The sequence below is a fragment of the Manihot esculenta genome, chromosome 13 (assembly GCF_001659605.2).
Source record: "Manihot esculenta cultivar AM560-2 chromosome 13, M.esculenta_v8, whole genome shotgun sequence".
In the NCBI taxonomy this organism is placed as follows: Eukaryota; Viridiplantae; Streptophyta; class Magnoliopsida; order Malpighiales; family Euphorbiaceae; genus Manihot; species Manihot esculenta.
The window spans coordinates 32,979,565-33,043,259 of record NC_035173.2 but is presented as its reverse complement, the minus strand read 5'-3'; the positions used below and the strand labels follow the sequence as shown (position 1 = coordinate 33,043,259).

The 63,695-nt window shown below is 32.8% G+C and overlaps 11 protein-coding genes and 1 pseudogene across 16 annotated transcripts; 7 read left to right on the top strand and 5 right to left on the bottom strand.

Annotated features, from left to right (window-relative positions):
- Positions 1–3,339: 3,339 nt before the first annotated feature.
- LOC122721524 lies at positions 3,340–4,171 on the bottom strand. The gene is made up of 2 exons (XM_043949380.1): positions 3,653–4,171; positions 3,340–3,573 (listed from the first exon to the last, which is right to left on the bottom strand). The coding sequence occupies exons 1-2, from the start codon at positions 4,169–4,171 to the stop codon at positions 3,340–3,342; spliced, it is 753 nt and encodes a 250-aa protein (XP_043805315.1).
- A 1,091-nt stretch (positions 4,172–5,262) lies between these two features.
- On the bottom strand, positions 5,263–28,942 carry LOC110629764. 6 transcript variants are annotated; one of them, XM_043949535.1, is made up of 9 exons: positions 28,638–28,941; positions 27,354–28,271; positions 26,801–26,970; positions 24,644–26,026; positions 24,450–24,555; positions 17,323–17,500; positions 12,852–13,025; positions 7,563–7,741; positions 5,263–7,218 (listed from the first exon to the last, which is right to left on the bottom strand). In XM_043949535.1, exon 9 carries the CDS (start codon positions 6,242–6,244, stop codon positions 5,393–5,395), a length of 852 nt encoding a protein of 283 aa, XP_043805470.1. In that variant the 5' UTR covers positions 6,245–7,218; positions 7,563–7,741; positions 12,852–13,025; positions 17,323–17,500; positions 24,450–24,555; positions 24,644–26,026; positions 26,801–26,970; positions 27,354–28,271; positions 28,638–28,941; the 3' UTR covers positions 5,263–5,392. The 6 variants fall into 6 exon arrangements, with proteins under 6 accessions (XP_043805470.1, XP_043805471.1, XP_043805473.1 ...); XM_043949536.1 differs by lacking the exon at positions 17,323–17,500 and having other exon boundaries at positions 28,638–28,942; XM_043949538.1 differs by lacking the exons at positions 17,323–17,500; positions 24,644–26,026.
- LOC110629290 lies at positions 8,305–9,147 on the bottom strand. The gene has a single exon (XM_021776198.1). The coding sequence runs from the start codon at positions 9,145–9,147 to the stop codon at positions 8,305–8,307; it is 843 nt and encodes a 280-aa protein (XP_021631890.1).
- LOC122721523 lies at positions 9,872–10,945 on the top strand. The gene is made up of 4 exons (XM_043949379.1): positions 9,872–9,878; positions 10,089–10,372; positions 10,446–10,637; positions 10,739–10,945. The coding sequence occupies exons 1-4, from the start codon at positions 9,872–9,874 to the stop codon at positions 10,853–10,855; spliced, it is 600 nt and encodes a 199-aa protein (XP_043805314.1). The 3' UTR covers positions 10,856–10,945.
- LOC122721522 lies at positions 13,422–14,269 on the top strand. Its single transcript, XM_043949378.1, has 2 exons — positions 13,422–13,889; positions 13,985–14,269. The coding sequence occupies exons 1-2, from the start codon at positions 13,422–13,424 to the stop codon at positions 14,267–14,269; spliced, it is 753 nt and encodes a 250-aa protein (XP_043805313.1).
- On the top strand, positions 15,802–16,644 carry LOC110629289. The gene has a single exon (XM_021776197.2). The coding sequence runs from the start codon at positions 15,802–15,804 to the stop codon at positions 16,642–16,644; it is 843 nt and encodes a 280-aa protein (XP_021631889.1).
- LOC110629288 lies at positions 22,349–23,278 on the top strand. Its single transcript, XM_021776196.1, has one exon. It carries the CDS (start codon positions 22,349–22,351, stop codon positions 23,276–23,278), a length of 930 nt encoding a protein of 309 aa, XP_021631888.1.
- Positions 24,976–25,820, top strand: LOC110629287. Its single transcript, XM_021776195.1, has 2 exons — positions 24,976–25,352; positions 25,466–25,820. The coding sequence occupies exons 1-2, from the start codon at positions 24,976–24,978 to the stop codon at positions 25,818–25,820; spliced, it is 732 nt and encodes a 243-aa protein (XP_021631887.1).
- On the top strand, positions 27,402–28,253 carry LOC110629760. The gene has a single exon (XM_021776870.2). It carries the CDS (start codon positions 27,402–27,404, stop codon positions 28,251–28,253), a length of 852 nt encoding a protein of 283 aa, XP_021632562.1.
- Positions 28,943–29,682: 740 nt separating the features above from the next.
- LOC110629759 (uncharacterized acetyltransferase At3g50280) lies at positions 29,683–31,527 on the bottom strand. Its single transcript, XM_021776869.2, has one exon. The coding sequence runs from the start codon at positions 31,449–31,451 to the stop codon at positions 30,117–30,119; it is 1,335 nt and encodes a 444-aa protein (XP_021632561.1). The 5' UTR covers positions 31,452–31,527; the 3' UTR covers positions 29,683–30,116.
- A 3,773-nt stretch (positions 31,528–35,300) lies between these two features.
- LOC110630398 (uncharacterized acetyltransferase At3g50280) lies at positions 35,301–37,274 on the top strand. Its single transcript, XM_021777881.2, has one exon. The coding sequence runs from the start codon at positions 35,401–35,403 to the stop codon at positions 36,721–36,723; it is 1,323 nt and encodes a 440-aa protein (XP_021633573.1). The 5' UTR covers positions 35,301–35,400; the 3' UTR covers positions 36,724–37,274.
- A 7,808-nt stretch (positions 37,275–45,082) lies between these two features.
- On the bottom strand, positions 45,083–55,323 carry LOC122721614 (annotated as a pseudogene).
- Between the last annotated feature and the right edge of the window lie 8,372 nt (positions 55,324–63,695).

The window sequence follows — 63,695 nt, the reverse complement described above, 5'->3', positions numbered from 1 at the left end:
TTTTAATTTTATTTAGCTTTTTAGAAATTTTATTGATGTTAATTTTTAAGTAAAAATATAAATTTTAATAAATTAAATCGAATTAATTTTAGTCGATAAAATAAATAAAATTAATTTAATTTTAATTCGTAAAGCTTCAATCTATAAATTTTAATTTCAATGAAAATATTCTTTTAAGTCACTCTTAACTTTTTTAAAATATTTAAATAATATAATTCACGTATATAATGAGTATGAAAAAAATGTAAATATAAATAACCACAAGCATATATGTAGCACATATTAAAAATAAAATAAGAGAAATAAGCCATGAATATTAATGTAGACTTGTGTCTAAGAAAAATAAGTGACAATAAATTATTCATATCATTGATTAAGGAAGTAAAGTAAAATAAAACAAAGTTTTTTAATGATTTTATGTGGTAAGATTTTTTATAATTTTAAATTTTAATCATTTTTTATTATTAGAAGCATAACAATACTATTTAAAAATTTTTAAGGAAAAACATTCTTAACCTATTAATCTCATGAGTAAACTGTAATTTAGTCTCTCTGTTTTAATGAAATATAATCTTTCGTCCCTCTATTTTAAAAAATCATCAATTTAATATTTTATATTTAAAAAAATTATAAAATAATTTCTAACGTCAAATTTTCAGTTAACTTTACATTTATTTTAATAAAAATGACTAAACTACCATTTTATCTTCATCCTTCTCCATCTTTTCCCGATCCTATTATTCCTTTCCTCCTCATCCTCCTCATCCTCCTCCTCCTCCTTCTTCTTATTCTTCTTCTTCTTCTCCTCCTTCTTTTCTCGATCCTTCCTCCTCCTCCTCCTCCTTAATCTTCTTCTGTATTAGGATGGAATGAATACTGTTTGGTTGGATTTTTTTACTTAAAGGATAGTTTAGTTATTTTTATTAAAATAAATGGAAGGTTAACTGAAAATTTGACGGTAGAAACTATTTTACAGTTTTTTAAAATATGAAGGATTAAATTGACGATTTTTTAAAATAGAGAGACGAAAGATTATATTTCACTAAATCAAAGGGATTAAACTATAGTTTACCCTAATTTTATAGATTGAAATTTGCTATTTTTAACAAACTCTAAATTTTATTTTAATTTTTTAAGTTAAATAAATTTCATTTAAAAAAATTTAAATCATTAATGTTTTTATAATTTTTTTAAAAAATAAATGGATGTATATGAAGCCTTTATAATTTTGGAAAACCATTTTTGTGAGATAAAAATAAGATTTTTTTTTTTGTTAACAGATAAAAATAAGATTTAAAACAAAAGGAAATTCACGTGTTTTATTTAGAAAAGATAGATATGCATGTATTCGGACGGATTTATTGACTCATAATTAAAACTGTTTACCATCATTAAAATTTGTCCGGATCTTAATTAAATTAATTAGTATTTTTATTTTATAATTTTTATTTACTTTATTTTTTATATATACTAAAAATTATGATTTTTTATTATATTTATTTTAAATATATTAAATATTAAAAAATATTTTAAGAAATTTATTAAAATAAAATCATTTTAAGAAATTTATTAAAATAAAAAATATATTAAATAAAAATATTTTAAGAAAAGATAGATAAAATAAAAATATATTAAATAAAAAATATATTAAAATAAAAAATATATTAAATAAAAATATTTTAAATATATTAAATATTAAAAAATATTTTAAGAAATTTATTAAAATAAAAATATTTATTAAAATAAAAATATTTATTAAAATAAAAATATTTTAAGAAATTTATTAAAATAAAATATTTTAAGAAAAGATAGATATGCACGTGCTCTCTAAAAAATATACAAATAATAGGTAAAGTTAATAATTTTCTGAATAAAATTTATATAATATATTAGCCCCTTTAAAAATAATTTAGGGCGCGTTCAGTGTCATTGGTAAAATTCTTAATTTTTTTTATTTTCTAAAAATTAAAAATAATTTTTTAATTTTTATTATTTATTTTTAAAAAATTATTTATGTAAAATAAATATAAATTTTTATATAAAAAAATATATATATTTTTTAAATATGATATTTAATAATAAAATAAAAATAAAAATAATTTTATAAATAGTAATATATAAGTTTACATAGTGTATAATATTATAATAAAAAATTATTATTTAATTAAAATTTATTAGTTAGTATTTTAATTTTAAAAAATATATTAAAACATTTTTAAAATCGTAAAAAGTGTTTCGACAAGTCTCTCCATTAAGTTTAATAATTAAGCATTATAAAAATAAAAATTACTATTTAGTTTATATAATGTAGAAAAACTAATTAATTAATCTATTATTTTTGAAAAATATATTAAATTTTTTTTAAAATTTTAAAAAATATACTAATTAATCCATCTATCAATTTTAGTTGGTAAGTGTTATACAAAGTTTAAATATTCTCGATATAGAGAAATTAATTAATAGACATTTTTATAAAATTGAAAAATTATTTAATGAATTTTCTCATATTATAAGGATTAAATAGTAAAATATTTAATAGTTTAAATTAATGAAAAAACTAATTAATATATACTTTAATATTTTAAAAATTTTTTAATGTATTTTTTAAAATAAAGAGATTAATTAATAAATTTTTTTATATTATATTTTAATATTTTAAAAACTCTTTAATTTATTTTTTAAAATAAATAGACTAATTAATAATTTTTTTTAAACTATAGAGTCTAAATAATAAATTTTTCTTACAAAAAATTTTAAAATGCATTTAATACGGATGAACTAATTAGTAGATATTTTTATAAAATTAAAAGGTTAACTAATGAATTTTTTATATTACATTAGTAAATAATTTAACAACTAAAATTAATAAAAAGACTAATTAATATATTTTTTTAAAATTATAAATATGTTTTAATTTATTTTTTAAAATTTATGAATCAATTAATATGTTTTTTTATATCTAATTAAATAGAAAATTTTTTTATAATAATAAAATAAAATATATTTTATAAATTAATTAAATAAATATGTATTTAAAAATATGAATTTGATTGATGGGATAAAATTTTGAAAATTTTAATGATAATAAAAGTTATAATTTTATTTTGATTGGCGATCGCAAAATAATGAATAGTATTCCGCTTTACGAATTTAAATTCATATGGTATTTTTTATTTCGAAAGGTATTTATGGATAGGAGAAAGCAAATTGATTGAAATAATATTTTCATTCTTAGTATTTTTCATTAAATTTCATTTTGTATCTGTACATTTATCTTCAATTTGGAGTCTTGTTCTATGGCACAAAATTGTGAAAGGCACCTGGTGGAAGCAAACGCCATTAATGATTCAGAATATTGAGAAGGGAAACTCTGGGTTTCACCAATCGCCTATAGATGCATTCCAGCTCCTCTTCTGCCTCTTTGATGCTTGATTCAAATGCTTCCAATTCTTTGAGAAGATTCTGAAGTTGTGAAAGACTGATGTCTTTGCTTGATTTCAGGCTAAGCAATTCATCATCGATTTTCTCTGCTTCATTCACTTCAATTTCCACTTCACATGAAACACGCTTGGGCTGCACCAATTTTGAGATAGCCAGATTTCTTTGATTTTGCCATTGGCTGAGAAATGGAAGATAAGGTTGATTCAAACACCACAAGACTAATTTCTTGAACACTGTTAATCGAGTTCGTCAGATCGGTGTTACTGTCGAAAACTGCTGTTGTACAATTCCTCTCCTTTTTCTTCAAATTTCTCAGACATTTACAAATTGCTTTGTTCAGCTTTTTTCTAGAAACCATATATGCATCAACTTCGTCTGTCAAGCCACAGACTCTGCCTTTCCTTCTACGGAGAGATAATTCAAGCTCCTGAACACTTTCTTTCATCCGTGAGAAAAATTCTCTTGTGAAATCGCACAGATCCAACAGCTCTAGAGATTCGTTCAATGCATTTCTGCACACTGGCTTTGCCTCATGGGAGAGAGTCCGTTGGGCATGTGGCAGTTGAAGCAAATTATCGACACACTCTAAAAATTTCTTTAAACCACTCAATTTGTGGCCTATTGACGAAGACTGTGATGCCTTCAACTTGTATAGCTGCTCCTCAATACTAAGGGTTAGAGGATGAGATCTGGATGGTAAACTGATTGAACGGAGATGACAAGCAGCCATTTTTAACCCTTCTGTTGAAGAAAGCCTACCAAGAATGTGAGTTTACAGGTCGTCTTGTTGTTGTTTAACCCATTCCATTGAGCATCTTATATATGTAAGAGCAATAGAAATAGGAATCCATCTTCCTGATCTACATAAGCTGTCATGTGATGAGTTTTGCTACTGTCCAGCAATGTCTCAACATTGTTGTGTTGTGATTAAGCAACATGATCAAACAAACTCTTGATAAATGATTATAATATTAATAACCATCAGATTATTAATTATATAGCATAAACTAGGAACCATGCTTGCATATAGTGATTCTATTAAGATGATCATAATAATAGTTTAATCTTTTTGTTTGATGAAGTTGTTTGCATGTGCAGAATCTGACGAACTTCAATAAAATTTTAACATCCACGAGCAAGATGCAGCTTCCTTCCAAGACAGAACTGCACATTATTGTTTTCATATATTTTCTGCATGCCAATGAATAATGAGACTCTCAACTCTTGGGCAACGCTAGCTGTGATGCCTGGTGTCTGGGAACAGGTAGAATCTTGACAGCCTCTGTTTCCTTTTAAATTAGGCACACTGCATGCATAATGAAGATAAATAAATTAATAATGCAATCATAGAGGAGATGATAAGTCTGGTTGACCAGAAAGGAAGCATGATCCACCTATACGGCTGCAGATCAAGTTTTTGCTGCCCTCCTTCCTCCTGAACCAAACACTCAGAGAAAGACGAGATGAAAATTTTTAAAATGCACTCCGTCTTTTTTTTTTTAAATTAAAGAAGTCGAAATATTATCATCACTTTCATATGATTGAATAACAAGGAAAGTGTAGATAATATTGTCATTTAATTAAACGAAGGAACCGAAGTGAGTGCTTTAAGAAATTTAAATCCAATTGATTAGACTGAAACTCCAATAAAGAAATTCTCTGTGTTTTAATGATGAAAAAAGTTTTATATTTGCAATACTTTAATTTAACTTGACTAAGAATCTCAATTTGTAGTCAAGATCTCATGTAAAATTGTGACTGCATCTTGACGAAGATATAAAATATTCCGAATGGAACGAATTTTCAGGGTAGGCAAGGCAATTTGATGGAAATATTTGCAATTCTATCAGTAGTATTGAGTTTCATTCTCTATCTGTGTACATATCTACAATATAGGTTAAACCTCTATATAAGCTACAAAATTTTTGGCTAGCTCATGGAAGCTATGCCATTAATGATTCTGAATGTTCAGAAGGGAAACTCTGATTTTAACCAAACGCCTATAGATGCATTCAAGTTCCTCTTCTGCTTTTTGAATGCTCGACTCCAAAGTCTCCAATCCTTTCAGAAGTTTTTGAAGTTGTGAAAGATTGATGTCATTGCTTGACTTCAGGATAAGCAATTCAGCATCAATTTTCTCTACTGCATTCAATTCGATTTCCACTTCACATGAAATACGCTTGGACTGCAGCAATTTTGGGATTACGAGCCAGCTAGAGGGCAATGATTTTACCTTGGGCTGAGAAACGAAGGATAAGATAGACTCGAACATGACAAGACTAATTTCTTGAACAGTACTTAGCAAGCTGATCATGTTCTCCAAATTAGAATTATTGTCCAAGGTTGCTGCTGTGAAATTCCTCTCCTTTTTCTTCAAATTTCTTAGACACTTGCTAATTGCTTTGTTCAACTTCTTTCTAGAGACCATGTGTGCATCAACTTCACTTGTGAAGCTAGAGTCTCCGCCTTTTCTTCTGCGCAGAGATAGTTCAAGTTCTTGCAAACATTCCTTCATCTGTGAAAATAAATCTCTTGTTGTATCACATATATCCAATAGCTCTAGAGATCCATTTATTGCATTTTCCACGGAATGGCTTTGCCTCTCACTGGAGATTGTCCGTTGGGCAAGTGACAGTTCAAGAATATCATCAACAGACTTGAACAAATTCTTTAGGCCACTCAATTTGTGCTCTATTGATGAGGATTGCGATGCGTTTAACTTGCACAACTGCTCCTCAATGTTCACTGTTAGAGGATGAGATCTAGAAGGTAAGCTTATTGATCGGATATGACAAGATGCCATTTTTTTTCTTCTGAAAATGAAAGCCTACAAAGAATTTGAATGTACTGGTGATCTTATCTATTATTTGAACCCCCATATTGAACCTATTATATATAGTTGATGAACTGATAATAAGAAGAATCCCATGTTCTTGATCTACATTAGTTGTCTTGTCCTCAATTTTGAGACTGTCCTAGCAATGTCTCGTCAAAGCAGTGTTGTGAGTGAGCAATTTGATTTAAAGAAATTCGCGATTATTGATTAAAGTATTGTTCCACAAGGTTCCAACACAGAGAGCTCAGAGTGATTAGATAACATTAAGCTTGAATCCCTGCGTGTAATTATTCTATTAAGATAATCAAATTAATTTAAAATGGCTATTTGATTGGGTTGTTAATTTCCTGCTTTTGTTTGCATGTGCAGAGGCTTAAGGATTGGAATAAAAAAAATACTCACACCCACGAGCTGCAGGATGAAGTTACATCAATGATAATGCTCTTGAACCACTCTCATTTCCCTGGTGTCCAGGAGGAGCAGGAAGAATCTTGGCAGCCTTGGTTTCTTCTAATTTTCAGACACAGACCGTGGAGGATGGAGATTAATAAATTGTAATTAAATAAATAATGCATCCATGCGCACAGGAGGCGATAAGAATTTGTAGACAATAAGGGAAGCATGATCCACATATAGATGAGGTTTAGCTGATATTTCATATGAAACAAACTGATGGAGAAGTAATCAGTAGAGTGTCAATCGTGTCTAATATGGCCGTGACTAACGAACACATTGTTTAGCTTAGTATGGGGTAATGTGTTGTAATCGCACATTGCTAACAACCAGCCTTGTGAGAGCTTAATAATCCCCATGAAAATCCTCCCTTCGTAAGCAGTTTTCAGGGGTTTGTTTAGTGACTGGGAGCTTCACTTGGGCTATTATAAAAGTGGGAGGAGATATTTATGGTCCGTTTATCTCATGCATATTTTCATTTAGGTCACCTGTAAAATTGATCAACAACAGAAAATATTATTTTGGTTATAAAGAAAATTAAGTAATTTTTAAGTAAAATGTGTTTTTTTTAAGGAATGAAAGTAATTTTCTTCATTTTGAAAATTTTATTAATACCATTATATATAATAATATAAATTTATTAATATATTTTATTTTTAAATTATATCTAAGTAACAAAAAATAAATTATTTTATTAGAAAATATTTTTTTATAAAAAATATTTTTTAAATATAAATTATTTTTCATATGAACAGAGGTTTAATTTGACTTTTATATATATATATATATATATATTTTTCATGGCACGTTTTTATGGTTTCAATCTTCTCACGTTGTCTCATCTTCAATTTCACGAATTTGGTAATCTTCTTCACTCTGTCAATCCTTTTAAGTTCGTTTGAGAGCCGCAAACTACTGCCGATAAATACTTGCTGTTTAAACCCCTTCACTAGATTAAGACTGCGAGAAGCATAAGTTTCGTGTTTTCGTAGTAGTCCCAGTAAAGCAAACCTTCAGAGAGGAAAGAAAGAATAACCATTAAAAAACCAAGCAGCTCTTAGCCAATTCTCACAACAACAATCTCAGGTGTAAGAAAACATAAACAAATCAAAATTTACACCCTAATCTAGTAAGGAGAGAGATGCTCATAGATAGATTGAGGGAAGGTAAGCCTCATCCCATCAGAAGGGGCAAGGGAAGGTCAATGGAGTGACAGGAGCAAAGGCTCTTGCCCAAAAAAAGGAACCTGCAAGGAGAAAGCAAAATTTTTTTGTTTGGTGGAGGCTCTTGTTCTTGTGCTACTTTTAGTATGTGTATTCATTTAAAGGAATTGGACTTCAGCCTATATCTTGGATATGATATTAATTTAGAGTGATGAATTATAGCAATTCAGTAGTGTTTATTCTGTTGATAGTTTTGTTATGTTGAGAGGAAAGAGAAATCAAATTGATGGAAATATTTTCAATCCTATATTCTGGCATTGAATTTCATTCTCTATCTGTACATTTATCTACAATTTGGAGTATAACTCTATGTCACAAAATTGTGATGGGCAGTTGATGGTAGCAACGCCACTAATGATTCAGAATGTTGAGAAGGGATACTCTGGTTTTCACCATTCGCCTATAGATGCATTCCAGCTCCTCTTCTGCCTCTTTAATGCTTGATTCAAATGCTTCCAATTCTTTGAGAAGATTCTGAAGTTGTGAAATATTGATGTCTTTGCTTGATTTCAGGTGAAGCAATTCAGCATCAATCTTCTCTGCTTCATTCACTTCAATTTCCACTTCATATGAAACACGCTTGGGCTGCAGCAATTTTGGGATTGCAAACCAGCCAGAGGGTGATGATTTTACCTTAGGCTGAGAAATGAAAGATAAGATAGACTCGAACGCTACAAGACTAATTTTTTGAACTTCTCTTAGCATGCTGATCATATTCTCCAAATTGGAGTTATTTTCCAAGGTTGCTGTTGTGCAATTCCTCTCCTTTTTCTTCAAATTTCTTAAGCACTTGCAAATTGCTTTGTTCAACTTCTTTCTAGAGAGCATGTATGCATCAACTTCTCTTGTCAAGCTAGAGTTTCTTCTGCGCAGAGATAGTTCAAGTTCTTGCAAACATTCCTTCATCTGTGAAAACAAATCTCTTGTTGTATCACATATATCCAATAGCTCCAGAGATCCATTCATTGCATTTTCTAAGGACTGGCTTTGCCTGTCATGGGAGATAGTCCGTTGGGCAAATGAAAGTTGAAGAAAATCATCAACGGACTCGAACAAATTCTTTAGGCCACTCAATTTGTGTCCTATTGATGAGGATTGTGATGCTCTCAACTTGCATAACTGCTCCTCAATGTTTACTGCTAGAGGATGAGATCTAGAAGGTAAGCTGATTGATCGGAGATGAAACACTGCCATTTTCTCACTTCTATAGATGAAAGCCTATAAAGAATTTGAATTTACTGGTTTTCTTGGCTGTTGTTTAGACCATCACATTGAACCTGTTATATATAGATGAGCAATAGATCATAAGAAGGAAGGATCCCATATTCTTGATCTACATTAGCTGTCATGTCCTGAGTTTTGAGACAGTCCTAGCAAGAGTAAGCAACATGGTTTAAAATATTGTTTTACAAAGTGCAATGTTTCCATGGTTCCAACACACAGATCTTCAAGAAAATTATATAACATTAATCTTGAATTAATGCATGCAATAATTCTATTAAGATAATCAAAATTAATAATTTAAAATGGGTACTTGATGGGGTTGTTAATTTCCTCTTTTGTTTGCATGTGCTGAAGCCTAAGAACTGCAATAAAAATAATCACGCCCACAAGCTGCAGGAGCTCTTGAACAACTCTTGCCACCGTGTGCCTGGTGTCCAGGAGCAAGTAGAATCATGACAGCCTTGGCTTCTTTTAAATTCAGATGCAGTGCTTGGAGGATGGAGATCAATAAATTTAAAATAAAGCAAATAGTGCAACCGTGCACAGTGGAGGTGATAAGAATTTGGTAGCTCATAAGGGAAGCATGATCCGCCTATATATATGAACTTTAGCTGAACTTTAATAGGATTACTGTTAATTATTGTAGCAAGACAAATAATGAAAAATTGGCAGGACTGTCTGAAAAACTTGGAGCATGACAGGTAATATAGATCCGGAAGGATGGGAATGCTTATGCTCTATTACTTTTCCATATATGCATAGGGTGTCTTAAACAGCAAGACCACTTCTTTCATATTTTTGACAGGTTATTCTTCGGCAGAAAAGTAAAATGGTTTCTTTTCATCTCCGTTCAATTAGCTTGCCCTCTAGATCTCATCTTGCCCTCGTAGATCTCATCCTCTAATTTTAAGTCTTGAGAAGCAGATGCAAGTTGAAGACATCACAATTCTCGTCAATTGGCCAAAAAGTGGCTGGCTTGAAAAAGTTGTACAACTCTGTTGATGATTGTCTACTCTCCCAACAATCTCATTCTCATGAGCAGCAAAGCCAATGTGTAGAGGAGGCATTGAGTGTATCTTTGAAATTGCTGGATATGTGCAACACCACAAAAGATATTTTGTCACAAATGAGGGAATGCTTTCAGGGGCTTGAATCATCTCTCCCGAAGAACAAGACGCGGAGAGTTTGGCTTGAATGAAGTTGATGCATACATGGTATCTAGAAAAGAATTGAATAAAGTGATCTGCAAATATCTAAGGAATTTGAAGAGGCAGGAAAACAATTGCACAACAACTTTCAGTGACAATTCTGATATGGTGAACATGATTAACATTCTAAAAGCAGCTGAGGAAACTAGTCTTGCAGTGTTGGAGCCTATCTTATCTTTCATTTCTCAGTCCAGCGCAAACTCAAAGCTCTCAGGCTGGTTTCTGGTCTCAAAAATCATACAATCCAAGCGTGTATCATCCGAAGGAGAGATTCAAGCCAGTGAAATCGAAAAGCTAGATGCTGAATTGCATGTCTTGAAGTCAAGCAAAGACATCAACCAGGTGCATAATGTTTTGAAAGGACTAGAGGCATTGGATTCAAATCTTCAGGAAGCAGTGGAGGGTTGGAGTGTATTTATAGAAGATTGGTGAACATCCGAGTTTCCCTTCTCAATATTCTGAACCAGTGAACACAATTTTGTATCATTCAATTTTGACCCCTGTTGTATGCACCATACATAGACAAGTAAATCCAAGTAAATACTGACATACTTTTCTTCAACGTGATTCCCCAAATTTGCTGTCTATTTTATCTCATCATATATGGTCTCCTGATGAGTTTATGCTTCAATGCAGTGGGCTAAAAATGATACTAATTTACTTAGCATCTCATAGGTAAGGGAAAACACTTCACAGGATTTCTTGATATGATGCATAGGTATGTCCTGAAATTCTCTATCAAATTAAAATATTGCAAAACTGACGATCTATGAGAGCTTTAAGTTTTCTTCACTTGTATTGCTCTTATGTTTTCTCTCATTGTTGGGATCACAAAATACCAAAAGATTAATAAATACCAAAAGATTAATAAAATCAGTAGACCATTTTAAATCTCATCCACACTCTTGTTCTCCTCTCATCCAAAAAACTAACAATCGGTATCACATCAATTTTCTTACAATGGAAGATCCAGAAAAAAAGCCATATGAACAAAAGAAATCAAGCCAAATCCAAAAAACACAACAAATCCACTAATTCATGCCATAGTAAGAGCAAGCCAGAAATATTCAGGAGAATACTAAAATTCTCCATTAACATCCAATGCTAGGAGAAGGAAATTCTCCGCTCATGTTCAAGAACAGAGAAGGAAATTCTCCGCTCACAATCAAGTTCACAACCATATTGAAATTCACGTTCATATTCAAGAGCTGGTAGAGGTACAATTCATAATATTCAAAATTTACAGCTCCTAAGTTAAGGAGTGTTAAAATATTGACTTAGTCTTCAAATTTTGAATTATGATTGTTTGGCTAAATCCAATAAGTTAGTTTTAAATTATTTTGTTCAGATTTTTGAGTTTAAAATTCAAAATTATATATGATCTCATTTGAATTTTCAATTACTTGGTTATGCATAAATACCAACTGATTAATAAAATCAATACACCATTTTAAGTCTCATTCACACTCTTATTCTCCTCTCTTCCCAAAAAACCAACAAAATCATACATGATTTTGATTTCTTTTCTAAAATTATTTCTTTTAAGTTAAGAAAAACTGAACTGGTTGAAAAAATTTATTGAATTAAATTCTTGCAAAATTAACTGGAAATAAAGAAATTAAATAAACTGATCTTTAGTCATACAGGTGGATCATGCTTCACTGTTGGCAAACCAGATTGTCATCAGCACCTTGGACTGTGTCTAATTTAGATAAAAACAATGCTGTCAAGATTTTACTTCCTCCTAAACAGGATGAAATTGTTAGTGGACCACTTAGATAGCATAGTGATAAATATAGAACATATGAAATTGTTAGGACATAATTTGAAATATATATTTAATACATTAAAAATGAGTTATATTACAAAAATTAATTTCAACCCTTCATAATCTATACATAATTAAAATCATAGTCTAATTGATATTAATTGATTGATAAAAAATTCTTAGGAATTGCCTTAACAAGGTCTTGTAATCTCTGTATAATTACATAGCCCAATTGTTTCTTGTTTTATTACAAAAATAAAAATAATATATTTCAATTCACATCAAACGATAATTATTAAAAAAGCCACGGAGTTTCTTTATAGGAGTTTTAGTTTAATCAATTGGATCAAAATTTCTTAAAATGCACTCCACTTCATCTTTTTTTGTTTAATTAAATGACTAAATGATCTATACTTCCCTTGTTATTTACTCATATCAAATTGAAGTTGCCATAACTTCAATTAAAAAAAAAAAAAGATGGAGTGCATTTTAAAAATTTTCCTCATCTCTCTCTCATTGCTTGGTTCAGGAAAAAGGACAGCTAAACTTCATCTGCAGCAATATAGGTGGATCATGCTTCCTTTCTGGTCAACCAGACTCTTAGCATCTCCTCTATGATTGCATTAGTAATTTATTTATGTACATCATGCATGGAATCTGCCTAATTTAAAAGGAAGCAGAGGTTGTCAAGATTCTACCTGCTCACAGACACCAGGCATCACAGCCAAGTTGCTTAAGGGTCAAGAGTCTCATCATCCATTGGCATGCAGAAATTATATGAAAAGAACAATAATGTGCAGGTTCTTGTTTGTCTGGGAAGGAAGCTGCATCTTGCCTGTAGACGTTAATATTTTACTGAAGTTCATCAGATTCTGCACATGCAAACACCAACAACTTGATCAAATCACAATGTAAACAATTATTATGATTATCTAAAAAGAATCATAAAGTACAAGCATGGTTTCAAGTTTAATGCTACATAATTTGATTGTTATCACAGCGCCTTGCATGGTATTTGTTGTGACAATATTATAATCATTTATCAAGTATTTTTTAAACATATTCCTTAATCAGAGCACAACAATATTGAGACATTGTTGGGACAGTAGCAAAACTCAGCACATGACAACTAATGTAGATCAGGAAGATGGATTCTTATTTCTAGTGCTCTTACATATATAAGATGCTTAATGAAGTGGGTTAAACAGCAACCAAGACCACCTGTACACTCACATTCTTGGTAGGTTTTCTACAACAAAAGGGAAAAAATGGCTGCTTGTCATCTCCGTTCAAACAGTTTGCCATCCACATCTCATCCTCTCACTGTTAGTATTGAGAAGCAGATATACAAGTTGAAGGCATCACATTCTCCATCAATAGCCCACAAATTGAGTGGTATAAAGAATTTGTTCGAGTGTGTTGATGATTTGCTTCAACTGCCACATGCCCAACAGACTCTCTCCCATGAGATGCAAAGGCAGTGTGTAGAAAATGCATTGAATGGATCTCTGGAGTTATTGGAATTATGTGATTCCACAAGAGACTTTGTCTCACAGATGAAGGAATGTGTTCAAGAGCTTGAATTATCTCTCCGTAGAAGAAAAGGAAGAGACTCTGGCTTGACAGGCGAAGTTGATGCATACATGGTATCTAGAAAAAGGTTGAACAAAGCAATTTGCAAATATCTAAAAGATTTGAAGAAAAGGAGAGGAATTGCACAACAACAGTTTTGGATAGTAACTCTGATTTGCTGAACATGATCAGCATGCTAAGAGGAGTTGAAGAAATTAGTCTTGTGGTGTTTGAGTCGATCTTATCTTTCCTTTCTCAGCCAATGGCAAAATCAAAGCCATCAGGCTGGTCTGTCATCTCAAAATTATTGCAAACCAAGCGTGTCCCATGTAAAGTGGAAATCGAAGTCAATGAAGTAGAGAAGATTGATGGTGAATTGCTTATCCTGAAGTCAAGCAAAGACATCAGTCTTTCACAACTTGAGAATCTTCTCAAAGAATTGGAAGCATTTGAGTCAAGCAATAAAGAGGCAGAAGAGGAACTGGAATGCATCTATAGGCGATTAGTGAAAACCAGAGTATCCCTTCTCAACATTCTGAATTAATAGGGGAGCTGCTTCCATCAGCTGCCCAGCACAATTTTGTATCATAGAATTATACTCCAAATTGTAGATATATGTACAGATAAAAGAATGAAATTCAATGCCAGAATACTAAGATTCATAATATTTCCATCAATTTGCTTTCTCTTTCCTCTCAAAATACTAAATTCTATGTTCAGAATTTTATATTCTACTCCAGTATGAAAGAGTTCAAAAGTGTATGTTGTTCAGTTCAGGAGATTAAACACTCATGTTTAAGTATCATGAGAAGATGAAGAAAGTCGCAAGCTATAGAATAACCACTACTGAATTGCAATAAAGCATCATTCTAAACTAACAGCATATCCGAGATATACGTGGTGATTTGTGGATCAAAGTAATGTGTGCGTATAGTATTATTGTGAAAATTAACAGGATATAATGAACTAGGACAATTGGGTTTTCATATCAAAACATGAAAAGATATAAAGCAGTACCGAAGGCTTTGTTCGGGGTTGATCCAGCTATACAAACAATCGATATATGCAAATCTAGCTGCAGACTCAAACCCACTCAAGGAAATTGAAAGGAACTTACGATGTAGGATGTTACGATCATAAGGGACAACCTATTTACCTGAAATGAAGCTATGAATAAAGCCATTAGCCCATTTAAGCTCCACGTGATTGCCATGATTAGAAATGGAAACTGATTCCCATAAAAAATGGTAAATTTTATTTTCGATTTGGGTAAATTTGGGTGAACTACTAATGATTTCGACATGTAATTTGAATATATTTGAAGATGCACTACATATTGCAATTACGAAGTCATTACCCTAATTCTTATGGTTTGTTTCATACGAAAAATCAGCTAAACTTCACATAAAGATGGATCATGCTTCATACGTGGTTTACAAATTCTTATGGTCTCCTGTGTACATGGTTGCATTATTTATTTAATTGCAATTTATTAATCTCCTCCTCCTTGGTCTATGTCCAAATTTAAAAGAAAACAAGGCTGTCCAGATTCTACTTGCTCCTGGACAACAGGCATGGCAGCGAGAGTTGTTCAAGAGCCTAATTATTAATTCAACTTCATGTCGCAGCTCGCGGGTGTGTATTTTTATTACAGTTCTTTGGCTTTTGCACATGCAAACAAAAGCAGGAAATTAACAACCCCATCAAATACCCATTTTAAATTATTAATCTGATAATCTTAATTGAATCATTACATGCATTGATTCAAGATGAATGATAAATAATTACCTGGAGATCTGTGTGTTGGAACCTTGGAGACATGGCACTTTGCATAATAATATTTTGCTGGCGAAATTGTCTAAATCAAATTCCCTACTCAACATCGCATTGAGAAATTGCCAGGACTGCCCCAAAACGGAGGACATGACAGCTAATGTAGATCAAGAAGATGAGATTCTTCTTATGATTGATTGCTTATCTATATATAACAGGTTCAATGTGTTGGTTTGAACAACAGCCAAGACCATTTCTAGATTCAAATTCTCTATAGGCTTTCCTCAGTAGAAGGGAAAAAAAATGGCAGCTTGTCATCTCCGTTCAATCAGCTTACCTTCTAGATCTCATCCTCTAACAGTAAACATTGAGGAGCAGTTGTGCAAGTTAAGGGCACCAGAATCCTCATCAATAGGGCACAAATTGAGTGGGCTGAAGAATTTGTTCGAGTCTGTTGATGATTTTCTTCAACTGTCATTTGTCCAACAGACTATCTCCAATGAGAGGCAAAGCCAGTCCGTAGAAAATGCAATAAATGGATCTATGGAGCTATTGGATATATGTGATACAACAAGGGATTTATTTTCACAGATGAACGAGTGTTTGCAAGAACTTGAACTATCTCTGCGCAGAAGAAACTCTAGCTTGACAAGTGAAGTTGATGCATACATGGTCTCGAGAAAGAAGTTGAACAAAGCAATTTGCAAGTATCTAAGAAATTTGAAGAAAAAGGAGAGGAATTGCACTACAGCAACCCTGGAAAATAACTCCAATTTGGATAATATGATCAGCATGCTAAGAGAAGTTCAAGAAATTAGTCTTGTAATGTTCGAGTCGATCTTATCTTTCATTTCTCAGCCAAAGGTAAGATCATCACCCCCTGGCTGGTTTGCAATCCCAAAATTGCTGCAGTCCAAGCGTGTTTCATGTAAAGTGGAAATTGAAGCCAATGAAGCAGAGAAGATTGGTGCTGAATTGCTTAGCCTGAAATCAAGCAAAGACATCAGTCTTTCACAACTTCAAAAACTTCTTAAAGAATTGGAAGCATTTGAGTCAAGCATGAAAGAGGCAGAAGAGGAGCTGGAATGCATCTATAGGCGATTGGTGAAAACCAGAGTATCCCTACTCAACATTCTGAATCATTAGTGTCCTTGCTTCCATCAACTGCCCAACACAATTTTGTATCATAAATTATACTGCAAATTGTTGATATATGTACAGATAGAGAATGAAATTTAATACGAACACGTTAAGATTGCAAACGTCACATCAATTTGCCTTTTCTTGATCGTTTAAAACTAATTATTTTTGCTGTTGATGGAGTAAATCAGCGTACAAGCTAATAAGCGTAAACAGATTTTCTTGATAGTCAAGACTTCAATCAAAGCATTGCAAATATAAACCAATAGAATTTCTTGATCATTAGAGTCCTAGGAATTTCTCTATAGGAGTTTTAGTTTAATAAATTGGATGTAAATTTCTTAAATGCACCTCATTCTATCTTTTTTTGTTTAATTAATGACTATATTATCCATACTTGACTTGTTATTTAATCATATCAAAGTGAGGACAACATTGCCATTTATTTAATTAAAAGAAAAAAGATGGAGTGCATTTTAAAAATGTTCAGCATCTTTCTCTCATTACTTGGTTCAGGAAAAAGGACAGCTAAACTTGATCTGCAGCAATATAGGTGGATCATGCTTTCCCTTTTGGCCAACCAGACTTTATCATCTCCTCTATGATTGGGTTATTAATTTATTTATCTACACCATGCGTGGTATGTGCTTAATTTAAGCAAAACAGATGTTGTCAAGATTCTACCTGTTCACAGACACCAGGCATCACAACCAGAGTTGCTTAAGGCTCGAGAGTCTCATCATCCATTGGCATGCAGAAAATATATGAAAACAACAACAACAATGTGCAGGTTCTTGTTTGTCTAGAAAGGAAGCTGCATCTTGCACATGGATGTTAATATTTTACCGAAGTTTGTCAGATTCTGCACATGCAAACACCAAACAACTTCATCAATCACAATGTCAAACAATTATTATTATTGTTATCTAAGTAAAATCATCATATGCACGCTTTCAAGTTTAATACTACATAATTTGATGGTTATCACAGTGCCTTGGGACCTTGAGGCACATGGTATTTGTTGTGACGATATTATAATAATTTTTTTTAATCATATTCCTTAATCACAGCATAACATTGTTGAGACATTGCTGGGACAGTAGCAAAACTCAGCACATGACAGCTAATGCAGGTCAGGAAGATGGATTCCTATTTCTGGTGCTCTTGCATATATAAGATGTTCAATTGATTGGGTTAAACAGCAACCAAGACCACCTGTACACTCACATTCTTGGTAGGTTTTCTTCAAGAAGCCAAAAAAAAAAAAAAGCTGCTTGTCATCTTCGTTCAATCAGTTTACCATCCAGATCTCATCCTCTAACTGTTAGTATTGAGTGACAGTAGTTGAGTTTCCCTCTGAACATGAAGACCTGAATTTCTGGAAATCAACTGAAATATAATTTCTTGAATTTTACTTTAGTCAGTAAAAAGTTAGTAGAACAGGGACTTGATTATAGCAAGAAAGTCAGCAGCTACTTTTGTGGTTTTCTTTTGTATTGGGTAGCTGTTAGTTGAAAATTTGTACTGATAAAATTATTTTTCCATATCTTTACTTTGTATAATGGAAAGCTGATCAAGTCTTGAATGATATGCTATTTGAAAAATTTTTTTCTCTCTTGTTACTTCACTTCTCTCCTCTGTTTTCTTCTCCTATTCTAAGATTGAGGAGCAGCTATGCAAGTTGAAGGCATCGCAGTCTTCATCAAAAGGCCACAAATTGAGTGGCCTAAAAAATTTGTTTGTGTGTTGATGATTTGCTTCAACTGCCACATGCCCAACAGACTCTCTGTCATGAGAGGCAAAGCCAGTGTGTAGAAAATGTATTGAATGGATCTCTGGAGCTGTTGGATTTGTGTGATTCCACAAGAGACTTTTTCTCACAGATGAAAGAATGTGTTCAGGAGCTTGAATTATCTCTTCGTAGAAGAAAAGGCAGAGACTGTGGCTTGAGAGACGAAGTTGATGCATACATGATTTCTAGAAAAAAGCTGAAGAAAGCAATTTGCAAATGTCTTAAGAAATCGATCTATCTATCTATATAAATAAAGTTGAGTTCTAAAATAGGCTATGAAAAGATCGACAAATGACATAGTTAGGTTCAGATAATTACACCTAAGTGGCTCTCTTAAATTTGTATATTGTGCCAAGTAGCACACTTAATATATTTTATTTTTATTTTTATTTTTATTTTCAAGTTATATTTTCATATTTAATAATATTACTAATTAATATCTCCATAATAAATAAATTTTTTATCTTTAGTATTACAATTTATATATGACTTTTTAATTTCTTATCAGTAGACTTTTTAATTTCTAATCATTACTATTACTAAACGTTTTAGTCTAGAGGAGACTAGTACACAGGGAAAGATTATTATACAGGAGAGACTATTGGTGATCAAATTGGGTGTCTGGATAAACTAGATTTAAGGAGATACTCAAGAAAACACAAACTAGAAGTAGAAAAAGCTATTGTGTAGCCTACTCAATGTTATGAATCTTCTTCTTCTCCATCTGATGAGTAATCCTTAAACTTTGAGCCCATTGATGATCTAAATAAACCAATTGTTCAAAAAAAAGGAGTTCGATCTTGCACAAGCACTCTATTTCTAACCTTCTCTCTTATGATTATGTTTCTCTATCCTATAGAGTTTTTGTTTTGTCTATTTCCTCTGTGTCTATCCCACAGGATTAGAAGGAAACTCTCAAAGATTCTAATTAGAAGAGAGCAATGATTAAAAAAATGAAAGTCTTGGCTAAAAATGAGAACCGAGAGTTGATGTCTCTTCCACCTGGAAAAAAAACCAGTTGGCTGCAAAGGGGATTTCACTGTGAAACACAAAGCAGATAGATCAATTAAAAGATTCAAGGTTAGACTAGTTACCAAGGGATACACTCAAACCTATGGAGCGTATTACCAGGAGATATTTGTCCCTACTGCTAAAATGAACTTAATCAGAGTATTGTTATATTATGCTGTCAACCTTGACTGGGATCTACAACAATTTGATGTGAAAAATGCATTCTTTCATAGAGACTTGGAGGAGGAACTGTATATGGAAATTTCTCCTGAATTTGCTGATGAAAAAACACAATAAAAGGTGTGCAAGCTAAAGAAAACTTTGTCTAGATTGAAACAGTCACCCATAGTTTGGTTTTTCTAGATCTTTAATTTCAAACTCCTGAGCTAAAAGTTTTTTAAACCGAGTCATCTCTTCAGTGTCATCCCCGTTATTACTATGTCATCAACATAGAGGTAAAATTACTCTTCTCATAGTTTATGTTGATGACATAGTAATGACGGGAATGACATTGAAGAGATGACTCAATTGAAAAAACTTTTAGCTTAGGAATTCGAAGTTAAAGATCTAGAAAAATTGCAATATTTCCTGGGAATCGAGGTTGTCAGGTTAAAGAAGGAAATCTTTATTTTTCAGAGAAAATATATTCTGAATGTTTTGGAAGAAACTAGTATGTTAGGTTGCAAACTAGCAGAAACTCCCATTGAGAGCAATCACAAGCTACAAGCAGAGATTGGTGAATCAGTGGATATTGACAGATATCAGAAATTGGTAACCAGACCGATTTATCTTTCTCATACTTGACCAGACATAGCATATGCAGTTAGCTTAGTCAATCAGTTTATGCATGATCTTCGTAAGTCTAACATGCAAGCTGTTTTTCGCATTTTGCGATACTTGAAGTTTGCTTCTAGAACAAGTCTCATATTCTTTAAATATGGTCATCTTCGCATACATGCATTTACAGATGTAGATTGAGTTGGATCTCTTGACGATAAAAGGTCGACTAGTGATTACTGTACACTTGTGGAATGAAACCTTAACACTTGGAGAAGCAAAAAGTGAGGCGGAATATAGAGCGATGGCACAATGTATCTGTGAACTCCTATGGTTGTAGAGATTGTTGGATGAATTGAAACTATTAGAGAGGGACAAACTCCTCTTGTATTGTGACAACAAAGCTGCCAAAGTATAGCTCACAATCCGGTTCAATATGACCGAACGGAATACATAAAGATTGATCGACACTTTATTAAAGAGAAGTTAATAAATGGTGTCTTGAGATTAGATCATGTGACTTCCGATGAATAGCTACTTGATGTGTTTACCAAAGGACTTAGTAACAAGACCTACCACACCTTACTTTACAAGTTGGGCATGTGTAATATCTATGCACCAACTTGAGGGGGAGTATTGACCATCATAGAAGGTTCCTAATTAGAAGGATTCAAATATTTGAGATCCTAATTAGGCTTGATTCAAATTTTTGGGATTCTAATTATGATTTTATTTTTATCATAAATATTTCTAATTTAAATGGATTCTTTGTATATAAATACTCAAACCTACCTCCTTGTAAATATCAATTCAATTGGAATAAAATAAAAAATTTCTTCTAAAATTCTTCAGAAAGTAATTTTATTGAGTAAATAAAAGCAAAATAAAAATAAAAATGAAAAATTTTAAATGCAAGGAAATAAGAATTATTTCAATGAGAAAATAAACTAAATTAACCAAATAAGAAGAACAATTAAATTTAAGAGAGAAAATTAACATGACATGAATTCAGTCAAATGATCAATTTTAGTTTCAGTTATATTAGTTGATGACAGATGCAAAGATAATTTCAAATTATTTATTGATAAAACAGTTACAGATATAAAAAACATTTTAGATATCCAATTCTTTCTTAGTTTTTAAACTAGTTAAGAAATGATCGTTAACTAACTCTAATTCTTGAACAACCGTAGAAGGCACTCTTTTTAATTTCAGAATGTATAATCCAAACACAAATACGATCTTTCTCTTATTATTCTCTAATCCTTACTTATCCTACAAAAATATCAAAACTCAAATAAATTCACTTATTTTAAATAAAATAAAACTCAAAATTTAAGTGTTTAATATGCAGATTATCATAGAGAATAGCTATTCTAATCTCTTTGGCACAAAGCAGATAAGTATGCTTGAACAACCCACCTCTTGCTCTTCCTATCATATCAAAGTAATATTCAACCACGTTGAGCTTCCTACAATCAAGCCATTGCTCGCAAAATTCTGCCTACTTCTCTATCAGTTAGTTTCATATTAAAAATCAGCTAAACTTCATATATAGCAGGATTGGTCCACCAAATTCCTAGCACCTCCTGTGTGCATGGTTCCATTATTTATTAATTACAATTTATTTGTAATCTCTATCCTCCATGGACTGCATCTTAAAAGAAACCAAGGCTGTCAAGTTTCTACTTGGTTCTGGACGCCAAGCACATGGCAGGGAGAGTTGTTCAAGAGCTCCTGCAGCTCGTGGGCGTGATTATTTTTATTCAAGTCCTTAGGCTTCAGCACATGCAAGCAAAAGCAGGAAATTGACCAACCCCATCAAATGCCGATTTTAAATTATTAATTTGATTATCTTAATAGAACCATTACATGCATGGATTCAAGATTAGTTTTATATGATTACTTGAGATCTGTGTGTTGGAACCATGGAGACATGGTACTCTGTATAAACAATATTTTAAATCAATAACCATCAAATTTATTTAAATCACATTGCTCACTCAAAACACCGCATTGACGAGACATTATCAGAACTGTCTCAAAACTCAGGACATGACAGCTAATGTAGATCAATAAGATGTGGTTCTTCTTATGATCTATTGCTCATCTATATATATAACAGCTTCAATGTGTTGGTCTAAGCAACAGCCAAGACCACCAGTCCATTCAAATTCTTTAGAGGCTTTCATCTGCAGAAGGGAGAAAATGGCAGCTTTTCATCTTCGATCTATCAGCTTACCCTCTAGATCTCATCCTCTCGCAGTAAACATTGAGGAGCAGTTGGGCAAGTTGAGGGCATCACAATACTCATCAATAGGACACAAATTGAGTGGTCTGAAGAATTTGTTTGAGTCTGTTGATGATTTTCTTCAACTGTCATTTGCCCAACAGACAATCTCCAATGAGAGGCAAAGCCAGTCCATAGAAAATGCAATGAATGGATCTCTGGAGCTATTGGATATATGTGATACAACAAGAGATTTGTTTTCACAGATGAAGGAATGTTTGCAAGAACTTGAACTATCTCTACGCAGAAGAAAAGTCACAGACTCTAGCTTCACAGTAGAAGTTGATGCATACATGGTCTCTAGAAAGAAGTTGAACAAAGCAATTTGCAAGTGCTTACGAAATTTGAAGAAAAAGGAGAAAAATTGCACGACAGCAACCTTGGACAATAACTCCAATTTGGAGAACATGATCACCATGCTAAGAGGAGTTCAAGAAATTAGTCTTGTGGTGTTTGAGTCGATCTTATCTTTCATTTCTCAGCCCAAGGTAAAATCATCGTCCTCGGGCTGGTTTGTAATCCCAAAATTGCTGCAGTCCAAGCGTGTTTCATGTGAAGTGGAAATTGAAGTCAATGAAGTTGAAAAGATAGACGCTGAATTGCTTATCCTGAAGTCAAGCAAAGACATCAAAGTTTCACAACTTCAAAACCTTCTCAAAGAATTGGAAGCATTTGAGTCGAGCATTAAAGAGGCAGAAGAGGATCTGGAATGCGTCTATAGACGATTGGTGAAAACCAGAGTTTCCCTTCTCAACATTCTGAATCATTAGCTATTGCTTCCATCAGCTGCTCACCACAATTTTGTATCATAGAGTTATACACCAAATTGTAGATATATTTGTATATATACAGATAGAGAATGAAGTTCAATCCAGAATACTAAGATTGCAAAATATTTTCATCAATTTGCTTTCTCTCCCCTCTCAACATAACAAAATCATTATCAATAGAGTAAACACTACTGAATTGCTACAAAACATCATTCCCAATTAATAGCATATCCAAGCTACATACGTAGTTACGTACGCATGACTTAATGTACGTGTATAGTTTATTGCGAGAATTAACAGGATATGATGAACTAGGATAATGGGATTTCATATCCAGAGATAAAGAGTAAAAAAAAATAAACAGAAAAGTACAGATGCTTTTGGTCAGTGTTGATCCAGCGAAACAAACAACTGATATATCCAAATCCAGTTGCAGACTCAAACACACTCAAGGAATTGAACTTCATATCATGAACTTTGCAAATTATTCAAAAGAATTTGAATAGCGATAGGCCATTGCCATTATAATACAGCCGTCACAAACCTGTTTCCATTATTCTCGACTACAAGAGCAATAAAAAAACCATGATAATACCATGCATTCCAATTTAATTTGAGCCCTTGAATTGTTAATTAATTTTGATTTTTGAATTTGTAGTACATATTTTGAATTGTACTATAGGCTTTTGTTGCATTCTTTTTTACTCATATAATTGAGCACTTCAATTATATTCATAGTGTTTCTCTAAATTACTGGTTTTTTTTTATGAAAAAAGCTGATTTTCAATACTAAAAAGTTTTCTACAAAAAAAATAGTGATGAAATTTGTAATGGGTTGCTAACTCCAAATGGCAGAGAATAACTACTCTAATGTCTCTATCACAAGGCAAGCAAGCATGAATAATCCAATCACACCATTGCCTGCGGAGTTATGATTACTTCTCCATCAGTTTCATTTGAATGAAAAACCAGGGAAACTGCATATCCGGCCATATATAGGTGGATCATGCTTCACTTATGGTCTTCCAAATTCTAATAACATTTTATTCATCTAAGCTAAACCCCTTTGTGCGTGGTTGCATTATTAATTTAATTTCTATTTATACATCTCCATCATCCATGGACTGTGTCTGAATTCAAAAGAAACCAAGACTGTCAAGATTCTACTTACCCCTGGACCGCATGGCAGCGAGAGTTGTTCAGAAGCCTCATTAATTATTAATGAAACTGCATGCTGCAGCTCGTGGATGAGTATTTTTATTGCAGTCCTTCGGCTTCTGCACATGCAAACAAAAGCAGGAAATTAACAACCCAATCAAATGCCATTTTAAATTAATAATTTGGTTATATTAATCGAGTCATTACATGCATTGTCTTCAAGATCAATGCTATATAATTACTTGGAGATCTCGATGTTGGAACCTCGCAGAAATTGTAGTTTGTATAACAATACTTAACCAATAATCGCCCAATTCTTTAAATCACAGCTCACCAACAGCACTGCACAGACAAAAGGTTGCCAAGATTGTCTCAAAAACTCAGGACATGACAGCTAATGTAGATCAAGAAGATGGTATTCTTCTTATGATCGATTGCTCATCCATATATAACAGGTTCAATGTGTTGGTTTGAACAACAGCCAAGACCATTACAACATTCAAATTCTCTATAGGCTTTCCTCAATAGAAGGGAAAAAAATGGCAGCTAGTCATCTCCGATCAATCAGCTTACCTTCTAGATCTCATCCTCTAAGAGTAAACATTGAAGAGCAGTTATGCAAGTTGAGGACATCAGAAACCTCATCAATAGGACACAAATTGAATGGCCTAAAGAATTTATTCGAGTCTGTTGATGATTTTCTTCAACTGTCATTTGTCCAACAGACAATCTCCAATGAGAGGCAAAACCAGTGCATAGGAGACGCAGTGAATGGATCTCTGGAGCTATTGGATATATGTGATACAACAAGAGATTTATTCTCACAGATGAAGGAATGTTTGCAAGAACTTGAACTATCTCTCCGCAGAAGAAAAAGCACAGACTCTATTTCACAAGAGAAGTTGATGCATACATGGTATCTAGAAAGAAGTTGAACAAAGCAATTAGCAAGTGTCTAAGAAACTTGAAGAAAAAGGAGATGCATTTTACAATAACAACATTGGACTCCAATTTGGAGAACATGATCAGCATGCTAAGAGGAGTTCAGAGAATTAGTCTTGTGATGTTCAAGTCAATCCTATCTTTCATTTCTCAGCCTAAGGTAAAATCATTGCCCTCTGGCTGGTTTCTAATCCCAAAATTGCTACAGTCGAAGCGTGTTTCATATGATGTGGAAACTGAAGAAAATGAAGTAGAGAAGATTGATGCTGAATTGCTTATCCTGAAGTCAAGCAAAGACATCAGTCTCTCCCAAATTCAAAGCCTTCTTAAAGACTTGGAAGCATTTGAGTCTAGCATGCAAGAGGCAGAAGAGGAGCTGGAATGCCTATATAGGCTATTGGTGAAAACCAGAGTGTCCCTTCTCAACATTCTGAATCATTAGTGGTGTTGCTTCAATCAACTGTTCACCACAATTTTGTTTCATAGAGTTCTACTCCAAATTGTAGATATGTACAGATAGAGAATGAATTCAATACTAACATGTTAAGATTGCTCATTTTTCCATCAATTTGCCTTCCACACTTCAAAAATATATTCTCTTCAGAATTTCATATTCCATTCAAGATGCAATTGCAATTTCACACTTCACTGCAGGCAAAAAAAAAAGGAAAAACAAAAGGAAAAAAGAGAAGAAAAGGTTCAAATTATGTTATTTTGTTGAATTTACATGACATCTTGACTAGAAAAAAAATGCATGTATATGATTTCTTAGAGAAAATGAATTTTCCTTTTCACCAATCAAAAGATTTTGAGCACAAACATGTTCTTGTGTATGCCATTGCATTTTGTCTCAAATCCAATAGCTTCTTTTCTTGATCATTAAAAATAATTAGTTATGCTGTTAATGGAGCAAATCAGATCAGACTAGAAGCTAATGAGAGCCAAATTATATAGATTTTCTTGATAGTCAAGACTTAAATTAAAGTATTGGAAATATAAAACCAAAAGAATTTCTTGATCACTAAAAAGCCCATAGAATTTTTTTGTAGGAGTTTTCGTTTAATCAATTGGATCTAATTTTATAAATACACTTCACTGCATCTCTTTTATTTAATTAAATGACTAAATTATTTATACTACCCTTGTTACTCAGTTATATGAAAATAGGATCATATTGCCATTTCTTTAATTAAAAAAGATGGAGTGCATTTCAAAACTTTGCTCTCATCTTTTTCTTATTGCCACGGTTGGGGAAAAAACAGGACAGATTCACTTTCTCTGCAGCAATATGGATGGATCATGGTCCCCTTTTGGTCAACCAGACTCTTATCATCTCTTCTATGATTTCAGTATAAATTATTTATCTACACCATGCATAGAATGTGCCTAATATAAAGCAAAAAGAGGCTGTCAAGATTCTACCTGTTCCTAGACACCAGCCATCACAGCTAGAGTTTGTCAAGTGTCGAGAATCTCATTGTCCAATGGCGTGCAGATAATACATGAAAAAACAATAATCAGTTCTTGTTTGTCTGGGAAGGAAGCTGCACCTTACTTGTGGATGTTAATATTCTATTGAAGGTCATCAAATTCTGCACATGTAAACAAATGACCAAACAACTTTATCAAATAATAACATTAAACTATTATTATGATTATGTTAATAGAATCATAATATGCAAGCATGGTTCCAAGTTTCATGCTATTTAAATAGCTTTTTGATGGTTATCTCAATGAATTGGAACGTCAGAGGCATGGTATTTATTGTGACAATATTATAATCAATAATCAAGTGCTTGTTTAATCAGATTGCTTAATCACAACACAACAATCTTGAGACATTGCTTGGACAGTAGCAAAACTCAGCACATGACAGCTAATGTAGATCAGGAAGCTTGATTCCTATTTCTTTTGCTCTTACATAATACATATATAAGATGCCCAATGGAGTGGGTTAAACAGAAAACAAGACTACCTGCATATTCACATTCCTGGTAGGCTTTCTTCTTTAGAAGTGAAACAAATGGCTGCTTGTCATCTCCGTTCAATCAGCTTCCCATCCAGATCTCATCCTCTAACTGTTAGTATTGAGGAGCAGCTATACAAGTTGAAGGCATCACAATCTTCATCAATAGGCCACAAATTGAATGGCCTAAAGAATTTGCTCGAGTGTGTTGATGATTTACTTCAACTGCCACAAGCCCAACAGACTCTGTCCCCTGAGAGGCAAAGCCAGTATGTACAAAATGCATTGAATGGATCTCTGGAATTGTTGGATTTTTGTGATTCCACAAGAGACTTTTTCTCACAGATGAAGGAACGTGTTCAGGAGTTTGAATTATCTATCCGTAGAAGAAAAGGCAGAGACTGTGGCTTGACAAGCGAAGTTGATGCATATATGGCATCAAGAAAAAATCTGAATAAAGCAATTTGCAAATGTCTAAAAAATTTGAAGAAAAAGGAGAGAAATTGCACAACAGCAGTTTTGGACAGTAATTCTGATTTGCTGAACATGATTAGCATGCTAAGAGGAGTTCAAGCAATTGGTCTTGTGGTGTTTGAGTCGATATTATCTTTCATTTCTGAGCCAAAGGCAAAATCAGTGCCCACTGGCTGGTCTGTCATCTCAAAATTATTGCAAACCAAGCGCGTCTCATGTGAAGTGGAAATTGAGGTCAATGAAGCAGAGAAGATTGATGCTGAATTGCTCATCTTGAAGTCAAGCAAAGAGATCAGTCTTTCACAACTTCAAAACCTTCTTAAAGAATTGGAAGCATTTGAGTCAAGCATTAAAGAGGCAGAAGAGGAGCTGGAAAGCATCTATAGGCGATTGGTGAAAACCAGAGTATCCCTTCTCAACATTCTGAATCATTAGCAGCACTGCTACCATCAGCTGGCCAACACAATTTTGTATCATAGTGTTACTATCCAAATTGTAGATATATTTACAGATAAGAGAATGAAATACAAATACAATGCCAAGAATACTAAAATCAAAACACTTCCATCAATCTGCTATCTCTCTCCTCTCAACATATCAAAATCACTAGCTATAGAATGAACTCTACTGAATTGCAATAAAGCAGCAGCCTATATCAATACCATAACCAAGATAGTTACCAAGTTGTGTGCATGAAAATAATGTCAGTCGGTGTATAGTGTTATTATGAATATTAATAAAATAAGATGAACTGGGTCAATTGGGTTTTCATATCCAGAGATAAAGGAAAGGTTTTTCACAAACAGAGAAAGCAAGTACCGAAGGCTTTGATCGGGGATGATCGAGAGAAACAAACGACCCAGATAATCCAGTTGCAGACTCAAACCAACTTAAGGAACTGAACTTCAGATGAAGAGATTGTTGTTTGGGATCATAGACTGGACAGATGTGCTAGTCCCCAGTTAGGAGCCAGTGGGTTCTGCGGTCAGCTAACTGGTTTCATCGGTTCGGCCCCGTGGACATGCACTATGGCGGGTAATCATGAATTGGTTGGGTTCTGATCGGTAGAGGGAAGAGTTCTTAACCAGTAAGGGCCGCCAATTGAGTTCAGTAACCTCGGTTCAATTTAATCTCGATTTTTAAAAAAATCAATTACTTGAAAAATATTTTTCAAGAAAATATTATTTTATATTTTCTTATGTTTAAAAATTCAAAGAAGTTATCAATAAAAATAAGTTATTAATATAAAAATTCATTAATATTTTATTTTTTCTTTATAAATTTAGTAATTTTATATTATCTATTATATATAATTTTAATTTGCCCTTAATAAGCCGGTCTGAATATTTCCACATTAAATAAATAGCGCGACATAAAATAATTAATCTAAATTATTTAATAATTTTGTATCATCTATTATATCTAATTTTAATTTGCCCCTAATTGGGTAGTCTGAAAGTTTCTACGTTAAGCAACAGCTAACTATTACAATCTTCGTGTTGGAAACTTGAAGAAACAGTACTTGGTTGGCAACATTATAATCATTCATCATCGATTTCTTTAATCACACTGCTCAATCACAGCACTACAATGATGAGAAATTGTTGGGACTGTCTCAAAAATTAACACATGACAGCCAATGCAGATCAGGAAGATGGAGATTTTCATTTTCAATTCTGTTGCTCTTCTATATATAAAAGCTCCAATGCATTGGCTTAGACAACAACCAAACCATCTCTTTTCTTTCACATTCTTGATAGGCTTTTTATCTGCAGAAGCTAAAAATGGCCGTCTGTCATCTTCGTTCAATCAGCTTACCATCTGGAACTCATCCTCTAAAAGGTATCAAAATCCTTATCAATAGGCCAGAAATTGAGTGGATTAAAGAATTCGTTCGAGTGTGTTGATGATTTGCTACAAATCTCAAATCCCACAAGCCCAACAGACTCTTTCCCAAGAAAGGCAAGGCCAGAGTGTAGAAAATGCATTGAATGAATCTCTTGAACTGTTGGATTTCTGCGATTCCACAAGGGATTTTTCTCACAGATGAAGGAATCTGCACAGGAGCTTGAATTATCTCTCCGGAGAAGAAAAGGCGGAGACTTTGGCTTGACAGGTGAAGTTGATGCATACATGGTATCTAGAAAGAAATTGAACAATGCCATTGGCAAGTGCCTAAGAAATTTAATGCAATGTATGATTTTGAAGTATAGAAAGTACAGGGGAACGTGTGCAACGTTTGATAAGCCGTAATACAATGTAAAGCAAGCAAATTTTTTATTGAATCTCAATAGAAAATCAAGCAGATAGAGCCTCCATGAACTCTTCATCCTTTTCCATAGATTGTAATGTTTCAGGCAGAAGACAAGCCTGAATATCCACACTCCCCTCTCTCACTCCTGGAAAAACACTCATTTTCCCGTCATAATTGTTCCCAGCTCCACCTCGCACAGCCACAGGCCTCCCCCAACCGAAGTCATTACCAAAAACATTGAACCGAGGCGAGCTTGCTACAATCAACGCATTGCTTGCTGCAGAACTAAGTTTCTTTAAAACAGGCCTCTTAACCCAATTCTCCAAGTTCTTTCTCACTACTTCATCTGTTTGCTGAGCAACCATCTTGTTTATCTGCAAAGCAGCGAAGCCTAACCCATTCTTCAGCAGCTCACCAGCTGTTGTTGTTGCTGTTCCAAATACAACTGCATTTCCAAAATACTCTTCAGGCAATGGAGGCTGCAACCTTTGCCTCATGTTTACAAGTACCCGGCAATAGATTTCTTGATCAGCATCAAGATTTCTAGTACGAATTGTGGATCGCCAAAGAAGACCTAAGATTGCTTGAAGGGATGAGATCTTTGATGTGCTCATCTCAGCATTGGCTTTGGCTTTAAGAGCTGCAATTTTTTCCTTGGAGAAATGAAACACCTTTTCTATCAGAGGTGGTGAAATAAACCTGTTGCAAATTGTTTCATCGTATGAGAAAGGAACTCGAATTGGGTGATCAATCCCATGAAGGAACCAATCATATCCAAGGACTGGAGGAGGCTGCAAGATTTCTCCATAACTTCTAGATATTTCAGACCAAGTATTAACAAAATTCCAGAATGATGTCCCATCAGCAACCGCATGGTTATAGCTGCAACCAAGGAAAACGGCGCCGTCTCCAAGCTCAGTAACTTGCACTGCAAGCAAGGGTTTGGAAATGCCTTCAAAGTTGTAAACTCCATTCATTAAGAAAAAAGAATGAACAATACTGGTGGGAACACAGGAAGGCTCAAGTATGTCAGCTACAGAAACACCATCTGCAACAGCATGAACGAACATGGCACCGGCACCATTGCAATGAATGAAGAAAGAAGTTGTCCCATCTTCATTTTCGACGGTAGCAAGGCGGCCGGCGAAGGGAGCAAAGATATCAAGTGTGCGGGAGAGAGAGATTTTCAGGTGATCAATTACATTATTTTTTCCAAGGTGTTGCTTTTGCTGTTCAGGTTTCAGAAAGAGAATGCCCCTGTGAGTGTAATCAACAACAAGGAATGGAAGATCAAATGGGGTTGATTCGATCTTTTGAGGTGAGTTTGTATTAGTTGTGGGTTTCACTGTGGTGGCTGAGACGTATTCAATTTGACCCATATCCTCCTAGAGAAAGTTATCTCCGATCTGCTGCAAGACGAGCTTAATCATTAGGTCATTGGTTTATAGGTAAAGGAGGGAGATGAATCCAATTTCTGCAGGTTTTTCTCATTCTTTTGGCCACCTACCAACTTTCTCATTATTTTTGCTTTATTATAAAAAAAAAAAAAAAAAAAAAAACAAGTAGATTCCATTAATTGTTATTTTGCTATTCGTTGATATAATTATGTTGTACTGGATTCTGGAGACGTTAGAGTTTAACCTTTATTTGGAATTATTTATTTTTTAAAAAATAATTTGAATGAATTCTTAAAAATTTTATGTGAATTTTTTTTAATTAAAAATTAATAAATTGAATTTTTTATTTAAAATAAAAGAATTGTTAAAAAAATTAATTGAATTAAATTTTTGTGAAATTTTAAATTTTAATTAAAGAATAAATGAAAAGAAACAAAACAAAAATAAATTAGTGAAAAACGTGTGTAAGTTTATAACACTTATATTTATTGCTTTAATGTTTTTAGGTCAGATGGAGAGTGACGTTTATGAATGTATTTTTTTTTTTTTTTTATAAAAACTATTAAGAATGATTTTTCACCATTCGATGACTCTTCAAACTTTTAACTTCAGAACCTATGGCTCATTAAGAACGAGTACAGAGATAGTAGTCAATTATTCACCTTTAACACATGGCTTTAGGAAAAAGGAGAATCTTGATAGAGCCACGGAAGAAGTAGCTCTCATAGATGCATACTCATATGGGCAATAAAAAACAGGGAAATTTATTATTGAGTTCCTAGGTTTTATTGGTTTCTTGATTTTGAGAAAAATATTAAAATTTTTTTCATTAATAAAATAATTTTTCATTCAATTTTATCTATTTTTGCAGTTAAAAATATAGTGAAACACTAAATTATTCTTTTCTTTTTTAGAGAGGAGGAAGAATTATTTTATTAACGAAAAGAAAAGATAAGCATGTTTTAATAAGTTTTAAGTTTTTAAAAATATAATGACCGACTTGTTAACAATAGTAATACTCGGAAACTAAATAAGAAGTTTATTGAGGTGAAAATTGAGTTTTAAAAGTTTTTTAATGAAAAAAATGACAGAATGATTATTTTGTCGACGGAAAAAAAGAATAAAAACGTTTTAATAAATTTTTAAAAATGTAGAAATTGATTTATTAATAATAACGATGCTCAAAAACTAAATAATTAGGGGTGTAAATAAATCAAATCGTTCCTGAGTTACTGAAAACTTAGTTCGATAAAAACTCGACCGAGTTCAATTTGATTTCTAAACGAGTCAAGTTCGAACTTAATTTTTAGTCTCGTTTAGTAAACGAGCCAAGTTTAAGCTCTATAGTATTCGGCTCGTGAGCTCAAATCGTTTTTAACTTCATGAGCATGTGCGCGAATAGACTCGTGAACAGTCTCGTTAAGTAAATTGAAATTATTATCATAAAAAAAATAAACTCAAATTCTGCATATATTTTCATGAGACAAATCTAAATTTTTTAAAATTTAGCTCTATATAATTTAGTTACACTATTAAACTTGCATATATTTGAATATATACTTATTTAAGTAAAATTATTTTCATTTTAAACTAAAACTCATTATACATGTAAATAAATTAAACTACCCGAACTATTTAAAACTAAACTCGATAAAAGCTCTTCGTTTAAACTCGTTTGCTAAACGAACCAAACTTAAACTTCTTAATACTCTACTCGAATTCGAAATGATTAAAACTCAAATTCAACTCGAGTTCGAAAAAATTTTAACGAATTAAACTTTAATTCTTTAAAACTCGACTCGACTCGATTCATCTATACCCTTATAAATAATAAATAAAAATAATTAAATTCTTTAATGATATCTTAAACTTTTAGATTAAATATAATGTCAAGCCCATAAATGTGTTATTTCACAAGGTCCATCGAGAAAAATTCTCGATTAGCCTCAAATCTACAGCAATGGACTTTAGAATAATCCAATTACTCCGCTTTATCCACTTGAGCATGCATATCTCTAAAAGCTATGTTAGAGTCTTCCTGTACACCACTCTTCTCTAAAGAGTGTCTTACTATTTCCTATGCCTATCAATAATTTATTTTTACCTCCATCCAACTTAAAACATTAAGGTAATAAGTTCTAATATTTTTTTTAGCTGTAAAAAATTTTGCATTAATAAATCGAAACGGTAATAAAATAAAAATAAAAAAAAACTGCTAAAAAATAACTGTAAACCGCATTCATAATATTTAGTCTGATAGTAAATGTATTCGAATAAATATGAGATATCTCAATTTTATTCTTTAAATTTCTATTTTAAAAGAAAAAAAATAACTGTAAGCCAATTATAGAAAAGAAATTTTAATATCTTTTTCATTTATATATCTTTTGATGATTTTTTTTTTAACTCAAATTTCGTATATTTATATTCTCAACATGGATGAATAGCTATAATTAGTCAAAATATGCTTCCTTCTAAGTTTATCAATGGTTTTCTTCCATTTTAACTTAATTTTATGGTGAATCACAATAACATTTCGCCAATTTATATTGAAAAAAGTATCAATTTATTTTATACCAAAATAAAAATTATTAGCATTTTCATTATCACCAGCTTATTCATTAGCTTAAAATTCTTGAATGTTTGTTTGATGACTGTTCTAAGTTGGTGGCATTAACAACTTTTCCACCTAACTTCCCACTTCAAAAACGTGTCTAAATGTAAATAATAACTGACGTGGAAAAAAATATCTAGTAACTTTTTGGGTTAATTTTCCTTCCTTAATTTCACTGTCAAAATCAAATTAGAATTAAAAAATAGAATCTCATTTTTAATATATAAATTAATTATCATAACCTCATTTAATTTTATTTTTATTTTTAATATAATCTCTCATACAGTTTATTTTTTCAAAAATAATATGTTATTAATAATTATTTTATTATTTTAATAAAATTTAATATTCTCATTTTATATTAAAAAATTATATAATTGAAAAGTAAATAAAAATATGTCATTTTAATTAAAATAATTATCAATTTATTAATCAAATTATTGTAAAAATTACTCCGGTTTGACAATGAAGAGGGGTGGGGTAGATATTTCGATTTTATGATAGCACGAGGACCTCAGGATCTAATGAAGTTATTTCCCAAATGTGCGTGGATCCCACAATCTCAATAATTGATGTTGCGACGTCGGAGCATAGACTAAGGCTCCAAGACCTGAGCAGTCCTCCGCAAAGTTTGATTCGGGCCAGAAATAGAATTGAAATTGATCATGTTAAATTTGGAATTCGACGGATTAAATAGTTCTATTTTCCAATTATACTGAAATTGTCTATTGGAGGTGGATTTGGGTCTATACTCCTTGAATCAAAATCGAAATCAGATCAAAATCAATCCATTTCAATTATTAATTCGAATTAAAATCAGTTTAATTTAAAATTTTAATTTTTTAAAAGTTTAAATCGATGTTTGTTTACATAATCTTTTATTATATATAAATAAATAATTTCTAAATTTTATGAATTTACGTATTTTAATGTATAAAATATTAATATTATTGTAATTTGAAAAGATTTAAATTGGTGTCAAATCATAATAATAATTTGAATCAGAATCAAAACACTTATAAATTGACGGTTCGACCTGAAATCGAATTGGAATCGATCCTTTGTCGGCAGACCACCAGATCGCTTCAAGGCACAATTGCTACCTACCACGATTGACCAATCAATATGGGCCTTTTTGTCCTCGATTCTTTTACTTATGGGCCGTTTATTCATAGAGAAAACTAAAAACTATAAATTTTTTTAATATTATTATCAAACATTAAGGATAAAGTGATGAACTGTCTACTAGCCACTCATTTTTACTTGTTGAAATTTCGAAGCTCAAACATTAAGCTTGCTAATTAAACACCAAAAGAGATGGCAAATATTCGATTAATCTCCACGAGCATAGTTCAAGCTGCAAGTAACCCAGAATCATCAATACACAAGATTGAGTTAACTTCAAGTGATCTCAAGTTCATTTTGGTTCAATACATCCAAAAGGGACTCCTTTTCACCAAATCCAAACCAGAACGGTGGTCGGAAGTGAGACGATCGGATGAAAGCTTGGTCCATCACTTGAAGAACTCACTTTCTCGCACACTAGCTTTCTTCAGCCCTCTTGCAGGCCGCCTTGCAACGGTGGAACATGATGACAAAACCGTTTCTTTCTTCATCGACTGCAATAATGCCGGAATCCAATTTGTTCATGCTGTTGCTGATGATATTACCATTTCCAACATCCTTGAACCCATCTATGTTCCTTCCTTTGTTCACTCGTTCTTTCCTCTAAATGGAACAAGTAACTACGAGGGTGTTTCCAAACCTTTGCTTGGTGTTCAAATTACAGAGCTTGTCGATGGTATCTTTATAGCTTGCACTATGAACCATGCAGTTGCCGATGGCACAACATTTTGGAATTTCTTCAACTCCTGGTCTGAAATTTCACGCAGTAATTCAGATCAGATTTCTAAACCTCCTGTCTCTGAACACTGGTTTCGTACCTACTGCTCTCTCCGGTTGCCTGTTTCAATATTCACTAGTGATAATGAAATCATCCCACCACCGCCTTCTTACCGGGAAAGAGTTTTCCATTTCACGAAAGAAAAAATTGCAGGGCTCAAAGCAAAAGCCAATGCTGAAGCTGGCAGTGAGAAGATCTCCTCTTTACAATCACTCTTATCTCATCTTTGGGGATCTGTAGTTCGTAATCGTCAACTCGTCGATCCCAATGAAGACACCAACTTCCACTTGTTAGTTGGTATTAGATCAAGGTTGCAGCCACAGTTACCAGGAGAGTATTTTGGAAACGCGGTTCAGATAGGAACAGTGAAGTTGAAAGCAAGAGAAATAATAAAACAAGGACTTGGCTACACAGCTTTAGAGATGAACAAGCTGGTTAACTCTTACACAGAAGACAAGGTCAGAAACAATTTAGAATCTTCGATGGTGTTTAAAAGGGGTGGCTGTGCACATGGTGATTTGGCTGCAAGCAGTTCACCGAGGTTCAATGTTTATGGAAATGACTTCGGGTGGGGAAGGCCAATTGCTGTAGGAAGTGGACCTGGAAACAAGCGTTGTGTGAAGATTACTGTCTTTCCAGGAGTTGAGGAAGGGAGTATAGACATTGAAGTTAGCACTTCTCCTGAGATTTTGGAGGCTATGGGGCATGACTCCGAGTTCATGTCTGCTGTCAATTGAATTCTTATCTTCTTCAGAACAGATTTTTCAACTTGTTCAACAAGTGAAAATACACATGAAAAAGAAGTTGATGAGATGCAATTATATCATAGTGTGTTCCGTATGGCTTAAGGCGACAGATGTGTCTTTTCCTTATTCTGGGCTGAATCTGCTTTTATATCTCGTTGGAGGCCATTAAATCCTGGTCAGCTCTCTTTCCCTCTCCTTGGCCATTGAGAAAAACTAACATAAGATTGGTTTAAATGGAATTTGGATGGATCTGTTATAGGAAAACCTGGCCCAACTGCTATTGGTGGAGTTCTTCGTGACTGTAATGATAAATTCTTATATATCTTTTTTGGTTCGGTAGGTGTTTTTGACTCAAATGAAGCTGAATTTTTAGCCATTAAAAAGGTTTTGTCTATTCTCTCAAAAAAGCCTAGTGTTTGAAGAGATTGTGTGGAGATTATTTTAGGATCTGATTCTAGAAATGTTGTTTCTTGGACTTCTTTTTTTGAAAACCATCCATGGAAGCTTGAGAATATGCATAGATTTGTTGTTAATCTTGCTAATTTGTCTCCCTTACTGCATTTTGAACATATTTTTCGTGAAACCAATTGGATTATTGACTCTTTTGCAAAACAAGGAGTGCATAGAGATGGGGACTTTATTGCTTGACTTTGTACGTCTATATTGGATATCCTTCCTGTTTTGGTCATAGTTTTTATTATAGATTATAGGAAATAAACATATTAATATATAAAGTAAATATTGATAGATGGGACAATTGCTTAATCTTAGAGACAGTATCCCTTTCTATTTAGATATTGTCTCTCATGTATAAATAGATTGTAATCTCTATTATATTTCTACATGGTATCAGAGTCACTCTGGGTAAGACAAATTGTACAGAGTTAGTGGGTCTGCGAGGAAAGGGCTATCCGTGTGAGACGAGATGGAGTCGCCCAAGGTACTAGCGAACCATAGTACCCGAGGGTCCGGTCTTGATTTAGTAATTATATTCGATTCAATTGCGACAAGAACGTCGCAAATTTAGCAAGGGAGAGTGTGACATCCACTTGCTAACTTGTGGATTCCATCTAACATTTAGAGACTTAGGACTCTATTCATTTGAGTTACCCATAAATGGTAACATTTGGAGACTTAGGGCTCTGTTCATCGGGTTATCCATAAAGAGTACGTGACATTTAGAGATTTAGGACTCTATTAATTTGGGTTACCCATCTGTTTATCGGGTTACCCATAAAGAATAACATTTGGAGACTTAGAGCTCTGTTCATTTGGGTTACCTATAAAGGATAATATTTGGAGATTTATAACTCTGTTCATTTGGATTATTCAGGATAACATTTGAAAATTTAGAACTTTGTTCATCGAGGTACTCATAAATGTAACATTTGGAGATTTAGGGCTCTATTCATCGGGATTACCCATAAAGTGTAACATTTAGAGATGTAGGATTCTGTTTATTTGGGTTACCCATAAAGGATAACATTTGGAGACTTAGGGCACTGTTCATGGGTACTGTTCACGAGTATTGTTCTTCCGATCCTTTGTTTATTTTGATTATTTTGGGTTAGTTGTCCTTATGATCGAAGTTGATTATATATGTAACAAGTTGGACATGATTAACATTTATAATCTAACTTGAAGGGTAGTGTTAAAGGTTATAGGAAGTAAATATGTTAATATAAAAAATAAATATTAATAGATGGATTAGTTGCTTAATTTTAGAGATTGTGTAATTATAGATTCGATTTTCTTTTTTGTTTAGATATCGTCTCTTATATATAAATAGGTTGTAATCTCTATTGTGAAATACAACAACAAAATATTATATTTCTACAGTTTTTTCATATTTTTGCTGTATATTGCTCCCTCCTCTTTGTTTTCGGATCTTAATTATCCTTCAAATTATTGTTGCTTTGGTCTTGATTGTATCTTTTGTTCATTTAAGTTTCTCCAAATTTTTTTCACGAAGTGTGCAAACGCTTAGGTTCAGATTGATTATATTTACGACTGAATTAGTGGTAGTATTAAATTAAGTTTTTCTTAATTATTAATGAAATTTTTATTCTTAAAAAAAATATTTAAGTCTATATATAATTGAATGGGGATAACGTGTATGTTGATCTTACACAAATCTCATAATAAATATTTAACTTAATCACGGTTAAATTTATAAAAACATTCACTAATATTGATTTCTTTTACACCAAATGACAAGAAAGAGGTTTTTGCAACTTTAACTTATCCTTAAAACTAAGTTGTTTGCCAGCATGGAAACTGACATTTTATGTTGTTATTTAAGTGGCGTAAAGTAAAATTATGGCTACCTATAGCTAACTAACTCATTTTAATCTAAACTAGTTAAAATAAATATTTTTAAATAATAATAAAATTATACAATACAATAAATTTTTCCAAATACATTTATGGAAATATTATTTATGAAAAATATAAAAAATTCATTTTTAAATTATAAATTTATTTACAAATATCAATAATAATAATAATTATTATTATCATTTTATTTTAATAGTGGATGGAGGGATGTTAAATTTGGACAATATTTAACTCACCTCCAAAAACTAGTTTAAGGGCAAAAACTAGTTTAAAGGGAAAGAGTGATTAAAATTCTTATAAGGGGGTAAATTATCTTATAGGATTCAACACACTCCTCATGCTTAGGCAATCCACTTTTAAAGGGTATAGCTGCCAAAAATTATAATTTCTAGATTTTTCTGTAAAAATCTTTAGCCACACAAGGGTCCCTTCCACCTGGACCAATTAGCTTACTCCACCTTGCAAACTGCTGAAGATTGGCCCAGAAAACCATCTCCATTCTCTCGGCCTCACACCTACTTTGCTCCACCTCGAGCATGTGGCCTCCCGCCAATCCTCTTGACTCGGCGAGCCACAACTCCAAGACTTCTGCTGTCTTAATGGATGTAGGATTCAACGCATCCCTTATGCACCCCTTACGCACATGTGTCAGATCTAACTCACCTCAAAAGGCAGCTCAAAGGGAGAAGTGCCTAAAACTCTTATAAGAGACACACTACTCTTATCCTAAACCAACGTATAATTCTTTAAAAGTGCTTGGAACTTCTGGACAAAAAGAGAGAGATCAAACGACAAGTAGATGACTTGGCAGATGATCAGACAAGGTGACGAGGTATGACCACTTGTTGACCGTGTGATTTGCTGAAGGGCCAACCTATCGGAAGGGCCGACCTGCTTGATGGAAATAGGGTTGAGTATGGTAGGCCTGATGAAAAAAGGGTCGGAGTACTCGAAAGATCAGAATGCACATATTCTTTAAAGAGTTCATAATGTTTGACAAAAGAGAGTATTAGGAGAAGAGGAACGACGGCGTTTTGTTTATCCGGCTTCATTAAACAAACTGAGAGTATTTTGGTTTTTTGATTATCAAGATCGTCAAGTCTATTATTTAAAGAACAAACGTTTTTTTCTATTTTAAGAGAGAAAAAGTATGTGAAGCGAAAAAGCGTGATGATTGTTTTTCGCCATTTATTAATTTGTAATCGAGTTTGTGCTCGTATGATTGTTCGCTTTTCTGTAACTCATTGTAAATAAAGAATTTCTTATTTCGAGATATAGGACAATCCTTAAAAATAAATCTAAACTCGTAAATCTCTCTATGTCTTCTTCTTTTATATTTTATTTTATTTTTTTTCTTTATTCTTGATTTACCGAAAATTGGAGTTTAAATTCCTGAGTAACTATAAGTTGTATCAAAGGAACTACAATAAGAAACTGCTGTAGTTGAGCCTCATTTGCTGAGATTGCTCAAGGCCATAGGTAAAATGAAAAAGACAGCTTTCAACTGTTGGGAATATTTACATTTGTGTGTTGATTGAAACTTTTAAGCTTTCTTTTTTGGGTTTGAAGAATCCAGAAAACTATGTCTTTTTAATTAAAACATGTCACACTGACATGGGAATCATTCATCACATTGTCAATCAAAGAACAACTCCTCTCTACTCGAAGAGAGTGAAAGTTCTCTCTTGAGGATTTCAGTCCACTATTTTCCGAGAGCCACTGATAATTTCTATCTCTGTTATAAGTTTTCCTCAACCCCTTCGGAGGATAAATTGATTGCAATTATTAGTTAATTTTTAAAATAAATTGATTTTTTTATAGAAATCATGTTTCATACTCTTTTAATTATTTTTATAAAATTCTATTTTAAACTAACGAGTAAAATAAGTGGGACTAAGAACTTTTAATTTATATAAAACACTAAAATTAAAAATTTATATTTATATATTAAAATTAATTTAAAACACAAAAATAAAATTGTAAAATAACTTTAAAAATTAAAAAGAAAAAATTTCATTATTTCTTTCTCTTTTATCACTTTTCTATAGGCCGAGATAACTTGTATTAAAAGTCCAACGAACTATTAAAACATGATCGAAAGATTAAAAATCCAAGTCGGAAATAGAAAAGCCTCATCCAACAGACCAGCCCAAGCCACACTCTGCTAGCCGATGACTTTTGAAAAGGAAGTAATATCTCTTTATTTTCAAAAAAAAAAAAAAAAAAAAAACTAGGTAATTTTCTTTTTTTTTTTTGTTAATTTGAAAATTTCTATTTTGTCATGCTTATGTTATTTATTTTAAGTCCATTTTGTTTATCTCTATAATTAAATACTATTTTCATATCTTTTATATTTGTTTGCATAATTATAAAATTCACTTTAAAAATATTTCAATAGAAAATAGAAATTACAAAATTGATATGTTTTGGAAAAAAAATAGTATGATGATCATTAAAATCTCCGATGAAGAGTATTTATTACCTTTCAATTGGAGAGCGAAATACACACAAATAGTATAGATGCTACTAATAAGTAAATGAAATTTCTTTTAATTTTTCTTAAATTTATATAATTTTATTTTAATTATTTTGTTTTAATTTTATTTTTAATCTTTTGTTAACTATGGTTGCTTTTCATCGATTAAAAGCGAATGATTTGAGATAAAAAAAAATAGAGTTTTTGTATGTATAAATAAGTTTAGTTTGAAAGGTTCAAGTCTTGAATGGTTCAGGCCTTATTTGTTTATTTCTTTTTTTTTTTTCTTTATATGTATAATTTCACTCTATTACAGTGCCACCTGTCGCTATTACACAGTGTCGTACGTATGATCATACTCCCCCTCTCTAGCGTCAGGTGCTATTTAATTCTCTCTGGCGCTCGGGTTGACAGGATCATGGTATGGATGGGTCCGTTCCCTATTGACCTATCAAGTTAAGTGAGCTGCATCTCTTTGTTGAACCCGGACCTCGGGCTGACAGAGTGATACAGGACTATTTAGACTCCGTCAGGAGTTTTAACCAATATCGTTTGGCTAAGACGAAATAAGAGAAAAGATAGGTTAGAAGACTAAAAGTCTTATTGAAATTCCTCAAAGATTGAAAAGTGTCTTTCTAATAGCCAAGAGAGGCTATTTATAATAGAAACAAAACCCTAATGTGCAAAATTATTAAAATACCCAAAATATCCAAAAATAATAATTAAAATACAAAAGTTAGCCCCGGTCCAAGTCTGTCGTAAAATCCAAGGCTAATTGCTTTGTGTCATTCCCTTCTACTTGTAAAGAACTCGTCCTCGAGTTGTCATCAGCAGGGTAGTACTGAAATAGATCTGTCACATTAAACGTCTTGGAAATTTTCATTTCATGTGGAAGGTCAAGAACATAGGCATTGTTATTGATCTTCTGAATGATCCGGAATGGACCAATCTTCTTGGCGTCAAGCTTTTTCTGTCCTCCACTACGCTCCTTGCGTAAATACACCATAACTTGATCACCGACATTGAAGGACTTGAAACGCCTATGTTTATCAGCTGTAGCTTTATATTTGTCATTGGCTTCTGTAAGGCATTGTTGTACCTGTTTGAAAACATCCACATGCTGCTTTGCCAAGTTGCTTGCTACAATACTGTTGTAAGCAAATTCCACCTGGTCTTGGAGGATTTCACTCTCCTTTAGACTCATCTTATAATGAGGCAGATTCGGTAATTTTGATCCAAGAATGAGATCAATCTGATGTTGGATATCCCGCGGAGGTGGAAGCTTTGATGATTCCTCCACTATCTTAGGAAACTCCTTCAACAGCTCTTTGATGTGTGGTGGTAAAGATGGTGCCTCCTCCATTGTACTTTTTTCTCTCACAAATAAAGCCAGTGTGCCCCCAGATTTCTCAACTGCGCCTGATAGCTTATGCACTCCCGTAGAAATAGCAACAACATTCTTCTCTTCCACTTTAGAATGTTTCGCAGAACCGGAAGGCAAGATAGTAATCTTCTTTTGATTCCACGTGAACATGTATGAATTCTCCTTCCCTTTATGCAAAGCATCAACATCGAACTGCTAAGGGCGACCTAGCAAAATTCCACAGCAATCCATATCCACAACATCACAATTAACATGTTCAGTATAAGATTTACCGATCGAGATAGACACGCTGTAGATTTTGTTGACCTCAATTGTCGGTCCTTCCTTAATCCATCCGACTTTGTATGGTGAGGGGTGAGGCTATGTAGGCAACTGTAATTTTTCTACCAATTGCTTAGCTATCAAATTCTCACAACTACAACTATCGATAATTAGCCTGCAAATTGCCTCTCCTACTCGACACTTGGCTTGGAAAATCTTCCTCCTTTGCGTCTCATCCTCCTGTTTAGTTGAGCATAAGATTTTCTTCACTACATAGGTGACTGCCTTTCCCTTATTGTCGACCACAAGATTGGTGGCCACAGGATTGGCGACTGGTTGGGCGTGTGCGGTGGCAGCGGGTTGGTGGATTCCCTGCTGCAAGGTCAATTGTCCGATCATCTCCCTCAATTCTGCCAAAGATGCCTCAATCGCAGCAAGTCGCGCCTCTTGGTTATCTGCCATGGTTGAACTTCGCTCTAATACCAATCTGATACAAGACTATTTAGACTCCGTCAGGAGTTTTAACCAATATCGTTTGGCTAAGACGAAATAAGAGAAAAGATAGGTTAGAAGACTAAAAGTCTTATTGAAATTCCTCAAAGATTGAAAAGTGTCTTTCTAATAGCCAAGGGAGGCTATTTATAGTAGAAACAAAACCCTAATGTGCAAAATTATGAAAATACCCAAAATATCCAAAAATAATAATTAAAATACAAAAGTTAGCCCCGGTCCAAGTCTGTCGTAAAATCCAAGGCTAGTTGCTCCGTGTCACAGAGTCATAGTATAGATGGGTCCGTTTCCTATTGACCCATCAAGTCAAGTGAGTTGCATCTCTCTTTGTTGAACCCGGACCTCGGACTGACAGAGTCATGGTATAGATGGGTCTGTTCCCTATTGACCCATCAAGTCAAGTGAGTTGCATCTCTCTTTGTTGAATCCGGACTTCGATCTGCCCGGCCTGCTTGAACGTGATTTGAGTTGTGTGCTAGTGAACAGACTTGCGTAATGGACTCTAGTGGGTTTTGGGTTTTACTTTCCTATGAGGGCTGAACTGCGGCTTGAATGACAGAAGTCCAGCGATTGTCAAGTGCCCCATTGAAAAGTCTTTTATCAAAATATATTTTCTCTGTCTTTATTCATTTCAAATTCGTATTCTCGATTTTGCTCTCAACTCTTTTTCTCGCTTTGCTCCCATTAACTTGTTCTCCTTCGCCTTTGCAATCTCTGCTCCAAGGTACGTCCCATTAGGATGAGCAGTATTCGGTTCAAACTGAAAAAATCAATCGAACTGAATTAATTTGAAAATTTGGTTCGGTTTATTTTTTAATTTTAAAAATTTTGGTTCAGTTTAATTTTGATCAGAAAAAAAATTAAAAAAATCAAACGGAATAGATAATAGTATAATATTTTTAATAATATAAAGAGTTTAGATTATATTAATGTTAAAATATTTTAATTAAATTTTAAATATTAAAAATAAAATATAAAAAATAAAAATAAAAATATATTAAAAATTCAAACCGATTAAATCAAACTCAATTAAACCGATTCATTTCGATTCAATTTTTGACTAAAATCAATTGAATTTAATTTTTATATATACAAAAATTTTAATTTTTAATTTATTTAAATTAATTTAATTTTAAATCAAATGCTCACCATGCGACCCACACTCTTCTCATGGGGTGAATTTGATATCCTCTTTTACCACTACGTGCATTTCCAATCTTTCCAATATTTTCCTAGCCTACTTGATAAATATTTAGAAAAAGGCAATAATATTGCTAGAAAAGTATGTCACAAAATTACAAAAGATGAAATTAGTCACCAGAAAATCATCCACATCACAAAAACATTATCGTCATCCTGATCACCGTTGATCCCACATCAGCTTAGTTAGATACATATTGCATGAATTCATCGTCACACTCAATCGCAGCCATTGTTTCTGGCCACAAAAACACCTCCAGATCCACGCTGCCGCCGCCTTCTCTTCCAGGAAATACCGGAGCTTTTTTTGGATTCATGTATCAAAAAAAAATTATCAATTTACATGGAATCCGAAAATATTTTCGGATCTTGTGCAGTTCGACATCATGAATGTCGAACTGCCACGCAGACCAGCTTGTTCAACACCAATGGTGTCGAATAAGCTATTTTTGCCATGGGAGCAATTTAAAATTGCTCCCGATGTGGCATGTAGGGGTGAGCATTCGGTCGGTTCGGTTCAAAACCGAACCGAACCGAATAAACCAAAAATTGAAATTTGAGTGTTCATGAAAATCGAACCGAATTGATTTTGGTCAGAAATTGAATCAAACCGAACCGGTCTGATTCGGTTTGATTCGGTTCGGTTTGATCGGTTTCAATTTTTAATAATTTTTTTATTTTTACACTTTATTTTTAATATTTTAAAATTTAATTAAAATATTTTAATCTTAATATGATTTAATTTCTATATATTATTGAAAAAATATATTATTATTACTAATCGGTTCGATTTGATTTTTTTGGTTTTTTTTTTTATCAAAACCGAACCGAACCGAAATAACCAAAATTTTTGAAATTGAAAACCGAACCGAACCGAAATATATAAAAAACTGAACTAAATTTTCAAATCGGTTCGATTCGGTCGGTTTTTTCGGTTTGAACCGAATACTGCTCACCCCTAGTGACATGTTCGACACCTTGGGTACCGAATACGCACAAATATTAAGGTTTCATCAGAAATTCCTGACGAAACTTTGATAGAGTAAAAGTTTTCGGCACTTAGAGTGCCAAACACTTTTATTTTGCATGCAAGTCCGCATGGCTCTACACTGCATGCACAGATCCGGAGAGACTTGGCTTTTCTCCCACCATCTCCTTCTTTTTCCCATTTTTCATTCTTCCTTCATTCTTCCTCTCCAGCTCTTCTTCTCCTTCCCCAGCTCTTCATTCTTCCTCTCCAGCTCTTCACTTCACTCTCTCCACACTTTGCCATAGGCCATCACCTTTACACCTTCACTTTCAACACGCTTCTTCAACACAGGTTTATCTAAAACTTTCTTTTTTTTTTTTATTTTAAAATATATATATAATTTTTTTACTTTATATATAAAAATAAAATAACAAATTAAAATATTAAATCTTAAATTAAAAATATAAGATATTTCAGATTAAATAATATTATTAATATAATTTTTTATGTAATTTTTATAAATTTAGAAATAGTATTAAATGAAGTTTAAAATTTTTAAAAATTAAATAATTAGTATTTTAATTTAAGAGAATAAATAATAAGTTTTTCAAAAAAATTTTATCCGTACATCAATGTTTTAATTAAAAAAATTTATTTAATTACATTTTTATGGTAATTTATCTGTAAAATATAATTAAAGATTGTAATAAAGTTAAATAAATATAATCTACATCTTTAAATATTTATAAAGTAATGTCTGAAGAAACATTTTAAATCATATTTGAAAAAAAAATTTTTTAAAGAATAGAATATATTAAATTTTTATATTCTAATAGTATATAAATTCATTAGAATTAATTATATTTTATATTTAAGTTTTTGAAAATTGTTTTACAATATCATATAAAATTTAATATTTTGAAAAGAAATATAGTTAAAAAAATAATAAAATTTGATGAACGCTGGATTTCACCATCCCGTTACGAGGCCAAACTTATAATGACAGTCCCCATTTTAAGGCCTCTAAGTCTTCTTAATGGATCGGCTCAGTCCGTTCGGCCCATAGATCAGACCTCCCCTGGGCTTCAGTCCTGATCTCATCTTTTAGCCCAGTCCGGAGGAGAAGAAGTAGCCAACCCATCCGCCTAGTGGGTCCATCCACATGCGTGCCAGGAAAGAATTAAATGGCTGTTACGCATGGAGCAGATATCTGATATTCTCGTACGTCCGTATCCGTATGGCAGAGACAGGTGGCCCAATGGCAGTGAGGCCAGTACACGTCACTGACAGACTAGAAAAAAGAATAAAAGGAGAGGAGCACCTTCCTCTCAAACCAAGTTCACTCAACCCTTGTAAAACCCTATTTTCTAGATCTCAGATCATCAATTGGCGCCGTCTGTGGGAACGAAGGAGATTTTTTTATCATCGGAGTTCCACTCTTACAATACCCACTGAGATCCACGATGGCCAACCATAATGAAAACAACCTCGTTAATACCCAAATGACATGAGCTCTGCTCAGGAGGGACAACAGTTCTCTTTTTCCAGTCCCACAACCCCAAACAACCAACCACCAATCCCCTTCAACCCCTCGCCGAACTCGGCAGAGAACATGCCCGGAGTTGCCTTATCCAATCAGGACCTCCAAGCCATGGCCCTTCAACTACAAAACACCGCCCACTGGTTGGGGCAGATGATGCAACAGAGGGGCCTTAATACCCAATGAACGTGTTGCCAGTGGTAGAGGAACCCCGAACCAATGAACCCCAGCCTACCTTTAACCACCCCCAGACAAACAGCAGAGAAACCGGAGAAAGAGGTAGGAGGGCCGGGGAAGAAGAAGAACCGGAAGCCAGAGTTCGTGGGAGAAGGGTGAGGAAATTGATAGAAAACGACGAGGTAGACAGTTATTCTGCTAGAACAACCAGGAGAACGGAGGAGGATGAATGGAAGGAAAAAGATTGTCTGGAGAAGCGGCCCAGACAGGAAGAGGAGGGTGTGGATCAAAAGCTGCAGAAAATGAAAGAGCAGCTTCTGGCTGAGTTGGGAGCGAAAGATCATAACCAGGCTCTCTTGCCTACCTCTTCACCTTTCTCGAAATGGGTGCAGAGACACTGCCACATATGGAACAATGGACTCTGAACGTTTCTTTTATTTTGCTTGATCTCCAGTCCATCTCATTACATATTCTAGAAGACCTCGGCCGTCCCTTCTTCCTTGTTCTAGAAATGTCAGGCACAAGAGAACGTCCATCTGCTGCAGGCCAATAGTCAAGATGTCCAAAATGATGGAACGTGTACGCGTAACATTGGATTGTATGATCCAATTTATAATAGTCAGATACAAATTATTCGTAGTCAATTGAATGTGACATGCATGCAGCAATAGCATGAGAACATGATATTCTTATCTCCTGAAATTTGCCACATGTGCATGTTTGATCCATGAGTTTGACCACTTGCTTTTGCCTACCACTTGCAATAATTATTTCGCAAACTATTGTCTAACTATTGAACCGTCTCACTCTATGTCCATTTGCCTTAATTGCGTTTGCACGCAGAGTTTCACTATAATACTGATTGAAAACATAGCCTTTGCTTTGTTGATCAAAAAATGTTGTCCTCCGCGTATCAAAATAATGGACACACTGGAAAAATATTTTTTCAACCATTGCCGTTATTGGCAACGCCCGAAATCCTTTCATCATGTCATTTAGTGATTCTGCCATATTTGTTGTCATTACGCCATACCTCTGTCCACCATCGTGTGATCTCATCCATTTTTCTAAATTTATCTTCATTACTCAATCATATGATTCTGGGTGCACCTCCCGAATATTGTTCATTGCCTCAAAAAACTTTCTTTTCTGGTTTTCATTTGCTGATATAAATGACAATTTCATCAAAGTAAAATTAGCACAAGTTAAAAGTGACATTAAATTTAAAAAATTAAGTATACTGCGTATTAAAACATGACACATACCTGCCTTGCACAACGCTTCCTTTATTGCTGCATTTTTTAATGTCTTATTATAACTACTCAAAATATATCTGATGCAGTAACGATGATGACCAACTGGAGGTTGCCACCAATCTTTTTGCATCGCCTTAAGAATTCCAGTATGGCAATCAGAAATTACACACAAATCTTCTCGATTACTCACAAAGATCCTTAAGCAATCCATAAACCATGACCAATTGTCACCGTCCTCTTTATCAACAATGGAAAAAGCTAATGGAAATAGTTGATTATTTCCATCAAGTGCGGTTGCACACAGTATACACCCTGTATATTTTTCGTATAAGAATGTCCCATTGATTGAGATAACAGGTCGGCAATGTTTAAATCCCTCAATCAATTACTTAAAAGCCCAAAACATACGGTCAAATACACGACACATCGAATTTAATTGCTCATTTATCCAATGTGGATTATCTTCAATCATGCATACTATTTCTGGATTAAAATGATGAAGAGCAGTCATGAATCTACGCAAACGACTGTATGATTCATCCCAACCCCCATAAAGCCTTGCAATTGCCTTCTGCTTCACTTTCCATATTTTTTGATAAGACGGCTCATATCCAAATTTGTCCCGCACTTCAGCTTGTAGGGCAACAATTTTTATATCGGGTTGCTGTTCAATTAATGCAAAGATGAATGAACAAATGAAATTTTCATCCAATTGGCTATGGTTTTTTGTCAACTGAGGATTTGTACATGTGTGCGGTCCACTGTATCTCGTAATTTTTCATATATCCTCTTCTTCTTTCTTGGATGCTCGAAGCTTCCATGCACACCCACTGTCTTTGTCTTTACACTTTATAGAATAAGTCTTCTCTCTTGTTTCATGGTAACAAAATTGATGATGATGTCTCAGGTGATATTCTTTTGCAGCCGCAGCCACTGCATCTCTCGAAGAAAATATCATCCCAACTAAAAACTCTTTAGAAGTATCCCAAAAGGAACAACCTTCTGGCTTGTCATAAGGATCCACCCTAAGCAAATCGAAGTCTATTTCTGCGTATGGGGGAGGATGAACAACAGGCACAATAGGATTAGGAAATTGTGTGTTGTAATATCGAGATTCACTCCCACTACCCTCCTGACCATAATCATCATCATCATCCTCAGTAGACATCCATGAATCATCGTCATCGTCATCCTCATCATCATCCTCTTTCTCATCCTCTACTGTATCAAATAAATTAATTGACGGCCCTGCAAGACTATTAGATAACCCATAATCATCAACTACATTTTTCTCTTGTTCAACATTTGTTTCCACAACAATTCTAGATGGACCTATATCAACATACTACATATATCAACATACTACGCATCAACACAACAAAGTATCTTAACATATATTTCTATACCAGGTAGACCACCAATATGATATAAGTAATTAAACATACTACATATATCATCTTCACCCCATATATCCACGCATTCAAATTTTAAGGATCCATCCACAATTGTAAACTTTCTAAAACTAATTGTCTCTATATATTCATTATTCTCGGATAATCCAATTGCACGAGCAATTTTCCCGACCAATTGATTAAAATTTATCCGTTTACCTATTGGAACAATATTTGAAAAACCTCCATCATAATCGTATCCATCTGAACTATTTATAATATTTCCATTCCAACGAATATTCGCATATGCAGGAACTGCCATTTTTCTGATAAATAATAAAAAAGAACATGCAAATTATAAAAAACACTTTTTTATAAATTAAAATTACAATAAATTAAAATTATACACACTAAATATGATATATTTAGACGACAAAATTTGTGATTTTTTATATACTTACCTTTAAATATGAATTACTATATCACGTTTTTACCGATATGACCAATGAAATAAAATCTTCCAATTTCTGCAAAAAAAAAATTATATTAGAAATTTATTTTTCCTTACAAAATTTACTATAAAAATAAAAAATAATTTAAAATTAGAATGAACAAAATCTAAAACTTACTGGTATTTTTTTAGCAGTCGAATCAAAATAAGTAGATACGATAATTTTATGAAATTTGTAGAAAAAATAAAATGAGTTGTATAAAAAATTAAGTAAAAAATATGCAAGATTATAGAAGTATCAGATCAAATAGGAGATGAGATAGATAAAAAATAAGGTTAATATAAAGAGAGAGAATGACTGTAATACAATAAGAAAGTTGAAAATTTATAATCGGGGCGGGTAAGGAAGGAGCAAAGAGGTAAGGTAAGGAGGGAGCAAGGAGGTAATAAGAAAGAGATAGCACATGGAGGTAACAAGAAGGAGATAGCAAATTTTAGGGGTGAGCAGTATTCGGTTCAAACCGAAAAAACCGACCGAATTGAACTGATTTGAAATTTTGGTTCAATTTTTTATACATTTTGATTCAGTTTGGTTTTTAATTTCAGAAATTTCGGTTATTTCGGTTCGATTCGGTTTTGATAAGAAAAAAATCAAAAAAACCGAACGGAACCGATTAGTGATAATAATATATTTTTTCAATCATATAGAGAAATTAAATCATATTAAGATTAAAATATTTTAATTAAATTTTAAAATATTAAAAATAAAGTGTAAAAAATAAAAAATTATTAAAAATTGAAACCGATCAAACCGAACCGAATCGAATCGAATCAGACCGATTCGATTCAATTCGGTCTCTGACCAAAATCAGTTCGGTTCGGTTTTCATAAACACTAAAATTTCGATTTTTGGTTTATTCAGTTCGGTTCGGTTTTGAATCGAACCGACCGAATGCTCACCCCTAGCAAATTTATAGCGGGGAATATGGTGTAGTTCGGCAGTAAAACTGCCGAACTAGCCGTTATGGTTGAATAAATGTGGAGACGTGGATGGTTGTGGTTGAATAAATGTGGAGCGGGGCGAACATATGTCTGCAGTGTTGCTCACATGGGGTGCAGAGACCATGTGAGTTGGCATGTCACAAGGGTGCATAGATTCTCTGCACCCATGTGACATGTTCGGCACTCAAAATGCCGAACATGTCCGCACTTCCATGCAGTGTATTTGGCACCTTGGGTGCCGAACATGCCTCATGGGCGAACAAGCCTCATGAGCTACGGGAGCAGTTTGAAACTGCTCCTGTGGCAAGGGCCATAGCGTGGCAGTTCAACACCTATGTTGTCGAACTGCCATTTGTTCGACACTAATGGTGTCAAACTGCCATTTGTTCGACACCAATGGTGCCAAACACTCTTGTTCGACACTCAGTTTTGACACACAGGATCCGAAAATATTTTCGGATTCCACGTGAATTGATAAATTATTTTTTATGCATGAATCGAAAAAATGCTTGAAATACCGAGATCCTACCGTCAAAGTTATTGGCCCTACCACTCCTTACGGCCAAAGGTCGGCCCCACCCAAAATCATTATCGTACATTGGAAATCTAGGCGAGCTACCCATGGTCATTGTTGCACCATCAAAGCTCCCCAACGGTATAAACACCGTGGATTCCTCTCCCAATTCTCCCCAAAACGACGTACCATTTCGTCGTTGTGAGCAATCAAGTTCTTATTTAATTGTTCGGCACACCAGCGCAGATCTGAGATAACACGTCGTCGGCTGATGCGTAAGTGTATACGGTTTGAATTGTGTTTCCGAAATAAAGTGGATCCAGTTTCAGGTTCAACCGGCGCTGGCAATTCATCGACATTCTAAACGTCGTCATTTTATCCGGGCTCAGCTTCCTCACCCGCGTCACTTCCTTTCACAGCAGCGCACAGGGCTTTTTGCTTTTCCAAATTTTTTAAAAAAAATTTCTCAAACTCTGATCTAAAAAAAAAATTTCTCGAATCAGAGTGAAAAGTGATTCTATCGCACTTTAAACGTGCAGTAGAACTTACCGCAATTCTAAAGTACGATAGAATGGAATAATTTAAAAAAAATTTAAATATATTACCGCGCCTATAAGGCACAGTAATGCATGAGTGCGGCTCTGCCGCACTCAATCAATCAAAATATAAATTTAATTTTTATTTAATTAATTATTATATTTTATTAATTTAATTTATTTAATTATTTAATTATTTAATTATTTATTAAATTTATAAAATATAATTATAAAAATTATATTAATATTAATTAATTTTTATTTTATTTTATTAATTTAATTAATTATATATTAAATTTATAAAATATAATTATAAAAATTATATTAATATTAATATTAATTAATTTAAATTATTTATAATATAATATTATATTTATCATATTTACCATTTTATTTTATTAATTTATATAATTTAATTAATGCTAAGAATATATATAAATATATTAATATAATTTATTTTACAAATGTATTAATTAATGCTAAGGATATATACAATTTATTTTATTAATCATATTTATCAATGTAAAGAAGTATAAAAAATTAAACAAAAAAATATATATAAATACTTAAGAATAGTGGAATGTAATAAAAATAAGTTAATATATATACAAATAATTAAATTAAAAAATAATATTAAAAATAATTAAATGTCCTCTCATGTTATATAGGCGTTCCTTCCTTTTCTGAGAATGTTGAGTTTTATATGACTAGAGGTCATATATCATTTATACTCTCATTTTCGGTTATCTATATTTGTAGAGATTACATGAATATTAAAAATTAATATTTATAGAGTATTTTGAGAGAAGTATGAGAAAATAGATAAAAATTATGAAAAAAACTATGAAATAAAATAAATTTTAATTTTTTTATAGTTTTTATAATTATAAATATTTATATTAAATATTTATAAATTAATTATAATAAAAATAATAAAATAGAATGATAAATATAAAAAATATAATGTTTTATCGTAAATAAATTAAAACAATTAATATTTATAATAATAAATATAATTTTTAAAACTATATTTATATAAATTTAATATATAATTAATTAAATTATATAAATTAATAAATATAATATTAAATTACAAATAATTTAAATTAATTAATATTAATATTAATATGATTTTTATAATTATATTTTATAAATTTAATATATAATTAAAAAATTAAATTAATATAATATAATAATTAATTAAATTTATAATTTAAATTAATTAAGTGCGGCTCTGCTGCACTCATGCAGTACCGCAACTTTAAGGCGACATAATGTATTTAATTTTTTTTAAAAATGTTTATTTCATTCTACCGCATTGTGCAGTAAAATTAAGACGCAATAATATATTTAATTTTTTTAAAAAAATAATAAAAAAAATTATTTCATTATATCGCATTTTAGAAGTGCAGTAGATTCTACTGCACTTCTAAAGTGCATAGATTGTACCGCAGGTGCGGTGGAGTCACTATTCACATTCATTCAGGGAAAAATTTTTTTGTGAATCAGGATTTGAGAAAAAAAAAATTTTTTAACTTGAAAAAGCAAAAAGCCCAGCGCGCACAATGATTGAAAAGAAGAAATCTCTGCTGTTGCTGCTGCTGGTGGAGTTCTGTTGGACTCCACTTCTTGAGGTTTCGAAACGGCGTTCTTGGACAAGTTTTCAAGAATTATAGTCATCGTCTTCCCGTTGATTTGATTACATAAAAGATCATTACTTTGTTCACCCATTAATTCGACAGTGTCAATGCCTGAATTCTGAATCCATTTCTTGTTGTTAGCTCTGGCTTTGAGCTTCAAAATCGCTTCTCTGCTAAAGCTGAAGATTCTTTCACTTAATGGCTCGTTTTCATCAAACGTGACCTTGGGGCCACCTTCAGGGACTTGAAGCACCGCCGGAGATATCAGCACCGAGTTCCTTGAAAAATCAGGCAGTCGGCAGATTTTCTTAATTCCTCTAGAAATATCAGCGAAGGTGTTAAAGAAGTTCCAGAAGGAAGTTCCATCTGTGACAGAATAGTTCAAGGCACAGCCAATGAAAACCCCATCTGCTAGCTCCGTCACCTGAACGGCCAAAATTGGCTTAAAATGTCCATCGTAACTAACAGTACGATCAAAAGCAAAGAAGCTCTTGACGCACTCCGGCACATGAACTGGTGAAAGAATATCGCGAATGGAGAGATGGGTAGCAGTGGCGTGCAGGAAATCAACCCCTGCGTCGTTGCAGGTGATGTAAATGTAGCCATTGGGGTCTGTTTTGAAGCGACCAGCCAGTGGAGGGAAGTGAGAAAGTGTTTGAGAGAGAGAATTCTTAAGAAGGAAAACAAGGGATTCAATTGGAATTGAAGGACGAGTGAAGAGACAACCCTTTTGAATATAGTGACGAGGGAGCAAATAAAGGTCAGAGACTGAAAGCTTGAGGTCTTCCATGGTGGATTTCTGGTCTGGGAAGACTCTGCATTTTGAGATCAGAGTTATAGATGGAGCAGAAGGCATTTTTTTGTTTTTTTGGAAGAAATTGAGTGGCGTCTCTGTTATCTGTCTCACTCTCTCGCTCGCTTTTCGTATGTAAATTTGCGAGTGATGATGGGAAGGGAAGTGAGATGCATATTTATAGGGGAGGTTAGTGGATTGGGTTTAGGGCAGGGAATCAAGTTATTCGTTCCAAACCATAAAAGTTCCATCGGACTTAATTTCATTTTTAAATGAAATAAATTTAAATTTAATTTTTAGGTTTATTTATTAAATGAATTAAATTTGAATTCAGTAGAATTGAACTTGTTAAGATTCCTGTGCTGACTCGTTAAAAGACTCATGAGCTAGTTTATTAAAAGACAAATTTATCGAGAGATTCGTGAAGAGAGACTCGTGTCGATTCAATTATACATCTATTTCAAATAAATTAATTATATATTATTTTAGCTACTTAATCGATTTATCATATATAATATTAATTTTTATATCTCAATTTTTTAATTATATAATTATATTATTAATTTATATATTTATTTTTCACTCTATATTTTTCTAAATAGAGACTTTTTTTAAATTATTAGTTCTCTTAATAAATTATTGTTATTATTATTATTTTTATATATTTATATATACATATTTATATAATAATATATAATATTATTCACTTAAAAAAATGAAAATTTTTATATAATTTAAATATAAATAATATGATTTTATTGATAAAATTTGAATATAATATATATATATATAATTATATAATTTAAATTGATTATATTTATATTAACATATTTATTTTATGTAATATTTATATTTATATTATATATATAGTATTTTTTATACAATATAAAATAATTTAATATAAATTATATATTTAAATAAAAATAAATAATAATATATAAATAATAAAATAATAATTTATGAATAATCAATAATAATATATTAATAAATTTTATATAAAATATTTACTGATACGACTAATAAAATTATACAGATTTAATTAAAATTATATAATTTAAAAAAAACCTCAATCACTGTTTATATAAATTTATATGTTTATTATATATATTTCATTTAATTTTTTATATAATATAAATATTTAAATAAATAATTATTAAATTTAGTATTATATTGTTGATCTTATATTAAATACATTTTATATAATTAATTAAAAGTTTTATAATTAATATTTAATATTATAAATAAATAAATATTAAAATATTAAAATTTAAATAATAAAAAAATTAAATATTAAAACCTAAATAAGAAAAAAAAAATCATTTGTTGGTGTTGGAAATAGAAACCATTCTTCGTTAATTATTGGACCACAAATCCACTTTCATTAAATCGCGTAGGCATCGAAGATCACTAAAACAACATTTTTTTTTCCAGATCGAAAACTTATGGAAATGGAGGGGTGAAGCTACTATGTTTTAAATTAAAGTTTTAGTTATAATAAAATTTAATTAAATTATATTTGATTTCATTAAAAAAAATTTTTATCTTTTAATTTAAAATTTTAATATTTAAAATTTTAAATTAATTAGATTTTATTAATAAATTTTTTAATGAGATTTCGAGTTCGATCTTGAATTAAATTCGTTATTAGTTTAAACGAATTTTTCACGAATCTAACTCGAATCGAACTCTATTATAATATTTAATTTTTGAATCAAGATCGAACTAAATATTAAAATTCAGCCTTAAGCTTATAAAATCTTTTAATAAATAAGTCTGAATTTTATAAAACTCCTCTTCATTCAGGAATTTTGAGATTTTCTCTCATTTGCTTTTATCATTAAATTAGGGAGCTCTATGGGGTTAATGCTAATATTTTTTATTAGACAATCGATCAATTAGTGGGAGTTGGGTTTAGTGGTAAAACTCGCAAGAATTTAAATTTAATTTTAAAAGTAATACTTTACTTTAAGAGTATGATTACATATTTCAATTGCGAGTATATGAATAATTACATGCTAGAATCCTTAATGAAATAGTATTATTATCCTTAATGAAAGGATAAATTTAATTTTTAGAGATAATATTATTAGATAACTATCTCGAATTTTAAATAATATAATGTGTATTATAACGAATGTGAAAAAATACCTTTATCTCTGGTGATCTCAAATTTAGAAGGGAGTAGAGAATATGTGTGAGTGAATTTAGTTTTAATGATTCATACCTTTTTTTTCTTTTTTTCTTTGCCCTCTATTCACGAATAATCGCCATCTTATTATAATATCACATGTTGTTATCATATAGAATCGTACATATATGGATATAATCTCCACTCTCTCTATCGTTAGGCGGCTATTTAATTTCCTTTGGTGTTCAGACTGATAATAATACTGTTTATCGTTAATTACTTTTTTTTGTAGAGAAGGATTTCCAAACAACAAAATCAAAAAATAATATTTATCGTTAATTATTTTTATTTCAGTTTATTATGCTTATTATAAATTTAACCAATTTATTAATGCAATATTTTAACTTTGTATTAATAAAGATAAATTTACATAAAGTCAACTATTCTTATTTCAAATTTACAATAAATTCAAGGGTTATTGGAAAAAAAATCTAACATTTACATTAATTTATATTTATATTCAACACTTTTTAATTTTAGATAATAAAATTAAATTTTTTCTATTTGACACAATTATAATTAATAGAACTAAATTAAATTTATATAAGTTAACGGTAAATTATAATATAATTCTTAAATATATATTTTTATTACAACAATATTATTTTTTATTAATTTCAATATTCACTCTCTATTTCCACTTTTGTACAATATCATAGATATTAATAAAAGTTTAAAGTATACAAAAATTATTTTATTTAAAATATTGTTAATAGAAAGTAAAATTTTCCAAATATAAAAAATATATACATAATTTATAATATTGAATAAAATATTTAATAAAATACTTTAATATATATATATATATTATTTAATATGTGATATTTTATATAATAGAAATTTATTTATAAAAATATATTTTAATATTAAATGGACAAAAGCCACATTTCATTTGTATTAAATGGACAAAAGCCAAATCCATTTATGGCACTAATCCAACTTATGATTATGAATATGTTTGCAATACACATTATTTTTTTATTCATTTCAAATAAAATTACATATAAAATTTATATAAATCAACTACGTCATTTATAATTAATTTGTAAATTGAATTATAAATGAAAATTCATGTTTTACAAATAAAATTTTCTCTTTCTAAAATCAGTTTTTTTTTTTTCCTAATGTTTAACTTAATCATATACCGAGTGATTATATATGTCTACAGTTCCTCTCATCTAATGAATATTAACATATTCTCATTTATCTTATTGACCATTGACTTTTTGATACACCAAGTTTACTGAGACCGTATAATTATACATTTAAAATAAAGTTATTATAATATCCTCTTTATTCCATAATTTTTTTATTTATTTTACTTTTAAATATAATTTTTTTATTAACATTCCAATCATATTTTATTATAAATATATTAAATTTTATTAAATATTAAAAAATATTTTAAAATTAAAATAAAATTATAATAATCCATTTACACGTTACTATAATTTTAAAAAATAAATAATAAATTTAAAATAAATAAAAATTAGGAAATAAAAGGAGTATTTAATTTTTTAAAATTAAGATTGAGGTGATGTGGACTACCGATTGTCACAGGTAGTGCATTAAATGCAGCGAAAGTGATATTTTAAAATATTTACTATTTAATTTTTAATTATTAATAAACCAGTTCTTATAGTTTTTTAAAGTTTATTAAAACGTTCTTATTTTTTCTTTTAATCAATAAAATAATCATTTTATTTTCTTTTTATTAAAAATAGATAAAAAATAAAAAAAAAATTTTAAAATTTAAATTTATCCTCAAATAAAACTCTTTATTTAGTCATTGAATATTGCTATTATTAACAAGTCAGTCCCTACATTTTTAGAAATTTATTAAAACGTCATCATCTTTTCTCATATTTATTAAAACGTCATTATTGTTTCTTTCCATCAATGAAATAGTCTCTCCTCCTTCTCTTCAAAGAAGAAGAAGAAGAAGAAGAAGAAGAAGAAGAAGAAGAGAAAAAAAGGAGAAGAAGAAAATGATGATGATGATGAAAAATTGCCTCCTCCTCTTCCTCCTTAAAGAAAAAGAATAAAAAGAAAAATCAAAGAAGAAAAAGAAGAAAAAGAAGAACCAAAGAAGAAGAAGATGAGGAGGAAGAATCCATGAAGAAGAAGAAGAAAAAGAAGAAGAAGGAAGAGGAGGAGAAGAAGAATGGGGTAATTTGGTTTTTTGCTATATTTTTAACGGCAGAAATAGACAAAATGACTATTTTGTTGATGAAGAGAAAAGATAAGGACTTTTTAATAAGTTTCTGAAAATACAAGAACTGAATTGTTAATAATGACAATATTCAAAAACTAAATTGTAAATCTCCCTAGTATTTTCCATAAATCAAGCTCTTTACCAGATGTATGTAGACAACAACAACATATTGTAGTTCTCATGAGCCCATTACTATTTGATTAGAATTACTTATCATTAGGATTCTTAGCTTATTCATGATCTGCATCTGTCAATACTCTAGAATTATAGGAAGAAAAATATTTTTCATTTTTTTGCTTTCTGCGTAATAAGATACAAGAATTATATAGTACAAGATATGATTAATCATGTCTATGATTATGCTATCAATTATTGCCTAGAATCATGCTAGAATTATGTTAACTATGATAATGTTAATCACTGATTAATTACAATTATGGCAGAATATTCTTTTCAACACTCCCCTTCAAGTTGGTTCATGTGGATCCAATATGCTCAACTTGCCCAAAACATCATGGAATATTCGTCCAGCAACTACTTTAGTTAGGATGTCTGCCCATTGATCTTCCGATCAAACAAACGGTAATGATATCAAACTATTGTCCAACTTTTTCTTGATGAAATGTCGGTCTATTTCAACATGTTTTGTTCGATCATGTTGAACAGGATTTTCGAAAATGCTGATTGCTGCCTTGTTGTCACAACGAAGTTCAACTGTGTCCCTCAATGGAAATCCAAGCTCAAACATCAACTTTCTGATCCATAGTAGCTATGCAAGTCTTTTTGCTATTCCCTTGAATTTTGCTTCAGCACTCAACATGTAATACCCGGCTAGACTTCGGTATCGGAATTCCTACCGTCCGGTGGAATTTCGGATGTCGGGAACCTCTAGAAGGTTAAAAACATGTTTTTATAAAATGTTTTCATGAATTTTAATGTTTTAAGTATAAAAATTAAATGAGTTTTTGCATGAAAAGTCCTTGGAGGAAAACCCAGGTTCGGCCGCCGAAAGTCAAGTTCGGCCGCCGAACATGCATGCGTTTTGGAGGCACGTTAGGCCCCCGAAAGCATGAGTGAGGGAAGTCCAGGTTCGGCCGCTGAAACTCAAGTTCGGCCGCCGAACATGGCATGCATGCGGAAGCACTTTCGGCCCCCGAACGTGGCCTGGCCAGCCACCTATAAAAGGGTCACTTAGCCGAAATGGGCGAGCTTTCTCCCATTTTCGGCCACAGCTAGCTTCCGACCTCCCTCTCCCCAGATCTTGTGTTCTTTCTCCAAATCTCCTCCATTTTTCTTGAGTTTTCACCTCACATTGCAAGTTTTGAGCATTTAAGACAAGTTTTGGAGCTTTGGGAACTCAGGAGCTCATTTGCTTGGATCTCCGAGTTTAGGTCGCCTCTCTCTTGATCATCAAGAGGTAAGAGCCGATCTTAAGCTCATTGTATGTTTTAAGTAAGTTTTAAGTTGTTTTATGGGGTAGAATGGCATGTTTAGGGTTGTATGAGTTTTTGAGCAAATGTTATGTTTTTGAGCAATGTGGCATGTTTGAAGTGTTGTAGTTGGGGTATTTGATAGTTTGAGACCCCTAGGTGTAATGTATGATATGTATACATGTTTTAGAATAAGTTTATGCATGATTTGAGGTTTTGGGAGGCAAGAGGTTCATTTGAACCAAGTTTCTGCCCATTTGGGAGAAACCAGGTTCGGCAGCCGAAGGAACTTTCGGTCGCCGAACCCCCTTGTGGAGGCAGCATTCGGCTGCCGAAGCTTACCCCCGAAAAGAGACTTTTGTCTCTGTCTGGGACTTTCGGCCGCTGAAGGTGCCGCCGAAAGTGCCTGACTTTCGGCTCTAGAGGGACTTTCGGCCGCCGAAGGTGCCGCCGAACTTGCCCTGTCCAGCCTTCCTTTGCATATTTTTGCATGATTGTTTTGAGGTATTTTAGGGGGTTTTTGGGGGGGTTTTTGGGGGATGTTTTAGAGTTATGTTCATGTATGTTTGGTCCCTCATTTGAGTCCACCTGTGTAGGTTCGGATCCAAGGAACCGAGGACCCCAGCAGTGAGTCAGTCACTTCAGAGTCAGTAGAGCTTCAGCTAGAGGTGAGTGGAATAACTCTTATGCTTTTAAATAAATAAATCAGTTTTAGCATGATTCACGCATCATGAATGCCATGAGATAATAGGGTGTTGCATTAGACTCACGAATATGTTGCATTGCATACTATGTTTGATGATGCGGGTGGATGTTGAATGATCCATTAGTCCCCCTATGCTATGATGATGATGATACGGTACGAAAGACCAGTGAGGCCCATTCTACGCCCCTGGCACTATGTAAGAGAAAGACCAGTGAGGCCCATTCTACGCCCCTGGCACAGTTGGACCATGTTATGTTATGTTATGTAAGAGAAAGACCAGTGAGGCCCATTCTACGCCCCTGGCACAATTGGTCCATGTAGGGGACTATTGGTGACAAATTCATCCTTGATGTGATTAGCTGTGTTGTGATGCATTCCATGTTATCATATGTTTTAAATTGTTTTATTATTCTGCTCACTGGGCTTTGTAGCTCACCCCTCTCCCCTAACCCCAGATGTGCAGGCACAGGGTAGACCAGGAGGTTAGCCAGAGTTTTGAAGTATGTTTATGTAATAGTTAGATTGTGGACATGACAATTGTACTATGATGTAATGTAAGAGATTACAGTATGTTATGTAATGAGGTATATTGAGGTTATAGTTGTGCTTGACCCTATGAGTATTGTAATCCCTTGTTGATACATGATCTAAATGTCTATTGATGTTTATGTTTAACCAACTCAACTTATGATGTATCGCCCATTGGGGCATTGATGAGATCCCACTGAGGGGTCAAGTTTATGATTATGTTAGTGCATGCACAGGTTGAGTTTGGTGTATGAGGAATGAATGAAAGAGAAGTTTTAATTTTTATGTATGATTGTTGATCATGTATGGGATTGAACAGGTTTACAGGTTCTATATCAGGCTTGCTAGGGGTCCCGGCGGCCTTAAGCCGATCTGGATCCTAGCGCCGGTAGCGGTCCGATTTTTGGGTCGTTACAGAATGGTATCAGAGCCCTAGGTTCATATGGTCGGACCTAGAGTGTCGGGCTCATAGATGTCATAGAAGGTCAAGCACAATAGGAAGATCATGTCCACTAGGATAGGATGTGGAGTCCTGTCTTGCATGATAATGTGAAATGCCATGACTTGATGCATGTGCATTAATGATATGTTATGCTATGTGATGTTTGTGATGAGGGTTCATGTGTGCCCACATGAACCATATGATGCTAATGCTTGCTTGATGTGTGCTGTTTTTCAGAAATAGGATGAGAGGAACTCGTCGATCTGCACGATTGACTGGAGTGCCACCTGAGGATGAGGGCACGAGCGCCCGTCCTCCAGCATTGCCTAGGGCAATGTCTAGCAGGTCCAACAGGGATAGAGCAGTGAGAGACCCTAGAAGGTCTTTGGATCTGGGTAGAAGCAGATCAGTAAGAGGAACAGTTCAGGGAGGAGTGTCAGAGGACATGGGGGATGATATGGATGTAGAGCAGAGGAGGGATGGCAGTTTGGGAGTTAGTATGTCAGAAGAGGGAATGGGAGAGTCCCAAGGAGGCACTCAGGCCTCGGGATTTGTTCAGCCACCCCACTACCCACACTTCTCACAACACCCCGGGTATTCGATGGGAGGCACATCGGATTACCATAGCTTCAGCCCTTATCCCACACAGATGCCATACCCACCCTACTACCCACCATACTCACAGTACCCAATGTATCCACCCCCACCTTACTATCCAAATCCAGGAAACCCTACCACAGAAAATGTTGCCCCACCTCCACCACCTACAGAACCAGCAGCCCCAGTTACTCAACCTTCTAGACCTAGCTCAGCCAGTGGGAGCAAGGTCAAAATGATCGACTACATGAAGTTGGGTGCTCCTCAGTATGAAAAAAGAGATGACCCGTTTGTGTACCTTGAGAGGGTGAAAGTGATCACTGATGAGATTGGGGCAGATGATAGTAGAGCCATTCAGATGTCCGGGTTCACACTCAAATGCAAGAAGGCCCGTGAGTGGTTTAAGAATTATGTGAACC

What these genes read in the sequence shown, in the direction of transcription:
- LOC110629760 (XM_021776870.2), top strand. Translation starts at nt 27,402, where the DNA reads ATGGCTGCTTGTCATCTCCGTTCAATCAGCTTCCCATCCAGATCTCAT.
- LOC110629288 (XM_021776196.1), top strand. Translation starts at nt 22,349, where the DNA reads ATGTGTTGGTCTAAGCAACAGCCAAGACCACCAGTCCATTCAAATTCT.
- LOC110629290 (XM_021776198.1), bottom strand. Translation starts at nt 9,147, where the DNA reads ATGGCAGTGTTTCATCTCCGATCAATCAGCTTACCTTCTAGATCTCAT.
- LOC110629759 (XM_021776869.2), bottom strand. Translation starts at nt 31,451, where the DNA reads ATGGGTCAAATTGAATACGTCTCAGCCACCACAGTGAAACCCACAACT.
- LOC110629289 (XM_021776197.2), top strand. Translation starts at nt 15,802, where the DNA reads ATGGCAGCTTGTCATCTCCGTTCAATCAGCTTACCTTCTAGATCTCAT.
- LOC110629287 (XM_021776195.1), top strand. Translation starts at nt 24,976, where the DNA reads ATGGCAGCTAGTCATCTCCGATCAATCAGCTTACCTTCTAGATCTCAT. An exon ending in GAGAAGTTGATGCATACATG is followed by an intron (nt 25,353 to 25,465) that starts GTATCTAGAAAG and finishes GAACATGATCAG; the next exon opens with CATGCTAAGAGGAGTTCAGA.
- LOC110630398 (XM_021777881.2), top strand. Translation starts at nt 35,401, where the DNA reads ATGGCAAATATTCGATTAATCTCCACGAGCATAGTTCAAGCTGCAAGT.
- LOC122721523 (XM_043949379.1), top strand. An exon ending in CGCGGAGAGTTTGGCTTGAA is followed by an intron (nt 10,373 to 10,445) that starts TGAAGTTGATGC and finishes AGGAATTTGAAG; the next exon opens with AGGCAGGAAAACAATTGCAC. An exon ending in AAATCATACAATCCAAGCGT is followed by an intron (nt 10,638 to 10,738) that starts GTATCATCCGAA and finishes GGTGCATAATGT; the next exon opens with TTTGAAAGGACTAGAGGCAT.
- LOC122721522 (XM_043949378.1), top strand. Translation starts at nt 13,422, where the DNA reads ATGGCTGCTTGTCATCTCCGTTCAAACAGTTTGCCATCCACATCTCAT. An exon ending in CACAACAACAGTTTTGGATA is followed by an intron (nt 13,890 to 13,984) that starts GTAACTCTGATT and finishes TTCCTTTCTCAG; the next exon opens with CCAATGGCAAAATCAAAGCC.
- LOC122721524 (XM_043949380.1), bottom strand. Translation starts at nt 4,171, where the DNA reads ATGGCTGCTTGTCATCTCCGTTCAATCAGTTTACCATCCAGATCTCAT. An exon ending in TTCAAGAAATTAGTCTTGTG is followed by an intron (nt 3,574 to 3,652) that starts GTGTTTGAATCA and finishes AAATTGGTGCAG; the next exon opens with CCCAAGCGTGTTTCATGTGA.
- LOC110629764 (XM_043949536.1), bottom strand. Translation starts at nt 6,244, where the DNA reads ATGGCATCTTGTCATATCCGATCAATAAGCTTACCTTCTAGATCTCAT.